This window comes from Pseudopipra pipra, chromosome 4 (assembly GCF_036250125.1).
Source record: "Pseudopipra pipra isolate bDixPip1 chromosome 4, bDixPip1.hap1, whole genome shotgun sequence".
Classification (NCBI taxonomy): domain Eukaryota; kingdom Metazoa; phylum Chordata; class Aves; order Passeriformes; family Pipridae; genus Pseudopipra; species Pseudopipra pipra.
Window position 1 is genome coordinate 10,169,842 of NC_087552.1, and position 72,089 is coordinate 10,241,930.

Genomic DNA, 72,089 nt, shown 5'->3' on the forward strand with positions numbered 1-72,089 from the left:
TTGACAGACAAAACAAAACTGTGGACTCCCTGAACATCTTCAGGTGTGGGAGTAGAAAGGAATAAAGGATTAGAAAATACTTTACTTGTAAAATCTACTTCTATGTAGTTCTAAACTGACTTATTATGTGGTTTTGTATTTGAGGACATACCAAGGGGAAAAGGGCTTTCAGAGACTCATTACAAGATGGATCTAGTTTAAGAATTGCTCAGTCCCTGCCATGGTTGTGTAACATCTGACCTGAAACATGTAAGGATTCAGTCCCACTGTCGCAATCACTTGAGTCTTCCTTACAGGTTCTTCTCCAGTCACAATCGTGTATGTGGGACTCAGTATATTGAAAGAAAGTGAAGAAAAAGTTTTTCACTAATTCAATGCTGTTGTTGTCTAGTTTGTGTAATTCCACAGATTATATAAATTTGTAAAGGAACTACATTTTTAAAAATTATTCTACTTTCACACTTTTGGAACATCTTCAAGCACTGTTTTCTAAAAAAGCAAAAAAACACATCACATTTTCTCTTCTACCACTGTTGATACGCCTTTTTCTAGAATTCCTATGGGAAGTGTATCAAACATCTCTTAGATACCACGTATGATGGCATCATTATTGCTATAGACAATATAGACAAATATCTTGCTGACAGATCTACAGTACATTAGGCAGCATAAATTTATAATGCCCTCAACAAATGATATTTAGAAAATCTATCCAAGCTTACAGTTGAATCTTCCAGCTATTTACAACCATTTTCCTTTCTAACAAAGGAAAGAGCTGAAGAACAATTCTAGACAGAAGGTCAATTAGCTTTAACCCCCAGATTCTGCAGGAGAGCTTTACTGTAGCTATAATAAAAATGTCATGCTTGGAGCTCTATTAAATTTATTAACAAAGCACAGTACTTAGGTGACATAGACATAGAAACACTTAGACATTTTTAAGACTCCAAGATTGTAGGTAGTGCTAATAAAACAGGAGCGTAGTCTCTGATAAAAGATTATTTTAAACATTAAGAAGTAGACAGATTGTCTGAGAAGAAATATCCTTTCCTTGGTTTGCTCTGATTCACTTTTGTTTGTACAGAGGAAAGAAAGCTGAAGATTTGGCTATTTTGTGAAAGTTTGGGGTTTCTTAGTTTGTGGCAGTTGTTCATGTAACAGTAGTTAGCACTTTATAAATACAGGTTATTCCTCTGTGGCTTGTCTTAATTTTGTCTGTAACACAATAGTAAAAGAAGCGATTGTCCCTTTAAAAACAATTATGCATCAGGCTTATTAGAATACCATATAATGAGGTCGTAATACATCTGTTCAATACTTTCACTTCAAATACAGATATGTAGTCACCTTCCCTCATCATAAATGGAGCTGCATGGAAAATGATGTAAATGTTAACACCATTTCCTTACGTTTCTTCACTGCATTGCGGCAGCCTCTGGGGTGCCCATGACATTTAAACACACTTTCTTTTCATTTGACTCCTGAGAACATCCAACTACCATCAAGGAAGCAAGGTGTAAACAAATTCACAGAACAATGCACTGGCTTAGCTATTTAGAAAGGTGAAGATATTAAGAGCACTAATACATTGTAATGGCATAAAATCCATATGATGGAGAGCAAAATGAGCATATGCCAATTAGAAGTGTGGTCTAGTGGTAACACAGTGCACTGCCTCATGGGGAACAGGGAGTAGCAGTGCCAAGGAGGCCAGAGATCCCCAGGGAAGGAAACACTAATGGGAATCACTAATGGGAATCTGAAATCTTGCTGACTGAAGCAGTGTCATTGATGTGCTCCTGGAGAAATCAGTCTATTTTTAAAAGAGATGGTAAGCAAAAGAGCTGTGATGTAGGGCCTTTGAGGTACAAATGTTAAAAAGGAGTTTTTAAAAATGGGATGTCTGTTAGTCTCCAAAGTAAATATGTATTTTACTGTAGTGGGAATATTTTTATTTAGAATATTTGCATGTTGATAGTGGTAATTAGAATTGAAATGGTCTTCATTTGGATAGCATGGGTTACAATTTGTCCCACAGAGCTTGCAGTGGGGACATAACTTCCTAAGGACTGATAGCTGTCATTTTCCTTTCTTCTGCATTTTCTAATTTCACCCACCAATGGAACAAGTAGTGTTTTATTCATAAAGCAAGGTCACAGAGAGGATTTTCACAGCTTAATCTTCCATAACATTTTAACAAGCAAGACCACTCTTTATCCCTGTTATGCTTTTGTTATATTTTGTCTCACAGAAATATCTGTAGATTCAAAATGTCTGGAGAGGCATTTAAGATGAGCAGGTTTTATTAATTTCATGGAGTCTGACAAACCTATGTGCAAAACAACAATTCTGTGTTGGCACAAGACCATAAAATCTATTGCTTTTTTTCACTAATGTGCAGGATTTTGTTGCAGAACCAAATATAGCAGCATTCACATCCTAGTTGTCATATTTAAAATACAGAGAGCCCGAGAAGTGCCTTGCATTCAATACGCTGAAATCACATCTTTGATCTGTTCTGAAGTTGAACAAGCTGCTTACAATCTTTTATAGGAACATTCTTCAGATGGGGCAGTAAATTCCATGGACCTGTCCCTCATTCAGTAACGGAGCTGCTGTGTCTCCCCAGTAGTTCCCAGGATTTCATAACTACACTTCCCTAAGTACTCCTTGGTCATTATCTGTGGGAGTGGTAGCTTTGTGGGCAAGGATCAGAATTTCTTTACCCACAAATGCACGTGAAGGAATCTTAAGAAACATGATCCTTCTGGGAAAAAAAAACTTTGCTCCTGCAGCCAAGGAGGCAGCAAGTTTCATTCCCAAAGGAAGGGATTTTCCAGAAATCTGAAATTGAAGTGGCCTACAGTGTCTTCTGCCACAGCATTATTGCTTCCTCAAAGTAGACAGCTTTTTCAGACCTGTGTGATCAACAGCCCACTCGGATGACCTGTACCTGAGCACAGGTGGAACAGCTCTGCAGAAAACTCAGCAGGAAAGGCTAGAGGATCCTGTTCACCCAAGGTCTGGTTCTGAAGGACAATGATGATTTCTCCTCTGAGTCTAGCCCTATTATTCTCTCTCTTTGTCTCTTTCTCTCCTCCAAGGATCTGCAGAGTCTGGAAAAACAGATAAATGAAGCCAACAGAACGCAGCTTTGATTCTGGAGGGTGGTTATCTGGGTTAATTGCTACAGTGGGAATTACCGTTGGGAAAGGGCACACATAAATTGCTGCTGATGTGATCTGAGATAGAGTATCTGGGCTGTTTGTGATTCACCTTTAAAAAGATCTTTCACTAATACAAAAAAAAGCATAGTTTGTGCTCCTCCTAAGACTACTTAAATTATGGGTAAGAAGAACAGACATCTCAAAACCCCAGTGCTATTATCTGTTATGTCACACAGGAATCACTTTAGCAGAATCTTCAGGGAATGACATCAAGCCAGTTGCTTAAGGATAGGTTGCATTCCCTTAAGTATAGCCAAAGAGTAATTGAGAAAAACAATACAATCTTTTCAGATCTTTTCTTGGTCCCTTTCCTGCAAACTGTCTGGCTTGCAAGACTCGTGAGTAAAAGGGGCAATAAAAGCAGATAACCCACGATTTATATATTAGATTCTTAAACAGCTGTCTTTGCAGTGAGATTTCCCATTGGAACCAATACAGCTAAAAGAGTCTGTCTTAAGACAATGCATAACTTGTGACAGCAAAGGTTCTGCACGTTTGGTGGGCATAATTTGCTGTTTTTCTAACATCTGAAGTCAAAATGTCACATCAGAGTGACAGTTCCTTTGTACTTACAGCTAAATGAATACAGAAAGTAAACAACAAACTGTTAGGCTGAAAGCAAACAGAAGATGTTTGCTGTCCTCTCATAAAGCTCCAAATTAGTATTTTTAAATGCCAACAAATAAGGCACATATGTAATGCAACTAAAGATAAATCAATACTACCCCACTTTATGTTTTACAGAATTTTGGTGAGCTTTCTCCTGCGATGTTAAGTGAGGTTTTATAGAGAGACTTTTTATTTTTAATAACAATTTTCTATATTTATTATTCATGTGTCTTAAGAGAGTAAGAGATTATACAATAAACAGATTAATTATTGTGACAATGGTACTTAAAACAAAAATGCCAAGCATTTTTAAAGTGCTGATATTTTGATGGAGAGAAAAAGAAAATAATTATATGGGTATTATCTTCCTGAATATTATTGTTTATTATAATGTGGAACTGTACACATAAAGTGCACAGTGTACACATCTTCAATAAGCTGATCACAGATTTAGACAAAATATCACCTCCACTTAACTGTTCCAAAGATCTGACATACACAGTTGCATTTTTTACATTATTAAGAAACTAATTATTCCTAGGGAAAATCATGCTAGAGCTCCAATTATACTCTTTGGACTACCAATATCTAGCTTCAATGGTATAGGTTGTTTTTCTCAGTTTCAAATGTTAACATTAGAAACTAAAAATGCAAAGGTGTTTTGTGTTGTTTTTTGTTTGTTTGTTTTTTCCCAAAATCCACCTGTTCATACAATGATGTGTCCACAAGAGCTACCTTCTAGTTTATCTTCATCCAAAAGGAATCCAATTCAGGACATTGAGTGTGCAGCAGGCTCTAATCCAGCCAGTCCAACTGGCTTCTGAAAATAGCACCATGGCACTGAATATGTAACTCATTATCAAACTCGTAACACCTTAAAATATTAAATATCCTAAAAGATTAAATATCCTTTAATATCCTTAAAATACTAAGGAAAGTCTTTAAGATCATCGGTATGTATCTTCTCTGCTTTCACAAATATAATCATCTGGGGGGGTTATAAGTAATTTTGGAACTCATCCTGTGTAGAGCTACAATTATAAACTGATGAATATGAATAGGTTGTCTGCAGACAAATTCACCAAATGAAATGGCAAATTCTTTAACTGTACTCAAACAGATTTTATTTTAGTTTTGAATAAATGGCAAATTCAGAGTGATATGAAATTTATAATGAAGTTCACATATAAAACATTTAAAGTTATTCACTAATGTGTCTATTTTCTTGAGTGACAATGTTCAGTACATCCAAAATGTGGAAGAAAAGACGGTTTATTATTCCCAATAAATACTCTAAAGATCATCTCAACTTTCTGCTACTTTCCCTGTTTTTATCTCCAGTAAGGAAACTATTTCAAGATTTAACAACAATAGGAAACTTTCATCAATTTTTAAAAATGTTGATTCTTTCGATACTTGATTTATAGCAATTTGTAACTATTAAAACACTTGCAACTTTATTATATAATAAAGTTTGGTATCTACAAACACAAAATAAAAATCTCATTGATTTTTGTTATTAGTCAGAGAAGTCCAAAAGAATTTATAAAGCAATTTCTCTTAAAGGCAGCATAATGATTGGAAAAGCTATCTAAATGCATCACCTCAGCAGAAACTCACTGATTGCTACATAGAGACCCAATTTAAGAGCAAAACAGGGTACCAAGATTAAAATCTCTAGCTTTTGAAAAGTAAAACTGAGAATTCTTTGTAAGTTAGCCAAATTATAAATAGCCTGTATAGAACCAGGATGCCATTTTAAAAATTATAGCTTTAGATGTTGCATTTTCCTTTAAAAACAATCAAACAATTTTTAAGATAGAAAAGTATCTCAGCATATTGCAAATATTCAAAATATAGATGTCGTATCTTTCGTGTCACTTCTCCACTGATCTGAGAGCATATTGAGATAACTTTAATCAATTTCAAGCCTAATTTATAAAAAAAAACTGAGATGAACAATAAATGAATCGAGAAAATTATTGAAAATCAAAATTAGATCCACCAAGCCTTCCAATGGAAATTATGTGCTTCTTTGAAAGTCTGGTTGATCTATTACTTCCTCTGTGTGTGTGTGTGAAATACGTTCAGGAGCTCTAAACCAGCCTACAGTTCTTTCAAAACATGCAGAGAGGAGAAGGATATCACTCTGACTGGATTGGGTTTTGTGCTATTAGGCAGTTCTCCAAGGTTAGCTCAGCCACTCCCTTCCCCAGGGCCCAAAGAACACCTCTTGTCATCTCAGTCATTACAGAAAGAGTGTGTCCTCAAGAAGACTTGTGAGATCAAACTGTGTGTATGCACGCTGATTTTGCTGTGTCTTCAGACCAGTGACATGCTTTCACTTGAAAATATGTATTGCAAGCAAATATGGGATATTAGTAAATGAAATAATTGTAAGAATTGCTGGTATTGTGGAGCTTACATCTGCTTTCAACTATCACAAATCATTTGTAGTGTCAGTAGTTTGGTTTTTTTCCTAAGTTTTAATTCAGAGCCTTTTTCTGGCTCAGCTTAGTCCATGGAGCAGGCTTGCATGCCAAAGCTGTGATTAACTTTGTAGATGTAGTGGAATTATGGAAATGCATCATGCAAAAGTGCATACTTGCCAAAATTATTCCATGACCTTGTGCTTTGCTGAGTTTTAAATAATTCAGTGATGTATTGAATGAATAAATTTGTGCTGCTTGTTACTCTAAACAGTCACTTTCCTTGCCATTTTTAATAAAGCCTCACTTTCTAATATTCATGAAATATTGCATTTCAATTAAATTACATACGTACCGAGGAAATAGTTTTCCCTAAGCTGTTTAGTGTTGACACCAACTGTCATTTGCCTTTTCTTTCTGCACAATAACCATGAAGGTTTTATGTACAGGCAATATAAAGCACTGTCACACTTTAATGAGAAACTTTTTTGATCATGTGTAGCACAAGAGGGAATAAACCTAAACTATTAATAAACCTAAGATATTAATGTAGGTTAAATAGCCCTTACTCAATTCAAACTTAGGTTTTCCATTCCAGTATTTCAGATGCTCAGTAAAAACAACAGAACCAGATTTATTAGCTGATTCAGTTTGGGCTGAATCTGGTTTTAAAGTGCAAAGATAACAGAAGTTAAAGGTTAGTGTTTTAAACAGCATTAGAAGATAAAAGAATATGCAAATATAAAGTTATAACAAATTGAAGCAGGAAAATATTGTTCTCCAATTTGTCATTATTTCATTGCAGGTAAATTGATTAAAATTCTCATGGCTAAGGGCATTTCCCTTTTAAAATGGGACTCCTGTCTTCTTTATTTATAGGAAATAATTGAATATATTTAAATTAAAATAAACTTATCAAGCAATAGGATGAGAGGAAACAGCCTCAAGTTACAAAAGGTGAGGTTTAGATTGGATATTAGGAAAAAGTTCTTCACTGAAAGGGTCATCAAGCATTGGAACAGGCTGCCCAGTGAAGTGGTTGAGTCACCATCCCTGGCAATATTTAAGAGACATGTAGATGTGGCACTTAAGGATGTGGTTTAGTGGTGAGCTTGGCAGTGCTGGGTTAACAGTTGGATTCGATGATCTTAGAGGGTTTTTCCAACCTAAAGAATTCTGTGATTCTATGATATGGTCCACCCCAGTCTACCCGATTTAATTCCCCACCATTTGGCCAAAATGAACCACGATTTTTCAACAAGACCAGAATGATCCCATGAGGTACATATTGCATATCACCCTCTTTGACAGATGCAGAGACAGAAAATTTGTTACAGAGCTCAAACAAACCCTTGTTCTCACGCAGAAGCTGGAAAGGCTTCTCTGATTTGAAGACCCGAGCCATCGCTACGGCACAGCTGCAATGTGCTCACTGTTGCAGACAGCAAGTACCACAGACATTTATTCCCAGAGGGCAAGTGAATAGATATTATGAAGAAAAAGCAAATAGGAAATAAATGTCCCATTAGTACATGCTCAAAAGGCCAGTAAACTCCTCACAACTCTTCTTTGTCATTTCTTGCTGTTTTCAAATAGCAGGGGCAAACGTGTTTGTGAGCTTCACCCGCTTGATGAAGATTTCTCATTAATGTCCGTAACCAAATGCAGTAGTTACTACATGGGATCTCCAGATATCTTAGCTTTATATTGATCCTAAAACACTGATAATCATCACCTGCTAGTGAAGCAACTGCCAGCCCCATTTGTCATAATGTTTTCAGCAAATTATACCAAATTGTTCTGGTTGCCTCAGTGTAAGTAGGAGGCCACAAATGTTTGCCCTGAAGCATTTACAACCAGTCTTACAAAGACAATAGCAGAATTACTGCAAAGAGCTAGACAAAAAAAAAAGTACATTACAGCAGCAAAAGCTTTTGATTAATGAATCTATTTCACAATATATAGAAGAAAGGTTTAAATAAACAACCTAAACATCATTTATTTCTTATAATTTTAAGAAAAGAGGTTGTCTGCAGCAGAAATACTCAAACTGCCAGTACAGAAGTTTAAAATTAGACAGATCATGAGCCTTCTCACACAAATATCTTCTGTTTGATGCTTCCGGGAAAATGTGGGAGTTTTCTTGGCACCTAGTTTCTTGTCTAGGCATCACAATTACTTATGTGGCGGATGAAAGAAAGGCTGCACAAAAACATCCAGCAATTTTTTACCTCTACCTCCACTTTAATGTCTTGTAAATAAAGAGGAACTTTTTATTTGATTTTAGCAAGTAGAAGTGCTCAAGACTGAAAGAAAAAATTGACATAATGACTGAGAATATCTCCGCTATAGACAGGATTTACGCTGCTTCCTTCCATTTGTTCTAAACCAAAATGCAGTTTTATAAACACTGCAGTCTTAATATCAGCAGTACTATCTGGAATGAGACAAAGCTATGACTTTTTTTTTTTTAAGCAACAATATTTCATTCCAAATCAATAGGATATCTATCAATATTTATAACCAAAGAAATGCAAAGAAACATATATATAAGAATATAATTAAATTAAAGCTGAAGGTAAACTAGGCACTTGATTTCTTTTCTTTCCTGAGATCACAAATTTGAAGGATTTTAGAATCTACCTTAGTCAAAATAGTACTTTGAGCTTAGACACTATGTTTCTCGTCTTCTAAACTTTTACATCAGATCGTTAATTTTACTTTCAATTTTTGTCAACCCTTAAATAATTCCTTACTATCCAAACACCATAACTCATATTGCATAGCATTCATATTTACACAAGAGATTTAAGCCTTACAAGAATCATTGTTCTCTCTAAAACTAATAGTCATTCAGGTAATCTTTAAAGTATTCTCAAAGATTTCTGGTTTTCAATACATGTTAGGTGTTTGAAAACCAGTATGATGTCCTTCATCACTGATGTAAAAGAATTGTGAAAAAAAAAATAAGAGAGACAGATGAAGAAAAAATCCACTTAAGCAGCTAAAAGCAGGTACTGGCAAACCACAGCACTAGTGCTTATGTCTCAAGCACCGAGTCTAAGCTCATCCTTTCCCCTCAGTCTTCCCTTCTTTCAGTCTTTGTATGCATCATTGAGACTGAGAAATTAAGTCTTTCCTTGACATAAATGTCTTTGTGTATATGATCATTTCTGTGGTTAGTAAATCCTTTTGTGGGAGCACTCTGGAGTGGAGTGTGCACCCTCCTTTCTCTTTGGTTACAGACTCGCTGTGCATAACACCTACAGCAGCCTTTTTGTGCTGCCCTCCATTATAATATCTGCCAAACATTCAATGCAGTTTTGCCTGGTGTATGGGTTGATGAGTTCTAAGTGCTGGGCTATGAAGATGTGAAACGAAAATGCACTCTAAGTTGTGTAGGCACGAAGCTTCTTTTCAATTCCTACACAGGAGCTCATATCAATCTACTACGTTAATGCTGTCCTCAGACCTGTGTTACTCACAGCTGTAAAAATGTACAAAAGAATATTTTCTCCCATGAAAAATTACATTAAAACCCAATCTTTTTTTCTCTTCCTTTTTCAGAAGTCCTATGTGGAGAGCTGGGGCCAGCAAGTTACTAAGCAGAGAGTCTCAGCCTCAGGTTCTATGATACATGCCAAGTGAACTGCAGTGAAGGACGGAAATTTGAGGAGACTGGTAGCCACACAAGCTGAACAAGATGGTACCAATAGTCTCTGCATGACTTCCAATTTAGATTTGCTGTTTAAAATTCATTCTAGCATCTAGCATTTGTAAAACAACCAGCTTTATTCCTGGTAGTCCAGGGGTTTCGCAGTGAAATAATTTTTCTTACCTCATCAATCAAACCGTTTACATTCTTCTTTGTTCTTATTAAAAAAAAACAAACATCCATTTTCAATGAATCTACCATACCGATAAAAATTTGCTATAAAATGAGGACATAGCATTCCTGAAATTTTCTCATCACCTACAACCTTTCAGGTACTTTGCTACCTTCAAAATCTCTCTAGTCACAAAACGTGAAACAAGAAACAAATAGTACAGACTTATGTAAGTCTCTGTCAAATTAGAGGACTAATTTATCTTCACAGTTTTTTTCTGCATTATTCCAATTTGCCAATATAAATAAATATAAAATGAGAAAACCTGACTTCAAAAGTGAGATTGTTCAAGCAATTCCAAATTAATAATAATTTTGGCTTCAGAATTTTGATTTTTTTTGCTGTTTCTATTACTAATAGTTGGTTCTTCTCAGTTACAAAATCTCCAGAAAACACAAAGAAAAAATGTAGAACCAAATACAAATGTAAAGAAGGCACTATAACTCTTATCCACACAGCCCTGCAGTACAGTACTGCAGTAGCTAAAAACAGGCCGTAAGCTTCGTATTGAATTTGCAAGGCCTTAGGACTGAGACTTGTCAGATCTACTCTGTCTGAACTTTTCTTGACCTTCTGAAGCTTTGTTTTACTTGGTTGAGCTGCAGCACCAATGTCTCTGGCTGACTGGGTGCCAATAGGTAATTCATACTATGTGTGTTTGTCTTCGAATGGTACAACCACAGGATTACACAGGCAGCACTAACAATGAGTAATGCTGCATAGTGTGGGATATTAAAGGCTCTAACCCACTGAGGTACTGCAGAGAAATCCAAGGGATTTCCAAGAGAAATGCCTTGGGACGTGGGGACACCGGACATGGAACAAGGAGTGCAGGCATGGTAGATCCCATGGCTATAAACAGCTCCCAACAGTCACTCAAAAAACATGCACATCTAGACTTGGACACACCTGGTTTTAGAGACAACAACAAAGAAATCATATCTAACATAAGTAAAAGGCAACACACCTAGTAAATTTGGGTATTATGTAGAGCTGTGATAGGTGTAAAAGCAAGTTAGCAAACGTTAGAAAATTATACCCAGTGGATTGTGAAGGGAAAATGAACAATTCCTTGACATGCATATCATGTGGTGTGAAGGACTTGATATGTTCCCTTCATGTGTCCCCTTCATGTTTCACCAGTATGAAACCTCCAACCTTATGGCCCAGAGGAGTGAGAGAAGGGTGAGCATAGCATAAGGAAAAGAGACAGAAACTAAGTTTCTGAAACGTTTTCTGCATAGATGTGTTCTTTCTTGCTCACTTGTAATTGTATCTGGACTAATTATAATTCTTTCATTAGACTAGTAAAATTTTAATTCAGTTATTTTAAATAAATTCTTGGGTTTATATGTTATATGTGTTACATATGTTTCATGTGTTTCCTGTGTTACACAAGGAAGGGAGGATTTGTATTACATAGACATTACTTAAGAACTTTATATTTATATGTTTTAATTTTCTCAGTTAATAGTGAGAGGTTTCATAAGCCTGCAAAAAGTCTGGCTTCACGTTTTTATGGCAGTCACATCCCCTAATGGGGGATGCTTTCTTAGGGGCACTGGAAGGATCTTCACAAATTTCCTCTATCGATCACTACTGGAAATTTATGTATGGAGGAAAGATGAGATAAAAGACCATTTTCTTTGATAGCAGAGACTTCAAAAAGACTTTTCTGATTAAAAAGCTCTGGGGCCAGAGAATGCCAAATGCTTCCTTAGCTCACTCTGACTTCACAGAGTTATGTTTTTATAACAGAACAAAATGGATGAAGAAAGGGAGCCCATGTAAAGTACCTCTATTTTATATAAGAAAAATATCCATAGGCACATAATCTAATATGGATTGCTAAGCCAGGTATTTTTATTTAAAGATCTGGGCTATAGTAAAATAAGGGCTACTTTGGAGATGGAATAACTAACGTCACCAGTTGTAAATGTAAAAATATGAGGGGGAGATAATCAAAATAGAGTGTTGTACTTTATGTAAGTGCTCTCCATAGTATGACTCTGCAGTTAGACAAATCAGAGAAAGGGCTGAATATGTCAAGGACGGTAGCAGTACTGCAGAATTTAAATTCTGACATATATGTCATGATCATGGAGGATTTGTAGAACACATAAGTCCCAAGGTGATGTTTGCTTGTAGCTCAAGTCTGTGTAAGATGAATATTGTGGCATGGTGGCACTTGTTAAGTCAAGTTCAATACGTTCACTTTCATGATGCTCAAGTAAGACATTTGAAAGGATTCAGCATGGATCCTATGCATAAAAGCAGATCAGTGTTTTCAACGTTAAAAAAAAAAACTGCTTGTATTTGATACTTTAAAGTCTTCAGCATAGTCTCAGTATTCAATTTTTTGTCTAATTTACAAAGATGAGTATAGCTAGGATGAACTACTATATCAGTGATTCACATAAAATTTGAAGCCATTAATAAAGCATGACAGAGAATGCAGCATCTTAGTGTTTGTAGAGGTACAAGTTCTACTGACAGGTCACTTGTGTACTGGAATCTCACAAAAAAGATAGAAATGATATCTGAGAATTCTCACATTCTATGTGTTATCACTGCCCAAGACATCTGTGCTGCTTTTGGCGGGGGTGGAGTTGATTTTCTTCATAGTGGTTGGTATGGGGCTAGGTTTTGGATTTCTGATTTTTTGTGTTTTCTGAAAACACTGTTAATAATATAGGGATGTTTTTGTTCTTGCTAAGCAGCACTTACACAATGTCAAGGCCTTAGCTCCTCAGCCTGCCAGCAAGTGGGCTCGGGGTGCATAAGCAGTTGGGAGGAGACACAGCTAGGACAGCTAACCCCAACTGACCTAAGGGATATTCCATACCACAGGATATCATGCTCAGCACATAAAGCTGGGGGAAGAATGAAAGGTGTGTTGGGTGGTGTGGTGTGTTCAAGTGATGGTGTTTATCTTCGCAAGTCACTGTTACACATGATGGAGTCCTGCTTTCCTAGGGATGGCTGAACACCTGCCTGCCCATGGGAAGTGCTGAATGAGCTCCTTGCTTTACTTTGCCTGCATGCACACCTTTTGCTTTACCTGTTAAAGTCCTTATTTCAACCCAAGAATTTTCTCAATTTTACTCTTCCAATTGTCTTCCTCACCCCACTGTGGGGGAGAGAGTGAGCATCTGTGTGGGTCTGAGTTGCTGGCTGGGGTTAAACCACAACAGCATTCATAGCCTTTCATGCTTGAATACCACAGAAAGGCACTTGTCCTTGTCTATTAATAAAGTATATATACGAGCAGTTTTACCAAAGCAGGTCAAAGGTCCTCTGAATTCCCTACCCAACAGTGGCCGCCGGAAATGCCTAAGAGCCAGTTATGCATAAAAAAAACTTCTCCAGCATATTTTCCCAGTCTCTAATATCTCCATATTCAAGTTATCTTCAACCCAAAATACACATATTGTGACATTTTTCTATCTAAATATTTCTCAGGTTTCACTCTATCCATGTGGTGTACGGTAAATAGCTAATCAAGAGCAACTGCCCAAAGATGCAATTGTCTGATACCAACAAAAGAATTGTTGGGTTTACTGTTCATTTCTTCCCTATGTTTCAGTGAATTTTAATTTTCAGTATGCAACACACACTCTTCAAGGATTTTTTACGGTTGTAGAAGTGCAATATCCAGTTTATCAAAGCACTTATAACTTATATCAAAGCACATCTAAGCATATTCATGTAGTTTTTTACATTGCATATTGAAGTTAACATGCTTAACTTCCACTTGTGTTTGGTTAACAAAAACCTTCAACATGGTAATGCCAAGTCATACACAGCTGCAAGCTAAAAATTCATAGGCACAGTAAAAATAAATATAAATAGTATTTTAAAAAAGTATTTTTTTGCAAATAAGAGGAGAAAATGAACCATTGTGAAGGTTTGGGAATTTTCAGGGGCATTTCAAAGTAAAACACCTTTGAATTGAGTATTTTAATTAGATATCCAATGTGGTTTCATCATTTGAACCAGTCTCTTTCTTTCTTGAGTCTACAATGTTCATCTTAAAATAAAATAATACAAAATTATTGGCTTGTCAAAAAAAGTGTATTTTAAAACAATTCATGACAATAAACTCTATGAATTATTATTATTTTTAAAGCTCAGTCTTGCCCTTTTTAAATTCTGTGTCATATATTCAGTTTATTCCAGGGGAGTGAGAGTGAGCCCTTGATTCATTCATTTGCATATAATCTAACAGAGCTACATGCTTTTGAATATAAAGTAAAATCAATCTGATTTTTTTTGCAGTTACTCAGGATAAAGGATTCCCAGGGCAAAGAACTGATGAATAAGGTTAGTTTGTCAAAAATTAAATTACTATTGTAAAAAAAATCCCTTAAATTCTTTTAAAGAGTGAAGTCCAGTAAACATTTTCTTTATGAACCCTGACTGTGCAGTCGGTGTAGACAAAGTTTCCAAAAGTGATTATCAGTGTGATACAAATAGCTTATGACCCATTCCCAGATATAAAAGCCTCTCGTCTATTGTGTGGCCCAATAAAAAATATTATTTAAAAGTAATAACTAAGCAAAAATAAACTCAATTCTCTCCTTTTAAAAACTAGATCAAATACAGTTCTGATATTCGGTTGTCTAAGTGTGTGTATACAACCACAGAATTTAAGGAGTGGAATATTCATTACTATGCTGAAAACAACTAAGTACCTACTTAGACCAGAGTCTATCTTTCAGTGTGTGAATGGAGATGCAAAAGTTGGAGTTAGTCTCTTACATAAACATTTGTCTCAGTCTCATCTAAAAATAAAGCCCACAAAAATTAGGAGCAAGAATAACACCTTTATGACTTTTTCATCAAGCAAATCAGAAAGAAATTGAAGAGTATGTATACGTGTAATTCATTTCTCAGAAAGTAAACCAATGGAGGGAAAAGTCACATAAATGGATGTTAGTTCTACTTAACTTTAAAAAAACAGTAGTTAAGGTTGATGGAAATTGAGAGTTACACAGATTAATTAATACAGATTGATAAAATTAATTAAATTAAATTAATTAAAAATTCTCTATAACAGAGATCACTAAAGGATTCCATTTTATTCACCTCTGATTAGAGCAAGTTTAATGGTCAATTAAAAAAAAAAAAAGAACAGGAAAAACATTTTAGTTTTACTTGTTTGATTGGGATTTCATAAATAAAAATAAGTAAAGAAGTGGTTTAAAAATAGAATTTTAGTTCAATATATTATGTGGGCAAATGGATTTCTGATAGAGACAACGTCGTTCCATTCCTCCTGTTTGAAAATATTCTCTGCCTTTTAGATATCAGGCACATGCACTGTCTTTTCAAAGAGCACTGAAGGATATCATACAGATGAGATGCTCACTGATATCCTGGACAAGCTCCACTGGTTTTTCCAAGTACTCTGTATTAGCACTGAAGAGTCAAGGAAAGTCTCTATATCACTGTTAGTTTTCCCAGTGTCCTCTGAGCAATTTATACTACTTGTCTATTGAAACACTGCAGTATAAGGAAGACAGAAATAACATGCATTTAAAGAAACAAGACACTAACCTCAAGCATCTTGTATAAAACGTATTGAACTTTAAACCCAGCACTGTAAGCTCTGTTGCCATTAAATTAATACACAAAAAAACCCAGAAAAAGCTCAAACCAGGTGTTACCTTGTCTAGCAATATCCATAATACTTTACATTTTTATCAGTTTTATTTCTACACAGAAGTGTGGGAGTTGCACCGAAATAGTGCAGAGGTAAATGAACTGTCCTGGTTTCAGTAAACCCTCTCTATGAGTATCCCTTCTGCGTCTTTTCCGTGTCTCCTCACCACCTCTAGCATTATCCCCACACACACACCCAGCCCCCATATTTTGCATCTACTTGAAGCTTTTCATCCTCATCTTTGAAAGACTCAGAAGCCTGTTTAATTTCATTGCTGTCCTGAACTCTTTCGTTTTCTCCATTTCTCACACATTTACTCCTACCCAACGAGCCCTCTTGCCATTCCTGTCTCTGTGCGTCACATTAACACTACAAATCCTTTTTTTCTCAAAAGATATTGGGTTTTTATGAAACACACTGTTACTAAATCGATATGCACAGGCATATCTATATAATATGTATGTATATACAGACACACCAATCTTGGTAAACTGTCTCCTGTCTATTCAATGGATTAAACATTATTGTTAGGTTTGTAAGTATGCTCTTAAACAAAGAGTTTGTCTCCCCCCTGTTTTGTACAGAAATAGAAATTCCAGTAACATTCAACTGATAATTATATACTGAATTTTACAGTAGTCACCCCAATGTGTCCTAGAAATTAATTATGAAAAGGATTATTCATGTATTGCCCTAACATGTGTCACTCAGCCAGAAGTGACACCTGACTTAACTGAAAGTATTGATTTGCTACCCTGAAATTAATTTTTCTTCAAAAGTCATTTACAAAGCTTTACATAGCACCAGTCACAGAAGCTGGAGCATTTGAGCTTTAATCAGCATTTAAGTTCACCCCTGCTCTTCTGTCATCCTATAATTCATAGATAAATAAAGACATTTTCAGGAGCCCTTGAGGAGAGCATGGCTGTGACTTTTGGAGTCTGCTCCACAGCATAGAGCAGCTTTTATCTGATGTGTTGATGTCTCAGGCATGGCTGAGATGGCACGTCAGCAATAGACCCAATAAAAATTCAAGAAATTATCAAGAAAACACATGAAGAATCTGGAGCACAAGCTTAGTTTCCATAAGTCTTCCCATGGCAAAATAATATTGTGAAATCATCTTCTATATAGGCCTAAATTTTTTTGAACTAGGTCCCCTGGGGTCTAGACTGGTGACTTTATTGAACAATCACAAATTATCTAACTTCAGTATGCTGCTTGTTTTAGTGATTACCTAGGTAACAAAATAACTTCATTACTAACTGTTTAAACCTTTCGTTTTTAGGTTCTAACTTCCAAATTTGCAATCTTCAGACCAACATATATATGAAGTTTAATTCTCTCTACATCATATGGGAAACCCAGATACCTAATTCTGGGCTTTGTCAAAAATTATTAATAGTTATTCTCTGTAGCATTCTCCCCCAAGTTCTGGTCTCCCACTCATCAAACAATTATTCCTGGTTGTAGGGTGCTGTGGGTTTTTTTATGTGTATCTTTAAACTTCCTTTAATGACTTACCCATGTCTGTGCTTACCTAATCATTGAGATCACAAGCTACAATTGGCAAACATGACTTTATCTTGCCATCAAGCCAGATGCTAAAAGCTGATTTTACAGAGTGTGTGTTACAATCAACCATGTTTCTCAGGGCAAGGAAAACTTACAAGAAATCATATGCTTCGGAATGGTCTCATTCTGGTCACTGATCAGGTGTTTCTGGATCACAGAGCTGTCTACAGTGATTATACAGCAGCATTCAGTAAACAAGGAACATACCAGGTGTGTACATACCATAACAGCTTTGAAAATAAATCTCTGATACTAAGAGAAAATATTTCTTTCTATTTGGTCTGTGTCAATGAATATTGTGCTGATAGGACCTTTATTCAGTTATAAATTCTGTCTCCTTTATCACAAAATAAAAGTACAGATCACAGTTATTAGTATAAGAAATTTCATTTTTTTAGTAATTTAAACCCAAATGGTAACTTGTTTCAACAAGTAATAAAATTAATTTCTAGACCAACTACCAGATTTTCTTAGTCATTCTGAAGTAGGATAAAATCATAAAATATAGTTCAATTAATAAAATTATCCTATACAAGTATACTTCCTCACCTTGCCCATAGTTGTGATTCTGAATTTCACAGTTTGCTGTGAGTCAGGCAGAGTCAGTGCAGGGACAGTAATGCAGGATAAGAACATGACTGTCATGAGCAACCACTGCAGAAATTACTCCTCGATGCTGCTCATGTCCTGGTTAATTCCCACCCAAGAGTGGACTCAATTGCAAATTCCCCTGACAGTTCCACAAAAATAAATATCAGCAGTTTCCTCTTAACTTCCTTGGAGGCAAATTGAACCAAGACAAGCTTCAATCTGGACTTTCAACCCCAGCTGGGATGGCAGTGGGTCGTCAGGCTTAGAGGTTAAAGCTCAGCACTTAAACGTCTAATACATATATAACACAAGCATAAGTCAGAGAGGTTTGAATAAAGTTGCATCACTTGTCTTTTTATGTCTTGAAACATTCTTGAAAAGCAAACAAGAAAACCCCAGGAGATAGAAAGAAGGATGATACAGAAGCCTAATTTTTAAGTTGCATTTTTAAGTAGTTAAACTCACAAACTAATACAGTTGGATCTTTATTTTGCTTTTTTGCTTGTGTTTTTTGTTTGGTTGGTTTTTAGCTGCAGAAAATAGGCACATAAGAGCATTTCCACACACAGACTATATGTTTTTCTGGGTGGGATACTTGTATATATTCCAGAAGGCTGGCAGGCAATGACAGAAACTGAGGGAAGAGAAGAATTTCTGATATAGCGCAGCACAAAATAATTTACCACTTACTTCAAATATTCAGCTTACTTGAAGAAAATGAACAGTGTCTGATTATTCCTAATGACAAATTATTCTGTATCACCGAAAGAAAAATGTAAAAGCACAGGTAGGTAATTATTCCTTAAAAGCAATCCAGACTCACATTTATAAATGACAGCATTAATCACATACATTCACTATAAGTGAAAAAAGCATGATGAACTAGAGCAAATGTTTTTCATGCATGTGAAAACAGAGTCAGCAAGCAGAAGTTTTCAGAGCATGATTTCTTATTTAGAATTGCATAACTATCCATTTTTATTAGCTCTAAATGCTTTCAGTTGTCTTTTGATTTTCTGCATCCAACTGCCACTCGGAGGAGATTACTCTCTATTTAGCAGTGAAGACATAAAACTTAACATGGCTTCCAATACAAATACTAGGAAGCTGACTTGTTTCCAGACATTTACATTCTTTAGCTAACCAACGTTGTACAACAGGTAGGAAAAAAAAATAAAAAAAATAAAATAGCCCACACACAATATGAAAAAAAAAGAAATTTACATCAATGTTTTCTCCCTCCCCCTTTGAAAATCAAAGCAACTCTGGTGTTTTCATCTATCATACTGCAAGCAACTGAGGTTGAGTAGGAAGCTAAGTATAGCCCACAAATTTCTCCAGTTAAGCAGCACGTTTTCCCTTATGCTATTTTCATATCTATATTTTGGCAGATTTCACAGCTGATAGTTTCACAGCTAAGTAAAGCAAACTGCAGAAATTCAAGTATGTGTAACAGAGATGAGGCACTGCACCAGCAACCTAAAACCTTTACAAGTTTTTAGCATAAATTTTTGAATTGAAGCCCTTGAAGATCTGACAAATGGGTTAGAGACAACAGTGCTAGAAAAATATCCCTCTGTGAAGCTAGTCTTACCCTTATTATTTACTGTTCCTCCTCAAAAAATTGCTGGCAATGAAACAGTTGTGTACTTAAAAGCTAGTGATGAAGGTAAAAGACCAACAAAGCCTGTAAAACTGAGTTTTCATTTATGTCATCATTGCTGGCTAATCATCATTACGGAGGATTGTTATTTCAAACATCTAGAAAATAGGCAGCTTCTAATAAAATTGTATTTTCTGACAGAAATTTTGCTGACAAAATGCAAAATTCTTGTGCAAATTTTGAATATTTTCAGTACAAATACTTAAAAAAACAGCCCAATCTGCGTTCCAGCACTTAAAACAGAAAGATTAGTAAGCACTGTAAAGCACTCTACCAGAATGGCACAGGCAGATACTTGAGATAAGAGTGTGGATTCCATGCCCTTAAGAAAACTAGAGGACAGCAAGTGTTTTCTGTGTGCATTGCACACGAATTGACATAGTTGGAGCCATTGCATTTTGCAGGGACTAAGGGACCACTCCAGAGAAACTAAACACGCTTTCAGATGTATATTCATATACCTTTAGGGACACAAAATTCTAAAAATAACTGACAAAGTGACTGAGAGTGTCTCTTGAAATATCTATCTATTTTGCCTGCATGCTTACCCAACCAAGAACAAGGGAGCTGTGAATCAGGAGCTGTGAAGCTGCAGTTATTTTGAGAGGGGTGTTAACCATGACCACAAAGCCTCTGCAGTACGTTCAGCTTGTGTGCACAGCCTTGCATGGGCTCCTGGCTCCTATAATCTTGCAAGCACCTGGGTCACACACACCACATGAGTCAAGCAGACCTGCCAAAACTAGGATGAGTTTGTTTAATCACACCCTGCTTCATGGATCTTCCCCTACTCTAAGCAGTATAAAGACAAACAGGACTCCAGGCAACACAATCCTCTATTAACATTACCTGAATTGTAGAATTAGTTCTCAAACATGTAGCTTGATATAAAATCTGCATCCCAGATAGGTTAAGACGAAGTAATGAGGTAGGAAAATGATAGGAAAAGCAGTCCTATAAAGGAAAGGACAACAGTTTATTTAAAATAAATAACCAGATTATACACACAGACACCAAGTTACAGCTATGTGCTGCCATTGATCTGTCTGGCAGGAAATACAATGAGACCAAACAACATTCCAGCTAAAAGTTCCAAATGCAAATGAACAACAGCCAATAGTTGAATTAGGTACTTCCACCAAGGATGAGGTAAGTAACCATTCTGAATAATTTATCCTTGTATCGAGAGTCAGTTTGAAATAAAACCCTGTACATTTAATTTAGCAGCAGCAGCAGCTAATTGAAGGAATATTCCTGCTATAACTATTTTAATTTTGGGGATAACAGAATGAATACAGAATTCTCTGTCTTGGCTAATACTGCTTTTATTAGGTGAGGAAACAATATAAATTGAGAATTTATAAGGGGCCACATGCTGTACATAAAATAGCTGAACAGTTTCTATCTGAACTGAACTATCTTTCATTACAGGCCCTGAGAAAGGAATGACTGAAATTAGTTCTTTATTCAATATGCAAATTCTGGTCAAAGGAGTTAACGCATAAGGAAAATGTGATTTTGACATTAAAACCCTGTTGTGTAAAGTGCTGTTTTATTATACAGTTACGTATGCAGTGTTATATATAAGCAATACCAAATGCCCTTTCACTAAAGCTACATGTAGAAAAATATTTTAGCATACAGTTGTGATAAGATAGCTATAATTACTTTACTGCCCTGAAGACATGGAGGTGTGTAGCTGTCAGAGGTTATATTTGTTAATGAACATTTTTTTTAATTTTTTTTTTTTGCATTGGTTGCGGAGAAGTGGTATAATTGCATAATAAAAATTATGATTCTTCAGCCCAACCTAGCAGTTTTGATAACCTCCCATACAAAAACCCTTTGAAGGAAATAAAGTGTAAGACAGCTGCCATTACTGAAGTATAACCAAAGGCATCTTTTTTGCAGACTCCTATTGTAAGATCTGAGGCTAATTTTCAGATTTCAGGTTAGCTTTCAGGTCCTCTAACTAAATCACAAATCTTTATTCTTTCTAATCAAGACAGACTTCAAAAACATGTCCATATGAGACAAGTGAAAAGGAAAACTCAAGTCTTTGTCCTCAGAGTCAATATTCAGTGTAGAACAGTATTTGACCAATATTTAAAGCATGAATTTTGTTTGACACTAGATACATAAACATAAGACTGAAATTGATATTTTTGTTAATATGTACACTGCAAATGGGAGGTGTACATATAAACTTGATACAATTTATTTACCATTTCCATTCAGCATTTATGCATTTTGAGGAAGAATATCTGGCCACAGTGGAAGATGTTGACTTAACCTCAAATTCAAGAACAACTCTGACTACTCAGCCAAGTGAAGAGATAGAAGAATTTTCTGAATTTGTAAATGATTACAATGATGCATTGAATTTCACAGCCTGCTAACAATAAGGTTTGCTGATTAAATAAACATGTATAATTGCTAAAATGTATCTCTGAGTTATGGCCTTTTTAAGATCATTGCAGTGCTCTTTCCATGTCTTAGTAGAGATGACAAGAGTGCTCACAAAGGACTTATGTCTTACATAGTAATATCTGTGTTAGGTCAAATACAGTGACATGAAGAAAAATCCTCCTCAGCAGTACCACAAACTGAAAAAAAAAAAAACAAACCAAAAAAAAAAGTGACAGAAGATATTCAGTACCATCTCCACTGGATCAATTTCTAGGTCAGTTGTTTGTCCTTTAAAAATGTCAAAGCAAGACAAATGTTCACAACTGTAGTCATTTTAAATAATATTCTACAGCTGAAATCTAAAATATGCCTTACTAGAGCTTCTGAGGTTGAATAGAAGAATAAGTTTGTCCAGTGTGAGGAGAGAAATGTAAAACAAGAACAGAGAGTCCTCAGGTAGGTACTATGTCTCTGACACACGTGTTATATAGCAGCATACAGCAGAAGGATCACTGGTAATGCCACGTTTTCAGGGCAAAGGATTTGGAGAAGGGGTCACTGCTACCTGCTGCTTTAAACTATGTTTCTGCCACTCATTCCATACACTGCTGCAGAGCTTCCATCCATTTAATGAAGTAACTCTGTTTGGAATCACTTCTAAAATAAGTAATTTGATCTTTATTAATTTTTATTGCGAGAATTTCCTTCACTCAGACACACACACACAAAATTTAATTTTAAGTCCTGAAACAATCTATAGTGAAACACAGAAGTTTCTCATTGAGGCAGAAAAGCGGGGTTTTTTGCCCATTCTAATTGTTCCATGACACTAAAAAAGATTAGGCTTCCACCAAAGGCAGGTTCTACTTTGAAAAACTTGGACACAGAGTTCTGAAATATGAATACATGTTCAGTGAGGTAATTTAAGCCACGTGCTAAACAATGACAGCTTTCTAGTCATGATATTAGCACATACCTAGTCCTGAAAAGAATAATAAGACCCTTGGGAATTAATAAATCCTTCTGTCTAGTATTAAACAACCTTAATCTTACAGATGCTGAATGTCTCACTGACCTGACAAAAATGCTCAGCTTCTGACAGCATTTCACATTGTTCATTTTACTGCCTTCATACTGAGGGATACAGGAAGTTTAATAAACACATGTATTCAAAGCCACTTTCTTCAGCCTCATGATTTTTTCTTGTATTTGTTTTCATGGTGATCTGCAGGTTGCTCTGGCTTACCCCAGATGAGCACTAACACTTTGGGCCACTCTTTCTCCCTTCACTCTCTGCCTTTGTAAAGCTGATCCATGCATCCAGCTTAATTGTTCCATGAAGATCACAACACAAGGTACCAAAAAGTACAAAAAACATACTTTAACTCACTTTTTATGAAAAAATATCTCCACGTAGCAATCAAACCTCAGCATCTGACTTAAGCTGAGAAAGGATTTCACAAAGAAAAAAAGTACATTACGTAGCAGGGTAAGCCAAGTGACACAAAAGACACCTTTTAATATCTCCACATAGTCTGTACCAAAAGAGACATGGACAGAGACTCTTAGGATCATTATTGCTGGACAGAAAGAGGAAAAAATAAGCACTATTTTACATTCCTTTTTCCATTAACAAATCCATTAAACATTGACTTAAAAGCAGAATTTATAGCAAAAATGGTGCATAATAATTTAGAGAAATAAAGTATCCAACATCGAACTGTGCCTGTGTCAGAGTCAGCTTACAACAATTTAATGTCTATGCACAGTGTAACATGTGGATCCTGAAAATTATATGCCCATCCCCCTCATATCCAAACATGAATAACATCAAGCAGGATGATGATTAAACAATGAAGTGATATTGTAATGTGAGGTTTCTGTGCCACTGGACAATATAAACAATACAAGGAACTTGTCAATACAATAACTTGCATTATGTAAGCAAATATTTTACATGTTTAATTAAAGTTAGGAAATAATTTAGTTTTGTATATTTACCCAAAAAGCAATCAACAAACAAACAAATCTTATCTCTACTATTCAAGTGGAAAAAGCAATAAACCCCAAACATTCTGATCAGCTTTAAAAATCAACCTGTTTTGAAAAAAATGTTAAATGGCAAGCTTGAAAATTTTATACACACTACAGAGCTAGGAGCATTTTGTTGTCTCTTGATTTCTGATAAACTGGGCACCAGTGATGCCAAAGTTGGCAGAACAATAGATTCTAACAAGAACTGTGAAAAGGTCAAAACTGACCATCTGTTTTAACACAAAATGGAAAGGATATTTGATAAAAGCTGTGAACGCCTTCGCACAGGAGTCTTTGTATCTTTTATGCACTAAAGAGTACATAAAATCATATGAAAACTGTCATTTTAAGAAAAGTTTACTGCAGTCTTTCATTGGCCCTTTGGTTAGCATCTGAATTTGAATGAAAAGTGTGTTCCAATTCTCCAAATCCTAGCTGTTCAGAAACTTATCTGGATATACATGCAGAACAGAACAGTTTGTGAATAATGCATTTCTAGTAACTAGAACAAATAACTTTAAAAAACTCAAACAATTAATAAATCTTGGATCCAAGATTGTCTATTAAATAAAACATTAAGCCTTGTTAAACTCCACACAAGATGAATTTGGTCAGCCATTTTAGCAATCACACTGAATACTTACCATTTTCTTGCTTTCACTAAATTATACCATTTTCTACATCCTACTTCCATATAGTATCACCCACTAATGTGCTGACAGAAATAAAAATCAACTCTATAAAGAAACAGGATTTGCATTAAACACACATCAGCTGGAGAAAAAACAACTCTAGTTTCAGTTACTTCTGGATCTGAACCTGAGATCATACCTTTTTAGTGCAATTCTGCAAATTTGGCTTTTCCAAGATGGAATTCTGGCAACATGTTCTTGTGGAAGAGGGTGCAGTGGCAGCTGTGGGTATAGGCAGGGTCAGACTTAAAGGACACAGAACAGCTGGACACCTCTCTCAAACCTCTTTCCAGAAACCTCAGAGGAATGTTCAAGACCAAAAACTCTCATCCAAAGGAGAGCAGAAGAAACTCTGCCCTGGCAGCAGGAAGCATGATGGATCTCAGTGTCATCCCTCTCACTCCCTGCCAGAGTACCTGCACAAATTTCCCCTCCTCCACCCCCAAGCACAGCTGTGATACTGTGCAGATTGAGTCAAACCCACTTGTTTTGGCTTTGGGATGGCAAAAAACAGTTGTCCATCACTTTCTGCCATTCAGGCCTCTAGTGTTTTCCCAGATATGCTGCCCTGTGAAAACATGTGCCTACTGTCAGTGAGCTGACAGCAGCTTCGATTTTTGTACTTTAAGATTCTTTGGAATATAGGACAGCTATCATTAAAATTATCCTAGATCCTCTTCATACCTATTTAGAATATAAAACTGAGTGTCAAAGTATGTTTGGCTCTATTAAAAATTAACTAAAGCTATCTTAATCAGTTAAATAATCTTTTTTATTATTATATCCTCTTTTTCACATATTTTGGCGTCACTGTTAATTTATTCAACTTAGAACTACTTTGCAGCACGTAGAAGTACTTTGTATCAGTGGAATGTGTTAAATAATGAAAACACTCATAAAACATCTAGTATATCTTTTTTTTTTTTCAATTTTTGACATTTGACTGAAATTGAAATACCTCATTAAGGACAGCATATTGCATGAGATACAAATGCACGTAACATTAAAATCTCATGTTGAGGTAAAGAGTGCAGGGTGCTGTCAGATTCCTTTCTTCAGCCCCTTTCTACTTCTCATGGCACCCTACCAATCAAAAATATTTTCCAAGCAGTAAGGTGTAAAAAAAATTTACTTAGTTACAAAACTGCATTTTATTTGAGGTTCATATTTATCCTACTGTTTATTCAAACACATTTAATTTTCCTAGATTACTATTACTCCCATTACTACTTCCTGTGGTATTGGTGGTAGATATCTAGGCTTCTACAACTTTATGCCCCAAGATCATGAGTTATTATATTTATAGTTATTTAAATATCTTACAGTTTTTAAAGTATGCAGATGCATCTTTGAAAACTATACATTATTATATTCTGATAATTGACATTAATTATTCTGTGTCAAGTCTGTAAGCCTTCCTACATTACAACATACATCTATAGTGCTTATATATGTACAGTTTTCCTCTATGCTCTACAAAGGATTCTTCAGGTTCAAGAATATCCATAAAAAAAGTCCTCTAGATTAAGGTTTGTTATAGTAATTTGATTGGGGCCTTTGGTTTAATCTCTATTAAATTCTATTAAGACTTCCTCCTAAGGGCAATGTTTTCATATAATGAAATCCTGTAAACACAAGGTCAGGCAGTGAACCATGGCTAAGCTCAACAAAATTAAATTCAGGAAATGCAAGGTTTTCCTTTTTGTTCATGTAATCCTTGGATAACCCATGGTCAATGCTACAGAGGAAATACTTGGCAGACATGTGTCCTTACATGCTTGTGCAGAAAAGAAAATGCAATCTCATCTAGATGGCCATGATGGGACTCTAACCCCCTCCTTGACAAAATTCTCTTTAAGCCTTCACATCCAGGCTTTTTCAGGGAAACCACTGGGCTAGAGAGTGGTTGACACATCTCTTATCTTTCCTTGACAGTGGTGTTGAGAGCAGCCAAGACTGAAAGATCCACTTTTTTGGTCCTGGCCTCAAAAATATCAGAATGTATTCATTTCCAAAAGTATGATACACCAAGTATGAATACAAAGTGCTTACTTGCTATGAAAATATATTTTTTAAAACACCTAATATTAACTTTAAAAATCAATGACACTAAGGCAAAAAAAAAGAAATCAACTCAAAATCTATATCTGAAACTCTTTATTTCAGCTATCTTCATTATTCTTAGAGAACAAAATTCTCCAAGTCTTAGGGAAGGAAAGTATTTCATGCGCTAACTTGGCAAAATGTGGTATGAAAACTGGCATTTTCACAATGATGGTTGTAATCCTAGCTGGAAATAATACTTTGGTTTTTAATCATTCAGAGTAGGAGCAATGGCAGTCCTCAGACCTGCCCCTTTGATCTGTTTACCTGATTTAGGAAAGCAGTGTGTTCCACTTCTCCTACATGAATAGCAATTCAAAAACCAAGGAAATCACTTCTGTACTTAAAATTCTTCATTTTAAAAGTGATTTTCTTGGAAGAATCAAGGAACTTGGCTACTTTTCTCATACATTCCATACTTGGCAGAAGTGAAAAGGGCATTGTGACCTGGCAAAAAGAACTATTAGGGGTTTTTTCCTGCATGTTCAATAGCATGACTGGTTTAAATAGCCACAAGAATCTAAATGGAAAAAATTCCTCTCAAAATTCAAAAGGAAATGCTTTAGGACAGACTTTTTTCACATTCACTGTTTTTTTCCAGCAAGTGTTGAAAATAATTTGGGGTATTCTGATCTCTATTGCCACAAAAAATTATCTCCATTTTATTTCTTAAATGTTTCTCTATTCATGGAATTGTGTAAGAAAGAAGGAATTCTTGTTTTTGAACTGGGAAGAATATTTTGTCTACATTAGGAAAAACAAGACTTAGGATGACAAAACAAAAGAACAATAAAGCTTTGCATAAAGCTTTTGAGTTTTACCATTCCTGACTTTTCCAGTGGCAGGAGGGGTAAAAAAAAAAAAGAAAAAGAAAAAAAAGTCAGTGTTTTACAGTAAAGAACTTGACAAAAGGTACTCCAAACTGGTAAATAATTTATGCTGTTTTGCAAGGTAATAAATCCAATATCACTGAACAATGAATTATCTGCATTAGGAAGCAGATGCAAATGATATCTTTTGTACATCAGAGATTTTGTACCTTTAACTAACAGTTTTGAACTTTCCTTTGGTCTTAGGCTATCCCTCTTTCCCAGGCACAGAGAAATAACCATCATGGCTCAACTAGGAAAAACCACATGTGGGGAAAACATATTTTGGGCATTAGAATTCAAATATGGATGAGGTATCTCAGAACCATAGTCAAAAGTTTCTTGCCTGCTCTTTGGAGAAAAAGGAGAGAATGGACCAAACCTTGGGTGCAATGATGGCTTCAGCATGAGGTGAGAGCCATGTCTGGCATCCTCTTACCATTCTCTAAATGTTTAAAATGGGAAACATGGCACGGGATGATCCAACACTCCTCTTGCACCACCTTAGATGTGTTTGGGCTTTTTCTTTTGACATCTTGAGGGAAAGAGAAATTGAGGTTCATGTGCCTAATCCAAGACCTTTTTTACTAAGAACGGAACTTTGAAAATGCCACATTACAAGGTTTGGAGTAGAGTCGTCCTCTGCTGGCAGGTAAAGGAAGTACATGGATGAAATAGGACTTGCTCTAGGAGACTGATATTTTGCAAAGTACTCAAGTTATCCAAGAAATGTGGTGGTAAAACATTTAGCAGACATGTTTTTCATAAGGTTAACATGCTTTAGACCTCTTCTGCCTGGTAAACTGGCTGAGGTTGAAGAGATGACTGCTTTTAGCAACAGGTAAATAGTATGAATATTCACTCTACTTGGATGCACCAAGTCCTTAGTAAACCAATCCTGGTATTTTTTTAAGGGGCTGAATCTCCAGGAACACTTAACAGCCAAAGTTGGAATCTAATTTCTGAAAGTGTGAGGGGAAAACTGTTCTTTGCTACCATGTCCAAGGAGCGTGGAACACTCAGCAGAATTGAAAGAAGTAGGTTACTGGTTGCAAGTAGATATGAACAACTTTGCTGGAGGCAGGATCCAACCACAGGGCTTTTTTTTCCTAACAGGCAGACTTGGTAGTGAAACAATGGTTAAAAAGTACAAGTCATTGCCAAACAGATCCTTGACCTGTTAAAAAAATAAACATGAAGACTGATTAAACCTCCTATCTTCCCACAGATCTGAGACAGCAAGAATTAGTCCAACACTGCCAATTATCTTATATAATATTTATTTTTCCATAGAGGAAAATGTGAGGTCATTGCAAATAATTAAAATACATTTTAAGCTGATTAAAATATGTATTTTGTGCAACACCCACGCGAGGAGAAACTTTGCTTCAGTAGAAAAAAAGGCAATTCAGCTGTAGGCTGTTTTTATGTGTGTAGTCTGAGTTGACAGTACTCTTTGATCCATGTCCTTCAGGCAAATTTGACATCTATTTCACCTGAGGCAGGCGCAGATCTTTTGAAGGGGCCCTCGATATGATGAATGACTGACAGCCAGAAGTCGTGTCACTGTCCTCCTCTGCCTCTTCAGATCCCATTTGCAGGCCAGGTGAATCTCATGACATGTCTCCTAAATCAAGAAGTGAGAAGAAATGCCTGAAATAGTTCCCATCGTGCTGACACCATAAAATCTAGATGATGAGTGATTTTGAGAATCTCAGGAGAAACTCAGCTTAACCTTACATTCATTTTAGAATAGGGTAGCAATTGTGAAGAAAATTCAATCTTGCAAATAGCGTATTTAGAAACTGTGCAGAAAAAAAATCACAATGCCTTTAAATAAATTTTTTGTCCCTTCATAGTTCTCTCATATCTGCTTGCGTACATTTGCTGTATTTCCCTTCAATAACTTTCTTTAATGTCACAGCAGTTTATTTTAACTATGAAATATTTATTTCTAGGGCATATAATTAAACACTAGTCTTTTTATTACACACCCAGTTTTACTTCAAAAAGGCTGTGTGGCCTGTTGGTGTAAGACGATGGCCATTTTTTAAGTGCCTAAATAATGAAAGTAAATCATGGACATGAAAACAGAGCCACTATCAGAACACCTGGGAGCTAACCATTCCTAATTGTTACCTTAGCAAAGTTCTCACTGTGGATGTCTCTCACTGTGGATGACCTTCTTTATTTAGTTAGTTTTCATTCCATGCATTTTACAGTGGCAAAAAGAATCTACCTTCGAGTAAGAGCTAATCAATTAAGAATAAATAAAGGATAAAATATTTCTGGAGGCAAACAATCCCTGCCCTTTCCCTATACAATTTGATTTGCTATACATCTGAAAACATTTCCACTCAAAAGTCTGCTACATAAATTTGAATCCTTTTTATCTTCCAAAGACCAGCTGTGCAAGGTTTTGTTTTGTGAAAAATCAGCATAAAAATGAGAAACTACTTATCCACCTATAAATATTTTTTCTGCTTTTGATGAACAGTAAATTGTTTCACTGGTTGTCCAAAGGAGGAAGGAATATGGTCAGATATATATTTAAATAGTGTGTCTCTGCATTGCTATTAAATAGAAACAGGGAGTTACATTTTTATTTTTCATCTGGGCAGGACACGGAATGTTGTTCATCTCCAGACTTATTTTACTGATCTTTGTTTTGCCAAAACTGAAAATTCATTAATTTTAACCAGACTGAAATAATGTGGTTGGTTTACAGTGATGATGTTTCACGCAGTGCTTAATAATGAATATCTGACTGCAGATTAAACACACAGCAAGATAGTTGATCCCTTTGTGCTAAAGAAGAATAGCTAGGATATGGAAGTCTCCTCATAAACTTCTATGGGAGGGAGCTCTTTTGGAATATAATTTCTACTAACAAATGCAAAAAAAAGGAATTATTTTCTCCAAGAATAAATCTTATACAGACATATAGAGATAGATATACACATACTCTCATACACACATATGTACAGGCATAAATATACACAAACCTATGTTAAGAAAGTCCAGAGCAAGATTATATAGATGGTTAGAATTCACAGGCATATATTAAATGAGATTTTTTTAAAAAAAATATATAATGTACTTATCATAGGGCATATTAACAGTAGTTTTAGGACTGTGAACATACATCATTGCTATACTGCAACACATTCCCTATCAGAAGAATATCAAAGGCTCTACATAATTAAATGGTTTCTGCAAAAACAAAGGCAATAGAGTGGACAAACTGGCAAATTACTTGATACCAAAAAAAATACCTCGCCTCAACATTCATGCCATATATTTTAAGTGAAATAGGAAGGCTAAAAATGTAGAAGTAAATTGACTTCAGTAGATTTGAAAAAGAAAAGTGATTATCTTATCTGTGGAATGCTAGTGAAAGAAAAATGTTTAATAGAATTCAAGGACTATATTAAAAATCCATTTTTAATGCAACCAAATATGTTAACTGTATTTTTTCTTCTATAATATGATAACTCATTGACTTGCAATAGGGACTCCCACTTCTTCAGCCATAATAGAAAAATCTCTACCTTATCAAATGATAAAATTTGCTCAGTCACTATTCTTTAGACCAAGATATATTTTCTGTTCCAAAAACTTCAGTTTATGGGCTTAATCTTGAAAAGAAAAGATAAACCAAAAGCAAAACAGCAAAACTCATCTGAAGTAAAACCTAAAGGTAGGGTTTTGTTTGATTGATTGTTTTTTTATTTTGTTTGTTTGTTTAGTTTTGTTTCTTTTTAGGTTGGGGGTTTTTGTCTGATTGTTTTGGGGGGAGTAGAGAGGTGTTTAATAACCATAACCTGTGTCTTTTCTCTCTCTGTATCCTGACTAGAGGTTTATCTTTCTTCTCTGGAGCAGCAGACTCATGAACCCAAGTGAAAAGACACCACGTAATGTCTGAAACAGTGTCAGAAGGTAAATATAATAAACAAAAACCTTAATCAAACCCCCATCTCTCTCTCTGGATAGTGCTGTGGATTAAAGTTGGCTGTATGGCAAAATCCCCTATAGCTATTCTCCCACTTCCTCTCCCCAACAGGGAAAGCAAATATGATGGTAAAGCTCATTGATGAAGGTGTAGACAGGGAGACTACTTACTAATCACTGTCATGGGCAAAGAAACCCCATGACTTGAGGAAAATTAATGTAATCTATTGCCAATTAAAACAGAATTGGATGGTGATAAACAAAGATAAAAATTAAAACGTCTTGCTCCCACACCAACCCTTTTTCCCAGGCTCAGCTTCACACTTTCATTCCCTCCACCCCAAGTGGCTCAGGGGGATGAGGAAAGGGGGCTGTGGTCAGTCCCTAACAGCTCCTCTCCACCACTCCTCACACTTTTTCCCTCCTCCAGCACGGATCCTTCCACAGCCTGGAGTCCTTTAGCATAAAACTGCTCCTGCATGGAATCCTTTCCACAGGCTACAGTTCTTTCAGGATATACCCACCTGCTCAAGTGTGGGCTATGTGGAAATCTCTGCTGGATGCCAGGAGCAGCTCCTCCCCCTCCTTCTTCCCTGCCCCTGGTGCCTGCAGGGCTGCTTTTTGCTCTTTTTCATCCCTTTTCCTCAGTCTGTCTGGTATTTTTTTGCCATTTTTTAAATATGAGTTCCCCGAGGCGTCACCTGAGGGGCTGGCAATATATTACTGTCCTATTCATGAAAAGATACCTTAGGAATTTATTTGTATTTGTTAATTATCTACACTTTGATGTCAGAATGGGCTCCATTTAACTCAGGTTGTGGCTCTGATGGTCATGTCTAATAAATTGGTGTACAGTAAATTTTGTCTTCTTTTTCCCACTGGCATGATTTCAGAATATTCATTTCAAATTTGAAATGGATTCATCCCAGCTGCCATGATACCATTTATGCCTTAAAGAACAGCCAGAATTTCCAAATTGCTTGGAACTTGTTCAGGTGGTTGGCAAACAGATTTCGCTGCAGGTAGCAAAATCATTCTGCTGAATACAAAGGCCAGGCCTCTACATTTATTGGTTTTATACTTCATAATAAAATTATAATTCACAGAGATGCTGAGCAAGAGAAGTAAATAAATGTTGCCATGGCTGTGCAGGCTTCTCTCTATGGATTGCATCCAAGGACCCTTGGATCCCACTCAAGGCCTTATCTCTGATGTTTATGCATAGCCATTTTTAAGGCACTCAACACTCTAGTAGCATAGTCCTTTGAGACATAACAGAACAAGCCTTACAACATGCTTGAAAATAAAAAAAGGGTCATTACACCATTTTACAAGTAGAAATATGGAGTCCAAGTACTCAAAGAGTACTCAAAAGTACAGGGACTGCTTTGCTTACTCACTTGAGAAATATAATTTTATGATTGATCTAAAGGAGAAAAGTAATTAACTGGTGGGGGCAGGGGGGTAATTGGGGGAGGGTTGGAAGTTAGCTTTCAGTTTGTTAGTGGAGTCTGTTTGTCTTGGAGCATGGACAGAACACTGTCAGGGTACAGGCTCATATATACACACACACAAGGCATTGAAGCACCTGGAGCAACAAATATCACAGTTCCCTTTCTGTAACTCAAGAGCTACCCATTTGGAGTCCACAGAGCAGCACTGTGGCTTTTCATTATTCAATTCTTATATTAGTTATATCAACAAATTCCAGTTACTTTAAAACCCAGAGGTGAAGTACCCTGGGCATGAATTTAATCCTACTGTCAAAATCTGGATATCTCCATAAAAGTGTCTTAACTGTACAACTACTGGTTGTTCTGGAGACTGTTTTTTATTTATTGTTTTTGAAAGAGTGAGAAAGTGATACATAGTGGCCAGGATATCTGTGTGGTTGCAAATCTCTTGTAAGAAACATCTATGCTAATATGAATGATTCTACGCTTATGTGCTGTTCTTTTTAATTTTTTTTCCAGCTTTCAATTCTGCCTAGTTTAAGTTTCATAGGATCATTTCATTTAGTGCTTATTTTTTCCTAATCTTTCCAGATCTTAAGAAAGCTATAGTATAATTGAGAAGTTGAGTTTGAAAGAACAGTGTGTGACCCTCGTTTTTAATTACGGAAATTGAAGGACTTTTCCAAGGTCATGCAAAACAAGGAAATCTTTAATCAGTTCATCAGATTTACTCTTTTACAGTCTTCCCACAAGTCTGCCATATGTTATATTCAGCCTTAATCAGAGAATTCAAAGCAGTATCTTATTCTTTTTTATACAGATGACCAAAGGCTCCTGCTTGATTTCAACAAACAAGACTAAAAAAAGAAACATTTTTGTACGTGTATTTGTTTTCAATACAGAAGTAGAACAAAAATCCAAACCTGAGATTCTTATGACAAATTGAAGAGCCTTTCAAAAACTTTCCTGGGTCAACAAACTTAAGATATTCCATATTTGTTTTGAGTATGTAGCTGAAGACTTGAAAGCCCCTCTGCACATTACTATCCTGTCATCCCTTATACATTTGTCTCTCACCATATACTTATCTATTTGTGTTTTTATCTTGTCTCTTTTTCTAGGTTAAACAGAGCAGAAGTGAAAGAGTAGTCTGAGAGTTCATCAGATGCTAAGTTTGTGAACAGTTCAGGAGGTGACTGAAGATGTAGTATACTCAGGTGCAAAAAAAGTGAAGAAAAAAAACAACACACGATGAAGCTTTAAAAAAAAAAAACCTAGACAACATAGTAAGTCAAGCAAATGAAAATAATCTTGTCTCTATGAACTTACAGTCAATACAACACCTGTTATTTGCCTGTAAAGCAAATATTTCCACTTTCAATTGTCATTCCTCTCTTGCAATAGACAATAGCAGAAACAAAGAACAAGCCTTCATACCTTATCTATGAAGACTTTACTGGATAACAGCTGCCATCATGGCAGCTTAGTGCCTTCCAAACTGACTCTTGAGTTTCTTGTCTTTTTATCCCTGAATAAAATAGTCCAATTATTTTTAATTTTTTTTGTGGAAGATCTTTTTTTTTACTAAAAGTTTCTAGCTTAAAAATATGCAAAGACTGCAAGTGCATTGTTTAAATGTAATTACTTTTACTTTTTTTTTAAACCTGGAACTGATCTTAAAGCAGAATTTCAGTTCAGTGAAGAAAAAGTATTGAAAAGAAAAGGAAATATTCTAAAACAAGACAAAACATTTCAAACCACACACTACCTTAAGGGTGTGGAAATTGTAAGCAGTTAAATAACAAAGTCAACAAGATCCCCAAGATCAGGAGTCAGACAAGCCAGGAGGTGTGCAATGCTGAGAGAGCAAGGTATTAGGGAGTTTTGTATCATGCATTTTAAAAATCCCCCATATGCATATTAGGAATAACTCTGGAAGAGGTGGTATTTTAGGCCAAAAAGCTTTTTTTTTATTTTTATGTGTACAACAAATACTCTAGCCTTTAAGAAAAAAAAATACCTTGGAGAAGAAATATGTTGGCTTGCATGGGCTTCAGTACTGATTATTTTAATGCCCTTTTGTTAACCTAATTATATATTGTAGATTCTTCTAGAACTATTCACAAGTAACCACAGATGTCAGAGTGAATGTGGGAAAGCCAGGTCAGCCTCTTAGGCCCTGACTGACCCACAAAAGGGACCATTTACTTATGCAAATGAAATTAAAATGAAAGCAGACACATGAATTTGTGTTATCTTGAAAAAATATGATGCTATATTTTCTAGTGATGACTGTGAGCCAGAATAAACAAACTCATGACTTCAAGAAATACCAGTTGGCCACTACAGCATCCTTGTTTGCTAAGTATTAGAACTAACAATTTAATATAGGTTATGTCAGTGTTTAGCTACAGGGACACAGGAAAGGATTTTGCTTGCTCAGTACTGGGCCTTTGGAAAGGTACTAAGTAAATAAAATGAAAGTAGAAAAATATTGTCTTTTGTTCTTAAGGAAATGGATTATTTTTTTTTTCTTAAGAAGCCCATGAGAGGAAGCTAAGAGTGGGTATTTAATCTTCAAACACAACATGGCCTTGAAACCACGTTATGGTATATGTAAATATACTGTGCTGAGGTGAGTTTCTGTGTACCTTAACACTTTGCCATACACTTCAATTCACAGATGACAAAGCCTGAGGCCCCTCACTTGGCAAAAAACTCACAGTGAAGCAGCATTTGTTGAGAGAACCTGGCTTAATAGCCACAAAAGATTAAATTGAAACCTGTGTATAACTAAGAGCAGCAAGAATCCCAGATGAACTCATTTCCCACTAAGGAGATGTTTACACAGCCTGCCTAAAGAGCAGGGAGAGGTAGAAAAGCACACTGAAGTTCTCCAGTGTAAGCAAAAGGGATGTGCTACTCGATGATACTGTCAGATCATAAAAGGCTGGTACATGGATCAATGTAAACTGGAACAGAGAGCACACCTGACATTCATTCCGGGTGTCACTTCTCTGTGGAGGTCCCACAGGAGGACAAAGTCTTGCTACACTACAGCTGATAGTTTCATACTGAGAGTTGTAAAACTGATATAATTGCAACGTGAACTGAAATATCGTAATCAGTTCAGAGCCAGTCTCAGGCTCATATAAGAAATCTCAGATAACTTTGAAATTAGGTTTTGGTAGTGATATTAAAAAAAAAAAAAAAAAAGCCCAAGTCAAATTATTTTATGGCATCTATGGAGGTTTACAGGGTCCACAAGAGGAATTAATAAAAATGACCTATGGTGTTAAAGAAAATCAGTTTCAAAGTATTTCTAAAAATTATATTAAAAAAAATACTTGGCAGTTTTACAGCAAAAATGATACAATTAATCTCAGCTAACTTAAGGGTTGTATAAAACAGATTATGGACACTAAGTTAGTCATTTTGTATTTTCTTTGTGGCCAAATGGCAAGAAATAGCCCCTTTCAAGATGTAATTAATTTAGCTTCTTTTAGATATCTACTTCAGGATGCAAATAATTACCTTGAATGGTACTGATTAGAACTCCGCTGATTACAACAGACACTTGGAATGATTAGCTTAGAGACGGATTCCGCCAGAGATTAAGACGTGTAAAAAATCTTAGGAGAAGGCAAAAGAAGGATTTTGAATCTAAATCAGAACAAATCAAACTAAAATTTGGGTACACGGAATGAAAACTCCTGACTCTTACCCTGTGACCACGTGTCCATGTGCTGTCCCAGAAGGCTGCTGGGGCAGGAGGTGGGTGAATGTGACAATTGGTAACTGCCCTTGAACAGCTTTTTGGACTGTTTGGTTGAAAGAGAACAGGTGCTGTCATTGCTTTCTTTTCAGGACACATTTATAGATCCCAGCTAAATACCATTTCCCACTCATGTGATGCTACTTGCCAGAGCTCAGAAATTAGCTTCGGAATACCTACAGATTAGACATATCTAAATTCTTTTTCAGACTTGTCCCAACACTCCAGGTTTAGTTATGTCATCCAGATATAGGTCAACACAAGGATGTAAAATCTTTAAAGGTGGATATTTCCTCGATAGACGAGTCTGCAGATTCAAAATTTAAGACGTGAAGGTCAGGTTCTACTGAAAATCAAAATGCTTTCACCTTGACCAATTTGCTCACAGTCTACAACATGCAGGTGTGACCACTTTGTATTTACTAAAAGCTTTTTTCCTTCTAATTTATTATCCAAAACTGGTTAGGTATAATAATTATAAGCAAAAATCTGAAGAGATCATTTGAAAATATATTTTATATTAGATGGCATATGCAAAATTAATCTCCTAGCATTAATATAATCAAATTTGGATTAGCACACTATTTCCAGGCAATTGACACCTAATAAATACCTACTTTTCTAAGGCATTTCACTTACTGTATAAATGGTTCTAATTTTAGTGGTCATTTCTTAATCATTTAAGCAGGTATTTTTAGTTATTAACAATTTACTTTCCTATCACTAAGCTGTAAAAAAAAAATAAGTTATGATACTAAATGATGTAAAATTATTCCATCATTGATATGAACTTACAGCATATTTCATTGTTTGATACATTTTCTAGCATTAGGGGCATTATTTTTAGATGACTGGTTGCTGGGTAATCATCATTCCTCTGATATTTTTCAAGCAAGGAGAGAAGTTTCTAAAGCAGTTTCAGATGGAAGAAACCAGGTTTGTTGGTAGAGGCAATATCTTTTATTAGACCAGCTGATATAGTGAGGAACAATCAGGCAAACTTTCTAGCACACAGTCATGTAATCAATTCTTTCTGGAAAAAAGGGTAGAATTTGAAATCTTATTTTAGCAGCTCATGTGTGGATTAGCAGGAATGTAATTTTGAAACAGAACAATTTTAAAAGATATATCCTCAATTTGCAGATTTATGTATCTATGAATAATAAAGATTATTTTTTCTTAGAATAAGGCATTACTTTCTGTTACTGTACTTCTAGTAACAGCATGAAAGTATCCAGATTTTAGTCCTCAAAAAAACACTTTTTCTAGATATTTTCAGTATCTTATATATAACTCTGTCATGTGCATGCAGGAACAAATTTCAGGATCATCAAAAACAGAGGGGGAAAAAAAGCATATACTATTTATCTATTTACACATACTCTTTTTCTATAGATTCATATATACATAAGTATGGATGTTTAACACAATAATGCTTCACCCTGCAGCATTAAACCTTTCACACTGTACAGAACCACAAATATTTCTAAAAAAAATGGGAAAAAACAACAATGTACAAGTAATATGGGAGATTGCAAGAATTCAAGGGTAAAACATAACGTGACAATGGAGGCAAAAATGAAAGAAACTCAGAATTATGGTCGGCCTAAATATGCTGACATTATCTTCAATGTATGAAAACTAGAGCTAAATATACTAACTTTGTCCTAAATCCTAGCTTAACTGTACTTTATATTGTGGTATCATGGAAGAGACACATGATTACAGTACCAGCTTGAGTTTCCCAGATCAAACTATTTTAATATTTCTTTCTTGTGACTTTTCTGTCTAAACAGAACCACCACCACAGCTTTCTCTGTTCTGTCTGTAAATGTTACCTACAACAATTTAAATGAGAACAACTCCCAAAAGCAGGACTAAATCCCAGATAGCTTTATCTCCAATATGGTGCTCTAATCCAACAGAAAGACGAGGATCATCATCTTAAGAATGGTCTGTACTAAGATGGTGTCATTCAGGTTACAGCATAAGCAGTGGATTATTTATACTATTCTCCATAAAAGAACAATGTTGTAGCACATAAAATTATCACAACTAAAAAAAGCAGATCTTCAAAAAACTTGCAATAAACCTTGTACATCCTTGTGATCATTTAAAGTTTACAGAGGGTGAAGAAAGTTACTCCTTTTCTGTTAATAAGTTTGAATGCTGTATTCCTTCCCCCACCACAAGGAAAAAAAATCTCCAAAGAAGAGCAATGAGACAGGTGAAGGGACTGGAGAAGTCCTATGAGGGATGGCCAAGGGAGTTGGGGTTGTTTAGCCTGAAGAAAAGGAGGCTCAGAGGAATCTTATTGCTCTCTATAACTGCCTAAAAGGAAGTTGTGGCCACATGGGGATTGGTCTCTTCTCCCAGGTAACAACTAAGTTGTGCCAGGGCCAGTTTACACTAAATATTAGTAAAAATTTCTTCACTGAAGTGTTATCAAGCACTGGAACAGGCTGCCCAGGCAAGTGATGGCATCACCACCCCAGAGGTTTTTGAAATATGCGTAGGTGTGACCCTCAGGGACCTGGTTTAGTGGTGGGCTTGGAAATGCTGACTTACTTGTCGGAGCAAATGATTTTAGAGGTCTTTTCCAACCTAAATGATTCTAGGAGTCTAGGATTCCATGAAATAAACCAAGGGCTCCTAAACATACCTTAGTGAGTCCCTGAAATTCCCTTTTCTGAAAGGTGGAATGATACCTGGGGAAACAAGCACTGTTTCAGTTTCCTAAGGATTTGCTGTGGTCTGCTGTTAAACACAGGACCCCAAGCCAGATGCATCTTTTGATATCCAGACAGACAGTCTCATCTTCTTACATTTTGATCTTACAGGCTTGAAGTGCTTTAATTTAGTGCTTCAAATGCCCTGTAGAGGTCAACACATACACACTTCTATATATGTGTGTGTATATAGATATATATATACACTGAAGGTATTAAAATTTGAATATATTCCATATATGGGAATGCTAATCAAAAAAATAGAAGCTCACTGGCTTAGTACATTTCCCTTTACATTCAAAAACAGGAAAAATAATGGGAAAATTAAATAAATCTACCAGTTATCAACACCCTCTGCAGTATGTGGTAAACTGCAAAAAATAACACTCAGCTGTAACAACAGCTGAAAGCTTAGTAAGCCAAACAGACTTTGACAGTAAAATTCCTTGCCTTCAATCCTGCATGAAGAAAGTGTGTGTCCCTTCATGTTCTAATAATACTGGAGTAATTTTAGTTGATCCATTTGTAAAAAAGGTCTCTGTAGTAAAATGTGATGAACTTCTTTTGAGAATTCCAACAGCAACGTAATCATCAAGGAAAACAAACTGATCTATGCTTATTTAGAAAAATATAACAGTATATTGATGCACCTAGAGAGCAGTTTAGCACTACTAATAATGAAAAGCCAAAATTCGAGCACCAGACAGAAAATTAAAGATATGGGAAATTAAATTTACAAACGTAACATAAATGGAGGAAAGTTAGCATACAATTAGAGTTTCTAATTTCTTTAAATGTCTCTCAGGTTGCATACAAGGCAGTTAGATTTCATTGGGCTTCAATTTGCTGTTAGGAACAGTTCAAAGTGTAAGACTTTGGGAAGAGTAAAGGGAATTATGTTTTTTTTTATTAATATGCTGAAAGTTACTGTAATGTGAACACAGATTTCAATCTACAAAGAAAATTATGCTAACCTTTCTTTAAAGAAATATTAATCATAGATCAGAGTTCCCTTGAAGTATAGTTCTGCAAAGCAATATAGCTATATATTAAAATGCTGGAAAGAATTTCTGAAAACAAAAGAAAACAAACTCCAAAACAATAACAAACAAGGAAAAAAATATCAAACCAATAGCATATTTTTACCATTAAATAAAGTGAAGAACCAGAAAATGCACTAGTTTTTTTCTCCTATTAGTTCATGGTCGACTTCCATAGTCAGGCAGCTATGAGCATTCTCAGACACCTAAATTCTAATCAGTAGTTGTAACTACTAAATTACAAACTACACAAAATCTGATTGCCTTTCACCCATAAAAGTTAGTTCATATTAAAAACATGCATCAATTGCATAGTACCCACGAAGAAATGAAGTAAACACTCAAAAGTTTGGCTTTTTCTATCCTTAAGGCTCACTGCAGAATTTAGAATCTATGAAATTGTCCTTGCTTTCAAGAAAAGAATGAAAGCATGAAGAAAGAGCTTAAGCATTTCATCCACACCGAACTTTTAAAAGTATTTATTTTTATTCATATTAGCATTACTAAGTGGGGAAGAACATCACTCACACTGATGTAAGTCAATATTAGTGATCAAGAACTAAGATCTTTCTTTCTAGAAAAAAATAACATGCTATTGAATTCTTCTACTTTTTTTTTTCTTCTGCGAAGAAGAAACAAATCCTAAACCATCTATCTAAAAAATAAATTTCATAGCTTACTTGAGACATTGTGGCTTCCCTACAAATCCTCAATTAATGTATTAGAGAGCTGATCTGAGAAATAGAAGGATTGTAGCCCAGTGAATATGGTTTTGCAATCAGTAGTGAAAAAACCATACATTTATATCCAACTGGGGCAAGTGTCGAGCAAAACGATGAGCTGGGGCTGGGGGAGGCTGCTGGGATACTTTGTCTAATAGGTAACTGATTTTTTTCCTTTGTGGAGTCAAAATGGTTACCACTCCTGAGTTCCAGTTGGTCTGTTTGACTGAGGTTCAAAATAAGCACACAAACTCATAGTAAAAAAAGTCATAATAACATAATTTAAAAGTACTCAGTCCAGCATTTGAAAATACTGTTCAATTTCTGTTCTAACTTCTATTGAAGAATCTCAAATTATATAAAAAACATAAATTAATTAAGTGACTGGTGATAAGGTATAGATCATAAGCAGTAATTATTTTTGTAAGTACAAGAAGATGATTTTTAATATTTTTTTTTTTCAGTCTGAGACATCTTTCCTTTCCAAAGCTCTGTGGACTCAATCTTGAGAAGATCCACTAATTAGAGTATTGCTGTTTTATTATTCTTGGATAATAGGAAAATATGACAAAATCCTTTGTCTTTTAAAAACAGAAGAATGTAGTCAGAGGAAGAAGTAAGGTTGCCAAATAGAGTATCGAACAAGATAAAATTAATTCAGCTTATCAAACTTATATAGGAATAACACATCCATTTACCTTGCAATTTTCTCATCTGAAACATAAAAAGGATAATTGGCTGAGAAAGCACTGTGTTGTATTATCTATGTCATTGCATCTTGGAATGCAATAATTCAGTATTACAGCTTTGACCAATGTTATAAGAAGACTTCCATTACACCATTTTTAAAAATGTAATCTTAAAGGAGGTATGTGAAAGGAAAAGATAGGGAGGTGGTTTTTAATTTATTTCATCTCTTCCATAATACATTTTACTGTATACCTTTCTGGAAAGGAGGGATTTGGCACATGATACAAGAGCTCAGTAGGAAATCCTGGATTTTGAACTCATTAAAAAGAAAAAAAAAGAGACATTGTGTATTTTAGGTATCTTAAGCAGTCAGCAACTTCTCTTTCAGCCCTCAAATTATACACTTTCCTAAATATATACAAATTGAACATTCATAAATTATAAACAAATACATCATACTCTTATAGATAATTTAGTGCACAGAATTACTGTAAATCAGTAAAAAAATGACATTTCAGATCATTCCATCCCTGAATTCTTATAAATTAGGCTAAGGAACACTTAGTACTCTAAGGAGGTCAGTATGATAGACACTGTCAACGAATGCCTGTCAGGTTCAACTCCAGGCAAAATAAAGTTAAAACTGCCATTTCTTTCTAAAATCAAGCTTGAGTAGACAGAGAAACCTCATGGCTACTGCCTGTATGTTTGAGTTCCAGTATTCATCTTGTTTCTAAGATGAGCACCCTTACTGAAGGCTATGGGCTGATTACCAAGAGAGAAGAAATAAGTTGATTCGCTCCAAGTTGTTCTACTGTGCAGAAATTAATTCAAGCTTCAGTGGGTGAAAGTGAGAGTATAAACAAAACTGGTCATGGAGTTTCTTTAACAGGGTGGGAGGAAAAATTGTCTATAGGTCCCTAAAAGAATGAAGATTTTATATTTTACCCACTGGGTGTTTACAGCAGAAATAATGCAATGATAAGGTTTTTACCTAGATTTCCATTATATTAAAATGCAAACATAATGTAAGAAATAGAATTGCTGTGAACTTTTTCCACAGAAATTGGAAAGGAGTTAAAGCCAGTCCTTGGATCTATCATTTACTGTCTCCTTTATCTGTAAATGCATATAGTCAATGTTTCAGTTCTAAACTAGTCCTGAACAGTCAACAAATGGTAATAAGTGCTGTAACGTAATAAAATTTACTTAGAAGGCTGGAGAAATGTGACAATTTAGCTATGTAATGCAACTTCAACTGTTAAAGTTCTACCATTTACAGCTCTGTAGCTTTTGGTAGAAATATTTTTCTTTTTCCATACATCTTTTTCTTTACTGCATTTACTGTATGCTATTTTCAAGGTGCCTTTTCTCACAGAGCAGCAGTAATCATTTCCTAGAACAGGATTTATTGCATCATACCATCAACAAGAAATTGAGGTAATCTCTGCTGTATACTAGAGGATAAAATCCCAGTGTCTGGGTACATCCAGCACAAACACTGGGATAAACGTCCTGGACGGACCATGCCTTGTATGTCTTTCTAACTGTATGAAAACCTGGAAATGAACCAAAACCTTCAGTATCTTTCTAACAGAAACCACATGTCCTGGTTCTGACCTGGACAGAATTAATTTTTTTGTAGTAGCCATGAGGGAGTGGAGCCTGGAGCCATGTGGGCATGGCTAGGAGGTTATTCTATACCACCTCACATAATTTCCATCTTATACCTTTTTTAATTAATGTCGTTGCTATTACTGGTTTTTTTCTTATCTCATGTCTTGTTTCCAGTAAATTGTCCTTATCTCAATCTGTGATCTTTGCCTTTTGTGCTTCAAATTGATGAGGGAGGGGAAGGGAGTGGTGGTGTGGTTTTAGCAGGACTACCAAACTGGAGAATACCACTCCTAAAGCACGACACCACAGTACTGAGTGGTTGACTGTCTAATTGTCATATGGAGTTAGTATGTCCATAGGATCATAGAATCATTTAGCTTAGAAAAGATTTTTAACACTGAGTCCAACCATAAACCTGACACTGCCAAATCCACCACTAAATTGTGTCCCTAAGTGCCACCTCTACATGTAATAGACCAAAACATATAGACCCAGATCGGGGAATTTACCACAATGCTCCTGAGTCCTGCATTTAGACAGGTACCAAGTAAACTCCAAGTGAACTCTGCTGATGGTTCCATTCCAGTTAGTAATACTATAATCTTATTGTTATAGCTTACTTTCAAACGTATTGCATTTCTTCTAACACCGTGAGTAGTGCCAAACTCAATTCAACAGATTATATGAACCTCAAAATAAGGATGTGGAATGTCTCTTCAATGAGGTAAAATTATTTGAATATCTCTGCAAAGGAAGGAGCATTTCAGCAGCATTTCTCACATTCTCAGCAGTAGTTTTCTCCTTTATTGCCAGTTTATGTCAAAGACATATGGTTTAGAAGATGAGTCTCCCTTAGGAATACTTTTGCTTTCAATAAGAATTAGCACACCATTTCTTCTCCAAACTCTTTCAAGGCTTTGATGTCTTAGCTGAGACACAGCATTCTTTCATCTTGACATTCAGTAAAGGAAAACATGTTTTTTATTTATTTATTTAATTATTTAAATATATTTAGAAATAGATTAATGTAATTAGTTGTCATTTCTGGTTTGACATTCATATTTCAACGGTCATATTCTCTCCATTGTAGTGGCATGTATATTTTTTAAATTAAAAATAAAAGCAAACAAAAAAAGCCTCCTCTCTTTTGAGATTATCAATTGCAGCTATATTCTGCATTTTAAAACTCATAAAAGATGCAAAAGTAAACTTGGTTCCTCCAGAAGTTCAGTCAGCATAAAGGGCTGAAAAGGTTTTCATCATTTGAATTTCAGGCATGCAGCCCTAATACAATTGAAATGAGGAGGTTTATAACCCAGCCTAGCTAATGGATATAGATCTGTCTTGGAACTTAAACATCACTTTGTGTAATTTTTCAACTTTCTCATCATCATCAGCCTCTATTCCTAACATGGACTCTATGCAACAAGGTGGGAAGTACAGCTCTATGAAACGTCTGCTTCCACTATCTTGACCAACTCCATATCCCTGGAGAATCCCCAGAGTAGTGATAACTCTACTGCAAATGTCCAGAACACACAATTAGTGTATGCACTTAGTGTATGCACCTGCTTCTTTAATATATTTTTTTCTTTCTTCACAGTTAGCAGGCTATCTACCTAAATATGAAACAGGAGGCCTTCCTCAGTTGATATCAATTTTAATATAATCTAAAATTGCATAGTAAATGTTGTCTTAACACTATAATTAATCAAAACATAATAATTTGCTTATGACGGGGAAATCATTATATTGAAACACTTGTTCAGTGATTCAGTTTTAAGCAACTCTGAAAATTATCATTAAAAATGTTCATCATTAAGTGTAGAAATTAATTTTGGTAGTATATCTAGGTGGCCTGGTTTTAAGAAAAGAAAACATGATACTGAGTATTTTATTCAAATTAGTTGTTTTGATATCTCAGTATGGACATATAATGATTGTCTTCCAATTTAAATACATTTTTTAATTATAATGTTACATTTGGTACTAAAAGTATTGTCTAATCTTGTTCATAGTACACAAAAATGAAATCCTCTTTTAATATTTCAGTTGCTTACAATTTAAAGAGGTACAGTGCCTAAAAAGTAAAGATTTCAAATATTTTATGCATGTTCCCAAGGATTCCTTATAAAAGAAGCTAAAATGTTGAGCTAAAATTATTCATGCCAAGTTTGAAAAGTAATTTAACAAACACATTTGAAGTTTCATCTTGTAGCTAGTTCACATCATTTTCTCCTAATATAGATTCATTCCTCCTTTTAATATAAATTCAATATTCTTATGAGCATAGTTCTATTAAGGACTCCTTTCACTGTGGTTTAATTTTCAGTAGCTCAAGAAATATTCACCAGTATTGTCACTGCAAACCACCAAATCCAGTTGTAAATGAATGAATCAATACCATTCATAGAGAACCCCAGTGTCCTACCTTACATAGAGGTTTATCAATTTATTCCGTATTCTATCATCTCCCATTTCCAAGTATAGCATTCCATCCATGTTTAATCAAAAAATTAAATTACCATTTTAATAGATTGAGATATTATATCTGAGAGTGTGAAAAAATAAAAGCAATGAAGACCTCTTTTAGATCCATTTTAGATCTAGGCAACTAATTTTAGATCATTAAAAAGTGAACGAATCAATTACAACCAGCAGAATCAGTATGTAGCAGTTTATGAAAATGCAATGAAACGTTCAGGATAAATAGGAAGCTGAGAAAATAATTGATCGTATACCATAGTTAGTTGGAACCTTGCAGATCTACTTTCATCAGTCAAATACTTTGTAAAAATTAGATTATTATTTCCGATTTTCATTATAGTTCATCCATTACAAAAGAAAAAAAATCTCAAATTAAGGTCAGAATACTGTTACCTCATGAACTGTAATAACTTTCCTTTTATACTCATCACTGGCAACCATAGAAAATAGACACAATCATTTGAAAGACACCTTATGATAAAAAAATGCCCTAAAACAATGTAATCTAGAGATGGATTTGATCAGAAAATCAGAAATGGTGTCTCAAGACATCTTACCTGTCTCCATCATAACTACATATCTGTTGCATGTCCAAATGAAGAAACAGAAATGATTATATACAAGATATGGACAGGTCTGAAAAATAGGAGAAAATACAAAACTCAGAATTTGTGACACAACCACTAGCATGTGTTTAAGCATTTTCTGGTCTAGCTGTACCTCTTCTCAGTCTTAACATCATTTTTTTTACCAAATACATTTTTTTTACTTTGAATTTTATGTATAAATTACATGGTGGAAACTATTCATGGGACTGAGAGAAGGGTCATACCTTAGCATAGCTTGTCCACGATCTCAGTGAAAACTCAGAGGTCCTCTGAGGTCCTCAGGACCTCTGAGGTCCTGACACAGGAACCAGGATGAAGTCCTCACATTGTTATGCCCTTCTCCCATGACACACCTCTGTCTTCACAGAAAAGGCAAAATACCTTCCTCAATTCCTTCTTCATTTCCAATCTTGCATAAATGATTTCTGACTGTGATGATGAGTGTTTATGTCACGAAGAGAATCTGACCACGTGGATTTTTGATCATTAAGCCACATTTTATCATCTATTTCCGTGCTTCTCCATGTGATTCCATTCACTTTCAGGACACACAGAGAGCCCTAGGTCCTCTTCCCTGTGTATTCCTGATCTGTCAGCACTAGATAACAAATGCATTCATGTGACTGGCACCGATACCCATTGGCATATTTCCAAATAATTTTACGTTCTCAAATTCTCATCACACTGACTGATCTTTGGACATTCAGTTTTTGCATGAGTGGCTATTTTCAGCCCCACATCAAGAAGACTGACAGCCTTACTGCTTGTCATGGTGCAGTACAGTAGCTGACTGCCCTGGGATAAGGTGACCCGAGGCTTCCCAGTTTGACTTAGCTAGTGTCTGGTCCTGTTTGCTTTTTCAGGATTTTCCTACTGCCATGATAGGGTTTACTGGGATACAAAAATGTCCTTGGTTTTACTCTCCCTCAGCCAGTGTGTGTCACGCTGTTTTATTGACTTAAATCTTGTATCTGTACAAGCTTGTCTTCATACATTTGTAGCTCTGATCTCAATAACTAAACTCAGCTGCGAGTCTTTCCTGTAAACTCAGATTAATTTATGTTACTAATTCCAATTTACAACAGTGCAAGAAAACCAGAATCAGACTTTATGGTTGTATTGAAATGCAGAATTTAAGAAAAAAAACACACATCAAAAGGTATCTGGATAAGAAAAGGAAAATATTAAACAAAAGGGGGGTTTGCATACTATTTGCACTGATCACCTCTTCTGAACAGCTGAAGCTGAGCAATCTTGTGTAGATAGGTTTCAGGAGCACATATATTGCTGGAGTAGAAAACAGAAAGTTCAAGATGACAGGTTAATTGTAAAGCCTACAGCTTGCATATCACCTGCTCTGTCCTCCCAGCTGTCTTCATCTTTCCAAATCATACAGCTGGAGGATGTTCTACCTTTAGCCTGGAAACACTCATCTTTTCTCCTTGATTCCTTCTTGAGATGGAGTCAGTGCATGTTTAAATTGTTATGACTCTCCTCATAGGAAAGAAAGAAGGTAGAAAAGCCCATTACTGTTGTTCTTGCCATTGTGTTCTTTTTATTTGATTTCATAGGAAGTTCTTTGAAACTACTTTTTCTTGATTGTCCATTTCTATTTTTTTATTTTTAAATTTAAGCGAGTGTTTTACATTTCTATTCTTCCAAACTGACAAGACTTTGACAGTAATTGCTAAGATTATATGATTCATCATATGTAACTCTGTTCCCCCAGTACTCGAAATAAGGTTTTGCATAAGCTATTTTCAACTTTGAGTGGTCAGTGAAAAGAAAATTCAACCAAGATTTTTTAGAATATACAGCCTACACAGCCAGATTTTATGATATTTTTTCATTGTACAGAGTGCAACTCAAGGATGCTGCCTAAATAGCACTTCTGCAGCCTTCCTTGGGCAGTGCTGCTGCAAAGTAGTCTGAAGACCTTAACATGTATGTTAATCTGTATCAATCAGAAATAAAACCAGAAAATATCTAAGTTTACCCTTTTTATCACCTTTTCCCAACTTCTTTGGCAAGAGGAGCAGTGCACAGCATGTTAATCCATGCATTGTTTCTGTGCTATTCCTACACAGGAAACATCTTTGTTGCAGCGTTTACACAGCTTTTCTAGCAAAGGCCATTTGTGATTTAATGCCATAGACAGTTATTTTACTCCCCTTTAATCCTTGCTGTGTTACACAAAAATAAAATGTTTATAGTATACCAGCCTGATAAAACTAGGATAGGAATCCATGTTGCCAAAATAATTGTTTGGAAAACCCAAAAAAGTCTTTTCAATTACCTGCTTTGGTACAAGTGATTGTAGAACATTAATCCCATGAAAGACAAATCTGTTACATCTGGCAACTGGCCCTGCAAGTTGGAATGGCTGTCTGTGACCTTGCTGTCAGCTGCATACCTCTGTGACATTAAAATGCAACTGTCTGTAAGAAGCAGTATCCCCAAGTTTTCTACAAAGAAAAAATACACCATAATACATTTTTCTGAAGCATCCGGTGACAGCTTGGAAAATGTTTATTTTAACAAAACATATTGTGGGTCTAGAATCTGACTTATGGACACACACAGAGAAAACTGGAAGAAATGAAAATTAATTGGTCTGAGTATTGTGCATGCAAATTTGAACTATGTGTGTTTTGTACATCTATAATAGATACATAGATATAGGTGGAAAAGCATTACTTAGGTAGATGGTTTTTTACCCACTTTTCCAGTCCTAGAGTGTCATATAATGGGGCACAGCATCTTGCATAAGAAGAGGTGAGTTAAAATTGCTTTGCTTTTGCATTAGCTGTCAGTGGGGTGTTCTGTGGGCTCTTCTATATTCTTTTCATCTAGACGTTTACTGGGTGTAAATATATAGAGTACACATCTTATTAGTAAGATATATTTTATTTTTCACAGCTGTTAATTCTTCCAGTTGTAGTGTTGAGGATTGTGAAGCAATTCTCTTCCAGCTCTATTGTTGCATTAATAAATAAAGAATGATTACTCCTTCTTAATATGTGCCCTATAATAAGTAGTATCTAGGGCAGACGTTTGGTTGGAGGTAGGATGAGCTGATTTAGTCTTTCTTTCAATATCTTGAGAGTCAAAAATCACCGTTGATGAAAATATAAGTTATATTCTGTTGTTTCTTCAGGCAAAAGAAAAATCCAGGAAAAAAGGTTAAATATGACAGAAAAAGCCTGTAGAACTGTGGCCTTAAAATAAAGATGCAGAGTTTGGTGACTGACTAGGCAGACTGTACCCATACATTTTATACAATTGCTGGAGAAAAGGAAACAGAAGATACAGGTGTAATTACCCATTCTTGACATAAGTATTTAACTTTCTCAAGGGTAATAAAATCTGATGTAGTACTCTAATAATGAATGAAGAGAATAGTAAATACTATTAGTGTAAAATAATTAGTATTCACCAAGATATAAAATTAATATATTACCTTTTCCAATCCTATGCTTTTTCTAGACGCTAATATAACACAAACAGGTAATACCATATAGTAATGTTTATTGTAATTTCCTTTTTTTAAAGAGGGTAAACAATTCCGTAATCTGGAATTTTTCACAATACATCCTGTGATTTTTTTTTTGGAGGGGGGTGGGTTGTTTTTTTTGCTTGTTGGATTTTTTTAAATGGCCTGGAAGCTATGCACACAGGAAAGTATATGTCATGAATATTTTTTTCTCCAACAAAAATTCTTTGACTTTTTCCTCCATTATTTTCATTTTTAAAAAGCAGGTAGAGTAATTATTGTTGGTTTATTTTTAGCAGACCTCTCTCATCAAAAGAGAGTAAAAAGTCACATAAAATTAATACAAATAAAAGTACACATATTAAATATGAGAGGGTTTTTTCAGCAAAAAGCATGTTTAGGAGGAAAAGTCACAAAAATATATGTAGTCTTTCAGTGAATGGAGCTCTTATCTTTTTTTTAAACCTCAAAACCAGTTTAGAATAACTTTCCTACCTCCTTGCATGTCTGTCTGTCTCAAGGCACCCAGTAGAATCAAGATTGTAGGCATAAAGTACTGAGAGTAGAATAGACAACATCTCAGTACCAAATAGAGATATATATTGCAGCTTATATAGGACTGTGTCTTATTTACGATGACACAAAATCCTCACCTCCAGGGGCCAAAAGGACACAAGCTCTGCAATCTTAAAATTACAGCCTGTGAAAGATTATTGTCAATCCTGAATGTCAAATCAGTATTACTCTGTTGTTTGGGACCCTAGAACCTTAATTTTTACTTTTTTTCCCCTCCATTTCTTTCTTTCCTAAAGTTCCTTTAGAAGAGTTGGAACGAGGCAAGTCATAACAGAGAAGACAGATAATTGAGAGTCATGCAGATGAAGCAGTCAAATATTTAAATTAAATGTAAGGCAGCAAATGGATGTCATCGTGAATATGTACTGTCTAAAAGAGAAAGGAAGAAAAATGCATAGAAGCTTTCTCCTATGCTGCTATTAGAATACAAGTGCCTTGTGGCAGAAGTACTGCACAATTTTGATCCTCAGTAAATATTTATGGGAAACATTCCTTGGTTCCTGCAGTTTTGTAAGGAACAGCATTTATTTTGTACCACTGACATCCCTTTACCATTCTGTTATCTTATGTCTCACAGGTCTAATTCTATTATTTAGTATGCATGCTGGTTTTAACTAGCTGCTCTAAAGACCAAATTAAAGTATCAAATTTCAATAGACAGCAGTAAATACAAATGTTAGAAAGTAATTCTCCTAGTGTGGCAATAAAAAAAAATTAAATGCAGAAAAAAAAATAAAAATTACTTTATTAATAATCATGTTTATCATAACATATTTGGGATAAAATCTGAAGAAGAACAGCAGTGACTGTGAGCCAATGTTGAGATGGGCATCTCTGGCAATAAGGACAAGTCAGAGTCCAAGGAATTTCTAAGACTATACCTCTTCCTTCACATAGCAAAGCAGATATCCTGTGTATATAGAGCAAGCCTGGCATTGCCACGGGCTATTTCTCACCAGCTGATTGCCTTTCTATATGCACAGCAGCCACTTCTGCTGAATGGCTTGATAAGGCGAAGACAGAACTGCTGTTTTCCAAATCCTAGAATAAAAGAACTATTGGCAGGAGATTAGTTCAAAAAAGATCAAAAGAAGTGCCTCTTTTCAGAGTAGGTAGTGGTCTGACTCGCATATCTTTTCTACATAGCATCACTGTCATTATTGTCACTGTCAAAGACAGAAAATCAGGCTGGACCACTGGTAGATCATTAGCCTGACTCTGTAGGACATCTCATGATTACAACCTCTGCTATTTTGGCTGATTTGTGATGGAGAGTAGTTATTTGGGATGGTAGAAAGCTGTACATCCAAAACAACACTTCCAATAGACTGTGAGACCCTAGGTAAGTTAACTACATGAAGTGTCTTCTTGCCCCAAGGCTTTCTGAGAACAAGGGCTTTATCTGTTTTTCTGTCATCTTTAACATTGTTACCCATCCTGTCATCTTTATCTAGATTTTATACCTGTTCTTCCAGCTGGTTCCCTGATAGGGTTGTTTGCTGTAGAATATTTCTACTGTTGATTGCCACTATAGTTACACTCACAGCTTTCCCTGACTAGTTTCTTTACTTAAATATTGTTAAGGTTTATGGCTTCACAGAAATTATTAGCAGCTTACAGATAGTGGAAGCCTTCCTGTGCCTGAGTAGTTACAATTTTGTCTTGTCTTAGTCAGTGTAAATAACACTACCTAGTGAGAAGCCTACCATTATTTTTACCTTCTATAACACTTTCCCCAAAATTTAAGATGTATAATGAAAATGGTCCTTTTCTTTAAACTAAGCAGTTCAGTCTCCTTACCTTCATAAGTAGGATTTTCCCATTTTCTTCTCTTTAACAGAAACACCTTCACTTTGAATTTCTGTTTTCTTAAAGCTGAGATTCAGCTGAATACTTTCCATTGCACACTCTTTGCTTATAAAAAAAGCAATCATACACCTGTGGTCACAGCTGTCTTAGTTATATTGCAGGTATACTCTACAGTGCAGCTAATGCTCTCTCCTCTCTCAGACAAATATTTTCAAACAAATATCTATTCTTTACTGCCACTATTAAATCAAGTTTCCTCCATAGTCCTACAGAGGTGACACAGCAAAGATGCTGTCTGATGCTTTCTGCACACCAGCAATACCAGTTTTCTCTTAGATCCATCTAGGGAATGGGTCAGCCTCAGAATGGCCACCAAGAATAGTGTAGAACTCAGCTGCCTTTATGAAGACCCTCAGCTCAGGTCTTCCCTCTCCCTTGGAAGCAAATTGAAATTTAAGGAACTAGGAATCCAAGAACTAAAATGTTTGCTTTGTATGAAGCAGAGAGGAAGAGGGAGAGGCAGGCTGAAGTAGGACTCAAAAATGGTATGAACATAAAAGTCATTTCCAAATGCGGTTACTGTGCTGGAAGAGAGATGCATTGCATACGGTTTAGGTGGAGTGTACATAAATCATCTTGTGTTATGAAAGATAGGGCTAAGGTACCCTTTAGATCTACTCTCCTGTTTCTTCCCTCTGATAATTTTCCCTTCTATCCATCTCTGTATTCCGCAGATTCAGTGCAGCATGTGCTGAAAAAGGAGCTGCTATTTATCAAATTAATCTTGAACATGCTGAGTCTCCAGCCTGCTTGTGGGTATGTGAAAAAGTACACACAAGTGTCTCACACTTATCTTTCTCCATTTATTCCAATTTATTCTTAAAGGAGCATTTTCCCTGACAGTTTGCCACTCACCAGCAATTCCCAAATAACAGTACCTGAAATAGCTTTTTCCCCCTCACTTAATGCAAATATAATATAAGATCCTGATTGGCATAATTTTGTGTTATTTTAGATAAACACCAAATGGTTAATAACTGTTGCTACAGAATTTATGGGCAAATCCAGTGCCATCTTAATCTTCTCTAATTAACCTTGGTGTGACCCAGAATTAGCTTCTGATTTACTGCAGCTTACTGAAAGCTTTGGGGTAGAATAAGTGGCGAAGAGATCACAACATTAATGTACATACGAGTCTTTAAATTGAATGAACATTATGGCATTAATTCTCATGTTATTTACTTGAGTTTTAAACTGACACATGTCCATTATGAGGGCAGTTGTCTTAACCCAGAGCAAAGTTAGCTAGAAAGAAAACCAAGCCTGCAACGCTGAGTTAAAACAATCCAACACTCGTACCATATAGACTTTGCATTTTCTTTCAGAGATAGGTGGGTTATTTCCAATACCTGCCGATCTCTACTTTTAATCAGATTGCATTTCTGTACAATTATCATTTCAGGCTTCTGTTGATTGCTTTTGCTAGGCATAATGAGGAGAAAGAAACACTATCTCATTGTGCAGAATATTGGATTGGTTGGTGTAATAGACTCAGTTCTATTTTTTGCCTTGCTCTTTGAAAAGTTAATTTTCTCTTTCATCAAATAACTAGCAGACTACTAATAGCATATAAGGTTTTAGAGGGATTTGCATTAAAGAATGCAGCTGAGTGCCTTATCTACTTTTGAAACCAGAGTGACATATGGATGCTCTTTTACTATTGACTACCTAAGATAAAGTTTAATGCTTGCTGCAAGCCCCCTTAGTTTTAAATTCATGGAATGAGAATGTGGATTAGCTCTCCCTGATGCATACCCATAGCATGGGAAGGTGGTGATGGTGCTAGTACAGGCTTTGCAAGTATAAAGTTGCAGGTTCAAAGCCTCATCAAAGGAGTAGAACCCTTCATTCCAGTCTGAAGCTCAGAGAAATCCTCTTAAGTCATATGCCATTGTATTGGGTCCTCTTTCACAGGGAGCGATAAGTGCCCTGCGAGAGAGCTGAAAGCATTTGACAGACAGGATGCATTTCATCTGGTGGATGGTGCCTGGGCCTCTACTTACCACAGAACATGGAGATACAATAGCAGAGAGAATGTGACTAAGATTTTCTGCAGTCAAAGTGGCAAGTGAGGGACTGCACAGTATGACCCTGCCATGTGCCCTGTTGTTTCAAGGAAGAGTGCAAGGCTGTGCCTGGTACACAGGCTGTCTGTCCCTCTCAGAAACCATGATCTGTGTAATACAGCTGCCACCAGTTCTGAACACCCCAAGATATGGTGGGGAACACTCCAAACACATGGGTACTTCAAGGAGTAGACCCAAAAGCTACCTTAGACTGAGAAGTTATGCAACTAGTTTCTCTCCAAGAAAACTAGTGACTACTACAATAATTTGGGGTACGTAGTACCAATTGATTGCTACTATTTTAATAAATTCTGATCCCCAATAGAGAAATAATACTGCCTCAAATGGCATTTGGAAGTCACACATTTAATAATCTGTTGGTTCCTGAGCTGTGTTACACCTACTCACAGTCCATATATTCTAACAAATTTGAACACTAACTTCAAACTGAAATTGAACACACTGGAAAAGCCCAATTCCTTATCTCTCTGAGAAATGTAAAAACTATTGCACTAAATGTATTTGGGAGTAGATTTCTTTACATCAGTCTCAATGCCATGCCATGGTATCTGGTTTAGACATTCTATTGCTATCCTTAGATGAGGTCTAGACAATATTCAATCATGCCTGGATAAATAGTGTTCTCATTCTAGTCTGCTTACCCCTAACCATAATCCTAACTGACTCTAGACTTTGCCTTGGTCCAGTGGGACCTGAAGGAACAAAACACAAGATTTTTCATGGATTAGTCTAATAGCTATTGTATTAAAACTACTATGCAGATTCACAGTAATTGTTTGTTTGAATTTCACCAAAATGCACTCTAAATTCTTTTTACCAAACTCATGGTTTATTAAATATAGCACTTACATCATCCCCAGCTCCTACCTATGATGAGAGCTAAGGGCCCTTTAATGGCTCCCAGGGAAATGACATTTCTTATTTTCTCACAGTGTAATGTAATGGCAGCTGTCCTAAAGTAACTCAAGGCTTTCTCCTCTAAGCATTTTCATTCAAATTACATATATGTTATTTGCTGAGCCCTATTTATTACACAAATGATAACACTTATCTGAGGCCCAATTCAGAAAGAATGATGCAGTATTTAAATAACACAAGTAACTCCTAATCTTAAAAAGATTAGAAGAAACTCTAATAACCTACATGTTCCTGTCTACAGCCACTGGTTTTTTTCATCACTGTTACTCTTGTACACATGTCGACACAACAAGCTGTTGAACTCCAAGTGACATAGAAACAGCAACTACCCCAGGAGCGGGCAGCAAGTCTGCAAAAAGAGTTGCAATGAGCACTTGCTTATAAAAAATACTTTGGTAAAATGTTTTTAGTGTTACTCTGTTTTAACACCACGCTAGGTAGCTATTCACACACTAAACAAAACCAAGACACAATAAACAAGACTGAGCCTAGACTGAAAAATTGCACAAGGTGAGATGAAGGGATACTTTTGATTTATTCAGCAACTAAATTAGTGGATTCTCTTCCAAATCTGAGAGAAGTTCTCCATAGCAGTCTTATTTACCTTACAGGTTACTGGGGTGAACCTTTACATCAAGGCTATTCCTAAACCCAATTTAGGCTAAAATGGCTTCCATAGTACTTAAAAAGTAGGGGTGATAATAATTTCGTTGATTCTGACATGTCTCCATTCCAGAGGTGAAGGGAAAGCTGTCTGAACCCAATGCTGATTAGTTTTCTTCACTGGCCATTGCAGGCATTGTCTGAAAGAAAGCAAGCCATGTGCTCTATTTATTAAAATAATATATACATGTAATTGTTTATTAAGTTATTTCAGCTTTAAGGGGCCTGACAACAGAAATTATAAAGTAATAGTCTGCATTCAGAAGGCCAGCAAGCATGGAACTGACATTTGCTGTCAAAAACCAGTCAAAACAAATGAACACAGCTAGAATCTTTCAAAGAGCCAATGTTTGAAATTTATTGTCTAGCTTTGGAAAGAAAATAATGAAACTTTACAGTTCCCTTGACATTTTCTCTCTTGCCCTCTTGAGTTTATTCACATATGAGCATTATGTTAATTTGACTCAAAGAACATGTATTATTATTAATAATAGCAATTCAATATAAATTAAAGTTAAATTAATTATAACTAATTAACTTAGACGCTTATGTACACAGTGAGAACTGGAGTATTGATTTTTCATTCCTAGCTTTTAATTTTCCTTTTCAAAGTTACATGCTATTTTTTTTGTTAGCTTGTTTTGGATTTTTTTAGTTCTGTTCTTAGCTGTTACATGTTTGGAGACTACTATCACAGTAATCTATGCTATTTAAAGTAACAAAATAATAATAAATGGATGGCTTATATTTGTATAATAAGGTTTCTATGTGCTTATATTTATTGCCTTTCACAGGTTTTTAGAGTATTAAGTAATCCTAGATTCACTCTCCCTCATTCTCTATTTGTTTGTTTTATTTCATATAATGTATAAATCATTGTATGATAGCATGGCATAAAACACTATCAAAAAACATTTCCAGAAAGTAATTATAATATTATGATAATTGTGGTGTAGTCTTGATATTATTTATTTCTATTTTCTTCTAGTGAAACATAACTGACAAAGTTTCAGTAAACTTAAATCCATCTACTAGATTTGTGTCATTCTCTGTATTCCCTAGAAAATAAAACTAAAAGTCATGCTATTATGAAAGAATAAGGAAAGCATCAACAAGGTTGATCTTTATAATTGTTTCCACTGTAAGCAATATATAATTTAACGCTTTTACCACCAAGATGTTTGTATTTTAAATTAATTCTTTAGTTCAAGCATGTGTAGAACGTGTATTTGCCACTTTATTCTGTTAGTCTGGCACATGAAAGTATAGTGTTGCCTTAAATTAATAAATTGCTAAATTTATACAAAGTCAATAGCACTTTAGGACATAAAGTGTTTCACTTTTTTTTTTTTTATTTAGAAGATTTGCTATACCTATTAGCTTTTTCTTGCAAATGCTCCTTGTAAGATTGAACACTTTTCATACCTAAACGCTTTTCATACCATAATTTTCCCTGAACACATTTTCAGTACTTTTGTGTGATGATAATAAAAGCTGAAACACTAGTTTTCAGAAATCATATGGCTGGCACAACCTATGAAGATGTTGATTCCAAGCGACATTCAACACATCAGAGGATGAAACCATATGTTTATAGAAAAAACAGAGAAGAATTTATGACAACAAAGTCTTTGTAAGAAGTTTATGCACTTGACTAAAAGTTATTGCCCATCTTTAACTAGAGTCAGTCAAGTCAGATAGAGTTAGATATTAAATCACACTTTTAGTAGCAGTAAACCAGATAGAATCTCGTGATAGAACCAGTTGCCACACATATGTGACTTTTAATAGCAATGAAAATGACATTTTCCAAGTATAACTGCAATAATGATTACGTCTCTCTTAAGTTAAAGCCTAAAGAAAAGCCATGAAAAGACCAGAAAAACACATTCCAATACATTTGACAGGAAAAAATTTAAATTATCACAGTCACAATTAACTGACATGCAATATGAAAATTATTTTTTAACAGTAAATGACATTTTTTGAAATTTTACTACTTTTAATTTTCCGAGCAAAATAATGAGAAGGATTGTCACCATCTTAGACTCTATGTTTTACTATTTTTGTACACAGTACCTCTACAGAACTTATCCAGGGCTCCACATGGAATCTGATCTCCAAGAAGGCAGAACAGTAAGTTTCATCCTTTTCAACTCTGAGGAGAAATGCTAATCTGATAGTAAGATCAACACCACAGATTCAAATTCAACCTCTTTCCCAGGCTACTAAGAAAAATCACGTTATATTATTATAAGTAACACATGCAGCATTCCTCTGAGGTTAAAGAAATGTGTGGCACAGTTTATAAAATTATATATCAGAAGATTGGTGAATACTGGCCCTGTGCCAGCGAAGTCACCAAGCCTAAATTGCTTTGTTACAGCACCTTTCAACAGCAAGGTTTTAGTGATGTATTATCTTGGCAATGTATTATTTCTGGAAGCTATCTAGCTTTTCTTTCTAGGAAAAGGACATAGGAATAACTTCAGTATCTGATTTATATTTAACTAGCAATCAAGTGAGCCAGGCACAAAATGCACACTTTATCCACTTTAGTAACTGTTCCACATAAAGAATTCATAATCTCCTTCATTTGTTTGGACAAGAGAGGTATACAGTAGGGATCTGTATGTCCTGAACTGAAACCATGCCAGGCCCAAAGTGTTGATTTTGGTCCTGAAGTGCTTCTGTATGACTTTATTCTGCTAAATTTTTGTAGCACCCACAATACATTAATAAGACAAAGCACCGTACTGCAGCACTTTCCATTTTTAAGCTTTTTATTGGTTACATGCAACTCTTTCAAAGTTCAGCTGTTTGGATAAGTCCATCCTAGTTACCTCCATTTCCTTTGTTTCTGGTGGAGGAGACAGGGAAGTCAATGTGCTGTGAGGCTTCACGAGAGGTGATTTTAAAACAGTTTGACTAAAATTTTTCAGGGAGTTGTCAAAGGGGAGCTTGTGTTGATCCTCTGAAAAGTCACCCAAAATTTGTCAAAACAGTAAAGATACAGAAGTTTGTGAGGAGCTGGGTGAAAGTATTAGCTCGTATGCTATCACAGATAGTAACTTCTTTCTCAGTTCAGTAATACCTCCAATACCTATCAAGATGATACATGCCTTAGAATCAAATTAGTTTGACTTCTTTTTTAAACTGTTCAGCTGTTAACTCCAAGCATTGCTCTCTTCATTCATGCAGAGATTCAAATATCTAGATTTTAGAGATTCAACTGCTGCCTGGGTTTTCAAGGAAATTAAACTCACTCTTCACCAAAGACAACACTGAGGTAAATATTCAAGGGTATCATTATATTGTTACTTAGAATAAGGATTTAATCCTATCAGGAGTAAAATTTCCAGGCAACTGAGTGAATTAAACAGTCAGTAAGCTTTTGAAATTACAGGATATCTAGCTCCTGTTCATCCCTTCCTGACTGTCATTTCCTAGTAAAAGCTGTACTGAGTGATATTTGTGCAGTCTGCAGGAGACCATGAAATCAAAGCTCACTGTATTGTACATTAGGTGTGATGCTTTCACAGAAATGTATTCCTTCCACTGAAGCACATCTTCAGAGATCCTTCAACCATGGAGTAACTTCCAGATGGAGTGTAGGTTTCCAAGATAACGTAATAACTCTTCTGGTTAATAATAAAGTAATGTGTAGATGAAAGCTCATTTTTTTCCCCCAAGACTTCTATATATGATTCATTGCTCTTTTGCGAGTGAAGCTATCATTTTTATGACCCAAAACCAACAGTGATATTTCATAAAAGTGTGAAGCTCATGACATTGACAACCTTTACTTTTTCTGGCCTTGAATACTGGTTTTGGTTTTTTTTTTTAGATAATTTTGATACATTTCTTCTTGAGAAGTTAAATAAAATTTAAGAAATTTCCATAAAATATCTAACAAAATAGGTAAAGGAGATTTCTTCATGCCTAGTTTTTTCTCTGGATTTTCCTATCCTGACTGTCATTATAAGATAAAGTAAATTAAAACAAGAAAAAAAATCCATTTTCTTTCTGTGATGGCTTGCATGAGTTCATCCTGTCAGATTTTGTAATTTATAATAGTGGCCTTAATTTCTGTTATTGTTTTTCTCTCTGTTGCTTTGTTAGAGATGAATAAACATGAGCAAATATGAAACTAAAATCAAACAAAAGATTCAAACTTCTAGAGCAGGACTTCACTTTGGCATCTCAGTCTGAGTTTTAGTACTGACAATCCTGTAGGTTGTACCTAGCACAGGTGGTATATTTCATAGTACCTGAAAACTTTTAAAGTCTACTAATGTCTACAGTTTTATTTATGCAAATATTCAGGCATGAATACTTTTTCAGCATCAGCTCAACTTCCATGTTGTGTTTTTCCCAGTAACGATCATGAGTTAAGGATATCTCTGTTACACCACCTGGGGTTTTGAGTGAATTTGGTTTTTCCTTCTAATTGACAGATACGTGTTTAAAATTAACTACACTTAGTGGAACTTGAAACAGAGATTTTGATTATTTTTCTGGGTTTTTTTTTTTGGTTTTTTTTTGCTTGTGTTTAGAACATGGTTTTCTTGAAAATTAATACAGCAACTATTATATTTTGAAACCTAGTCACAACATTTTACACACAGACTGTTCGTAAACTTATGGAAACTTCAAAAATATATAAAAAATAATGAAAAATTCAGTTTGTCATTCATATGGTTACCTCTAGTAATGCAGGCACATATTTTAAATGGCATATTGGCTTAAGAGAGGCAATACCATGTATTTTGCAATTATAATAGCTAGGGGCAAAATATACTCTCAGATCAATGGAGCAGTCTTTATTTGAATGCATTCACCTCAAAATGTGCTGAGTAAGCACATGAGAAGATGTTACTGTCCACACAGTCTTTAAAGTTATGAAGTGTCCAGAAGCATCTAGTGTTTTTCACAGTAAAGGAGAACAAATTAATGTTTATAAAGCTCTAATCAATCCCTAACTAATGTTAATACACCCTTGAATTGCTTTGATAAACTAATAATGAGACCTCTCTTGATGCAGGCATGAATTGGGACTAAAGTATCATTTTCTTGTGGGTCATTTCATTATGCAGGCTTCGTGTGAACCAATATCTACAGGCAATACAAATCATCTCACCTCTGGCCTGAACCAATGACTTCAAAGCTTAATCATTGATCCAGTATTCCAATTAGCTCTCTAGCTAAGATAATCCTTTAATTGCAATCAGCTCTCAAGGTGGATAATCCTTTATCATCATGACAAGCTTGGACTGTCTCAGCTTGATGCCCATTTTCATCACTGTCAACAGCTGCAGCCAACCCACTGTTCCTGCAGCAAACAGTTCCGGGAGCTATTAGTGTTTTTACAGATCCCAACAGACAGTGTTGCTGCACATTTGCAAACAACTGTTACACATGATTAGTGTCAAACCAACCCACTAAACCAAAATATTCTGAAAGGAAGATTTAACGAATGAGAATTATGGTGCCATTGGAAAGTACTAACTTCCCTTTGAAGGGAATACTGACTTTCACAAAATAACTTTTTGATTTTTATCTTACTATAAAGTGAAAGTTGTTTTGGAAGGAGAAATTATAACAGCCACACACTATTCAGTATTTCTGAACACGGAGGTAAATGTAAGTAGGTCTATAAAATCAAAGAGTGGTAGCAAAATAAATGCTGCTATGCTCACATTTTTACACTGGTACATGACTTCACATTTATCATAAAAGATATTACAAAGGAAAATAAACTCAAGTATATGCAATTTGAGAACATTATGCTATAATCTTGATGTTTTCTAAATCTTTTTTGGATGCATCACACAGTTTAAAGTTGACATTTTCAAAAAATCCTTTTTCATGGTGTTCAAAATGCTATCATGTACAAAGGAGCCCTACAAAGCTGACCTGAAAGAAAACTCTGTAGTGCATTAGCTACATTAGGCTTAATATTAGTATATGACAAAGTGAAAGGAAGGCACCTGTAGGCATTTTATTTTGAGGACGTCATTTAAGCTTGCATTGTTTAAGTCTGAACTTTCACCCCTAAAATGATTTTTGAGTTTGATATAAAATATAAGGATAGTAGGCCTGGATCCTTAGTACCATAGCTCTAACACTTAGGGCTAGATAGAACCATAATTAGGATGCTTTAGGCAAAGGAGAAATTGAAAGTCACAGTGCACCTCACCAGAGATTAGGTTCCCTCTCACCCACAGTTATTCTGAACTGTTGTCTTATTCTGTTCCTCACTCCCTCTTTTCCCCCTGGAAGAATTGATCTTTTGTTGCTTTGCACAGAGATGAGGTCTGGCATGTCATTTTCAGTCATGCATCTGGTTCTGTCCTCTTGCTGTCCACTTATGGAAAGAGGTGAAATAAGCCCAGGTGCTGTTTTTCTTTCTCCATGCACTCTGAACCAGTCTGAGCCTGCAAATAAGATGATCTTTGATTGCTTTAGGAATGGTACTACTGAGCTCAGTGACTGCTAATGCTAGTCTTCAGTATGTTCAGTCTCTGTTTGATTATATGAATGCATATATCCTGCTATCAGTCAGGATGTTTTCCTTAAACATTAAATATTTTTTAGCTGAATGTTACTTGCCTCCTCTACTCCATAATATCATTTTCATTATTTACTATGATATCAACTTTTTAGTTGTCCTAAGGTATTGTATTTAAGGAAAATATTGCAGTTATTAAACTATGGGGTTTACATCATAATAATTCAGCAAAAAAGAAGTGAATTTAACTAACAGTGTGGCTGTGCCGCAAGGGAAAAACAATCTGTAGCAAGACATCAAATTGGTTTCAGGAAAATAGCTGAAGAGCCCGTGCCAAAGAATGCTGCTGCTGCATTGTGTTTGCATTTCTGTGATGGGCTTTACATAACTCAACATGACATTATATTGGCTAAGACACAAATCTAGTCTTTAATCCAACAAGATGCACAGAGCTTGCTGCGTTGTGTCACCAAGATCCCCTCTGCCAGGCGCCTGTGTCTCACCCAGCCAAATACAATCTTTAGGCATATTTATCCATTTAATACCTGCTGCACGTTCCCCACTGCCTGTGTGCCCACAAAGTTACAGTATACACATACAAAATGCTCTCCTTGCACACAAGTTGTTTGCCATCAATACATAGGAGTCGAAAGGGCAATTGCGATTTTGTTTACACAGTGAATGAAAATACGTGTTTCCTCTATTGAATCATCATTGCCTCTTTAATATCTCTGCTTTCTTTCATTTCCCTCATATTTACTGGCACTTAATGAGTTTTTAGCTAGAACACAGTTAGAATTGCAAGCTGTCCATTAAGCATACCCCCAATGATCTTCTTTTGTAAAATGTTAATGAACAATGCAATTGCAAATCTATGTTGTAGATTTGTAGGTTCCAGCTCTGTGGGCTGTGGAATAATTTTGAGAGAAAATACTAACTTGAGACTTACTTAAATTGCTCAAGTTTTGCCTAAATCTTCACTTCTCAATTACTATTGCAGTCCTTCCTCAGTTCTTTGAGGAAAAGCAAAACTGCAGTCTTCCCGAGGAAAGGTAGACACAGAAATTTATTTCTGAGTGTCATGAATAGCAATATCAATAATACCATCGGGCTGGTTTGGTGTCAGCTTACAACAAATATAGGAGCAAAATAGAATTTTAGTAGTTTAATATTTAATCTTAAATTCATGTTTACATTCAAGTGTTACCTTTCATAGACATAATTATCATTTAAAATGACATTATAGAGATGTTTCCTATGACTCTGAGTACATGAAATACTTATGAACTGTCCCTCAAGACAAACTACCTTGACTTAAAAAGTTTAAAGGCAGTTAATTCTCAGTTCTCCCATTGGAGTTTCTTAAAAAAAAGTAAGCTTCATTTCGTCTGATAATATCAACTCTCATCACCCCAGATTCATATTTTTGTGAGTGTTGTTAGTTTTTTCATTTTTTTATGACTATTCTTTATATTATAAAAAATGAGTTTCTTTCCACATTGCCATTTTAGTCATAAATTTGAACGTGTTTGCTATTTTCAGTCCCACAAAATTACCTGATCTTCCCCTTCAATCCATCAAATCCTATGATGCCTATATAGACCATCTTAAGACTCTGTTTCCCATTTGCAGCCCACAAAGATTCTGAGACAGTTCCTTTGTCTTCCTTTCCTTAGAAACCCATCTTCAATTTCTCAGGGCAAATCTAACAGTCAGAAAATCCTTTCCCACTTCAGACACTTATACCTTTCTCTTTAAAGTGGGGGCTCTTTTAGCTGCTATCTGCAATTCCCAGAGCTTAGCTGAATTGAAAAATGCAGAGAATACAGTGCTTGACATGTAATCCACTTACTTGCCTTAAGAATTCTCTCAAGAGTCTCAGTTGGCAATGCCACTTGGGCAACTGGATCAGAGTGATCTAGCAATCCCTAGGTTAGAGTGGAAAATATTAAACTGCTTTGAAAAAAAACCAAAACAAAATCCAAAAATCACTGTTATAATCCATTCCTACAACTAGCTTGCTTTCATTTTTTCCAAGTTTTCTGCAAAGAGTTCCCTGTTTAGTCTGTTTTGATGAAACAACTGGCTGTTGACTAGGCATAATTGGATTCAGGCAAAAATAAACTGCAAGAAATGCATCATCTTCCTGTGCACTTATAGGTTCAGTTCCACTTGGTTGGGGAAATCCCTTAAAAGCTTCCCTCTGCTATGAGAAAAAGGCTGAGGTCAGCAGGAGCACTCCGGTGAACACTGCCTGGATTTAAATTGCTTTGGTTAACAGGTTCATTCTCAGCAAAGATTTGTCAGTTAAGGATTCTCTTTTCCATATGCTCTGGCAGACTTCATACCTGGTACAGATTTCCATTCTCTCGCATTTTTCTCATCTTTGGAACCCTTCTGACTGTTGCCTTTAGACACATATTTTTCTTTCTATAGGAATAAAAATACATATATATATATAAAATTATTTATTTCTGTACTCAAATGCTTGTTAGAAATGGCAAATTTAAATAATAGACTTGTTGAAAACCTAGGAACATCCAAGAATCTCTGTGAAGCAAAAATTCAACACACAAACTGGAACGATAGCAAAACAGGATTATGTTGCTTCAAACTACATGAAATGTACTATAAAGCTACAATAAAGAAAATACAAAAAAGACTAAACTCATAAGCTCTTACTAACATCTGTCACTACACAGTATCCCACTAACTTCATAGTACCTCTTCACTCTAAACCACCATCTGTTCTGATCCATAAAACTGCATTTGTAGTATGGAAGAAAAGGCTGTGGTTTTTTTAAAGTCAGAAAATTAATTTTTATATATGAGTTGTGATAAAAAAAGTGTGTATTTAAAGTATTGTCGTAGCTTATAAGCAAAATAATCTTATTAGCTGAAAAGATTCTAAAATTACTTTTGATTGTCGCAGCAACTCCTGGTTCAGGAGCTTCTCAGCAATAAGCTGATGACGACTCACAGACACTTCCATAAATTTGAAGTCTAGGCTTGTCTCAAACGTTACCAAATGCAAATGTGTTTATGCTTCAGAAATTTCATTTTTTGACAAACCCATAACTGAAGTGAATTCTTTAAAACACAGTATTCAAAACATAACTTCGGTCTGCAACCAGTTCTACCTAATACCTCTACTTACCAGTACCCTTCCCACAGAATGACTGATGAAAAAAAAACTAAGAATGCAGATGGAAATTTATCTGTCTGCAGAACATTTCTTGCTCTTTGTTGCCTGTAATTATCATATTGGTTATGTCACACTCAAAAGCCAGGTTTGTTTGTGTTTTTAAGATTTGCCATGAAGAATTACTTAATTACTAGGAAACTCTGTGATAATATAAACACTTTGCAAGAGATTAACATTTTCTTCTATTTCAGTAAACCTGAGTGTGTTACATTGTAAGTGTTGCCTTGATTCGTGGGCTGGAAAAAAAATATTAGGGTTTATACACTCGTGCACTAAAAAGATAAGGAAGCCAAGGGGAACTATTAACATTTGGAATTAAAGGGGAATTAGAATTGTCATATGAAATGTGCTTTAAAAATTATAGCTCTGGTCAATGGGAACTTTTTCTGTCTGGGAAAATAGTGTTTCAGCCTTTGGACTTGTTAGAGCACCTGCAGAAGAAGACTCAAATGTTCAGCAAGAAAATCTTTCAACAAGAATATGGCTGAAACATCAGCATTGAAAGTGTGCACTCGAGAGTCAGTATCTGCCAATATTACTCACCCTGAACAACAATAATGGGGGAGGGGGGTGCACATAAGGAATATTTTGGCCACCCTACATTCAAAGCTATCGAATTTGGCAGAACTGACTAAACTCCGAAGTATTTCTCATCACTTTACTGTAACAATCCCTGCACTATCAACAGTTTCATCAACTTCCAAGACTACTTTTGTTGTGCATGCAAGCAACCCTTCATAAAACAGAGAACAACCTGTGTATGTGTGACTTTGTCCTGGGCACAGCCTTGGACTACGTGGATTATAAGTCAACGGGTGCTTTATTTCTACAATGACATTTAGGGGGAAAAAATATTCCTCAGAATATTTCTGAGACATTTGAGTTTTGGCAGGAGATTTTCATTACAGGAGCTTTTCTTAGTCCTAGATAGAATGCTGAATCAAAACTAGAGCATCAATAAATTACCAGAGTCTTTCCCTTGTATGAGAGGCTCACAGACCAAGGATAACATCTAAGGTTTGATGTGCTCATACAGTCAACAGTATGCTAGCAGTTATTTTATTGTTTGGGAATTTCCCATTCTACCATTTTCACAGAAGACGAAAGAAGATTTACTTTTTAAAGAAGTATTGAATGGAATGCATATATCTAAATATGTATATACATGCAGAGAGAGAGATATATATACATGTATATTTATACAGAGATGCATATATTTATGAATCCAGTAGAAAGGTCACTATGGGAAAAATATTTTCTTCATCAGTCTTTTTATTAAAAAAATTCAAAACTCAGCAGAATCATGACAGAAATTACACAGTTGATTATGAAAACTGATATAAAATGTTTGCAGGACTTGTTTGAATTATAGCTATTAGAGATTGGCAAAGAGCTTGATATTGCTATGAATATCTTTAACCAGAAAATATCCAAGAATAACTGCGAGAAATCAAGATGCTTTAATGGTTTTCATCAGCGAGATCCAATACTGAAGTAACTTTTCTATGGTTAATAGTCACAACAAACTTGTGAGCAGGTGCTGGAGAAAATAGCTTATTGATGTTATTCTGGGAAAGAACATGAGTCTTGCAATCTGTGCAGCAACCAAATACAATAAGAACTGTAGATTTGATTTTGGGCGAAATACTCATTTAAAATGTTTAAAATTGTATTACAGTCTTTATTCAATATTTCGTTCATTGCTCTAACTTTGTAGAAACAACTCTTGAGCAGTGGGTAAGCTTCCAAAATAAAATAAATGATAGAGTAAGAGAGAAAAATTATAATGCATAAAAGATGAAAGAACAGTGCATCAGAAAGTTTTATATTTTTGACAGATTGAGATATTTGGATGCAACTGGGTTATGAAGTCTGCAAGGTGAGGCAATGCAAGGAAACAGAAGTAAAGCAAACTGTTCTGTATTTGATAAGTACTATGGTTCTGACTTGAAATATTAGACAATTTTTAGAAACATTTGGGTGGGAGGGTGGATGTCTGAAAATAAATATAGGGAAACCTCCCTCATTAACTATTTTTACTCTTACTTCTGTGCTTTTTTTTGGTTAATATTAGCAAAGATACATTACCCTTTGTCATGAAAAATTGTACTTCTAAATGCACTTACACCAAGACAACAAAGCTTCCTTATATTTAAATTAAAGTACCTGAATGAAAAAGATGTTATTTATCCCAGCCAAAGTTTAAACTCTGGTAAAGGTTAATAATTGATATACAGTTGTTGTAAATTGTTAACACTTGAAATCAAGTATCTTTCAGGCCCTTGTCATCTGCGACTCCCCTGTTTCTCCTTTAGCTTTTCAAAACTCTTCAAAGCATCCATCTAACGTTCAGTGCCCAATTTTTGATCCTCAGCAGATTTACTGTCCTAGTTGGGTAACTCAGGAGGTTCATGGCAATGCAGGAGTGGTCATCGTAAAGTCAGGATTTCAGCTCAACGAGGCAGGAAGCTTTGAGTCAGATATTCAGCTGTAATAGAGTAATATTTCAGAGATAGAAAACACATCCATGTACATCAAGACATCTCTAAAGTTCCCGTGCTATTCGTCCTTCCAAAAGTTTTTGTACTGCCTAGGCATGCTGTGACAGTAGCTGGAAACTGCCAGAGCACTCCCTACACATTTCTTGCTTAGTGTGCAAACACACAGATATACATAGGATGCATTCCTGTGGTCCCTTAAACTGCCACAATCAGTTTCTTCTTTTAAAAAGGCTTTTGCAAGGCAAAAGAAGCAATATTTTTAACTGTCTTAATCCCATGAACGGATTGAAATTGCTAAACATCTTTAAAAGTTATTGGTTTAGTAAGAGGGGAAGACACTAGGAAAGTTACAGTGACTGTTCAGCAACTGGAAGTATCTCTAAAATAAAGCAGGTAGGCATGCCAGGGAACTTTCTTACAAAAACTGATCTTCGTATCATCTGAAACCTATTTTCCTTCTGCTCAAGACCTATGATATTTCAGTATGTATACCACTCTGCTCATGGCTTCCTCACTCACATCCTTCACCTCACCAGCTTAATGAATTTTGGTCACCCACCAGTGCTATTTCTCCCTGCACTGCCTGCTTAAATTCCTGTCAATATTGTGGGAAAAGATCATCCTACATATATAAGTAGTATGTGTTTGCACACATAGACCTTTTCTTGACATTTCAAGTCAATTAACTTGAAGGATTTACAAAGTCTTAAATGTGTAGGTATCCTAAGTCACACTTACGATTTTTAAATCCCGTACTTTCATTGTAACAGTCTGTGTTTTCCTTGCTGTGTGCTATGTGTGAGTCTCATCAGAGTGCTGTGTAATGTCTTGGGATAGCCTTGCAGCATGTGACACATTTACTAATTAGAACAGTGGAGCAAATTTACTTGACTCATTCTTTAATCAAGAGAAATACTCCTGATAATGTGAGTTTTGCAGCAGTAAAGACTAGCGAGGGACTTGAGGATTTGACCTGCAATAAATAGAAAAACAAACAAACAAACTAATAAAAACAAAAGAGAGAAAAAATTTTTCCCTTCCCACTGGTGAGAATCAAGTCTGGTTTACAATGTACAACCTTACACTGAACCACACACCTTACACCTATCCAAGAACTATACTTTGTATATTTATTTAACTGCATACAAATATATGTTGTAACACAAGTTTTTTTGAATATGTTTTATTTTTAAGGATATTTTCATTCATTTTATTCGTGATTAACCTGGCTCTAAATGCTGTGAGGTTTAGTCTATTTTAAATTTTCCTCATCTTCTGTCACAAGGTCTTAAATTTTTTTGACATTTTAAAAGCATGGTATTTTTAGTTATGTACTAAGAATGTAAGGTCAACACTTAAGTACTAATGCCAAATAAAAGTGTAAGTCAAATATTTCTTAGTTGGTTTAAGCATAAGTAAAGGATGAAGAAAAAGTTCTTTGAATTGAGTAGTGGCTTGAACTCATTTTCTAGGTTATACAGATTGCCAGAGACCCTTCTACTGTATTCTCAGTGTTAAATTTTAAGTAAAAAAAGCTAATATATTAACTCTTAACAGACTGCAAAATTGAGTTACCCTTTAAAAAAATCTTTATTTATAGAAAATCACTAATTTCATATATTTTTACAGTACAAAGATAAATCATAAAAGTAAATTACCAAAATTTGTCTTGTAAAAGTATGTATTACTATAAGACATTGAAGAGGGAGAAACAAATGGAATAAGTTTTATTTAGTGTATACATTCATTTACACCTGAACTTTTTTATGTTTTGTAAGACTTATTAGACATTACTCACCACTTTGAATTTCTAAATTAGAAATCATTAAAACAAATTACCACAGAAAAATTTGCAGATTTTACCTCTGTTAATGAATTAAATGGTGCCCAACAAAACTCCCAATCAACTGGAAGGTAAGAGCTTTTCCAGTATTCTTATGATCTTTGCCAACTAGTGGTTTTCCAATCAATTCACAGACAGGATGTGTTAGCCAAAATGTTCTAGGGACCATGCTTAATAGTTTGAATGCAGTCACTCCACTTTGGTGGCCAAGAGAATTCAGATAACTCCCATAAATGAGATTGTCCATGTCAGGTGATTTCTGTTTCCCAGGAGTTCTTCAAGACATGTCTAATTTACTAGTATAAACATATCTGTACATTAAGCTAAAGAAACAGAGAATCAGACTGTAAATAATTTTGTACATCCTAAATAGCAAAGGCTTTAAAGGGATCAAAAACTCAACACTTCAAAATTATACATTACTGAGCATTTGTCCTTTGAACTATTATTATGCCACATGGCACATACCGTGTTTAAATGTTGTTGTTGATATTACACTGGAATCTGGCTTGGAATATTTAGTCCTTCATTCCTAATATCCCTTTTACAGTAATTATAAAGGAAGTATTTGTCCCTCCTTCATTGAAAGAAAACCTACAAATTTAAAATTTTGATTTGCAATATGATTCATTGCACTGGTAGAGCAAAATAGAAGAGCCGAAAGAAACATTTGGTTTAGATTTTTACTTTCTATTTCATTACAATACAGTACTGTTCTGCGATCACTACTTCAGTGGATTTTAATTAGAGTTTGACAGATTACTACTTACAAACACAGTCTGATGAATTTGATCCAACTTTCTGCCCAAGACCAGATGTGAACAGATTTTGGATTTTATTAATATTTGCTTAAATCATGTAGACAAACATATTTCAGCCAGTGAGTTCCTGATGAATTGTTCATTTTCCTGTTCACTCTTTATTATTTCTCTCTGTACTGTGAGGTTGGATATCAAAATTAAAATATTTCTGAAGCAGAGCAAGAAGCACTTAAATAAAAAATATTACTTATTTTTTTGAGAAAGATTAAAAAATAATTAATATTGATCATTCATTCACATACAAATATTACTTTCCCAATAAAATTTATTATTGGTAATAGTCTCTTACATTTCACAGAAACATTTGTACAAAAGAATCTGGAATATTATTGTATGCATTATGCAATAATATCAGTCATTTGAGCAACTATGGTAAATGCTTGTCTATTCTTGTGGAACGTGATTATCAGATTTATATGATTCTGTAGATATTTTTTAATTGTCTCGAATGTTGAAAAGTCATTCTTTACCTTTAGAAATAGTGTATGACATCCCTCCAGTGTTAAAACTTTCTACAAACCCTGAGATTCAAAACAGTTTGATGTGGTGGCATGGTATCTAAAACTGATTTGTTCTTTGTTTGCTATGTGACTGTTTCTGTCTGGATTTGTTTTCTCTCAGAAATTATTCCCATCTTAGATTCACAACAAACCTACAGAGTGGGTGCTGCCACAGCTCATTTGTTCACAAAGCACCATAACCTGTCTGTAATTTAAAATCATCATCTTTTTTCCTCACATTTAATGAACTCACTAAACAGTACCTAGCCAAACAGA

At 35.4% G+C, this 72,089-nt stretch overlaps 1 long non-coding RNA gene across 1 annotated transcript; it reads right to left on the reverse strand.

Moving 5' to 3' along the window:
* Positions 1-28,973: 28,973 nt before the first annotated feature.
* LOC135413821 (uncharacterized) lies at positions 28,974-47,299 on the reverse strand. Its single transcript, XR_010430405.1, has 3 exons — positions 47,051-47,299; positions 46,776-46,854; positions 28,974-29,380 (listed from the first exon to the last, which is right to left on the reverse strand). It is a non-coding gene; the product is annotated as an uncharacterized LOC135413821 (long non-coding RNA).
* Positions 47,300-72,089: the final 24,790 nt, after the last annotated feature.